This window comes from Salvelinus fontinalis, chromosome 5 (assembly GCF_029448725.1).
Source record: "Salvelinus fontinalis isolate EN_2023a chromosome 5, ASM2944872v1, whole genome shotgun sequence".
In the NCBI taxonomy this organism is placed as follows: domain Eukaryota; kingdom Metazoa; phylum Chordata; class Actinopteri; order Salmoniformes; family Salmonidae; genus Salvelinus; species Salvelinus fontinalis.
Window position 1 is genome coordinate 61,062,995 of NC_074669.1, and position 68,931 is coordinate 61,131,925.

The following is a 68,931-nucleotide window of genomic DNA, read 5'->3' on the forward strand; positions in this document are numbered from 1 at the left end:
GGGACTGTTTCGTTTGGCTAGTCTGTTCCTGTTCGTGCGTTCTTCGTTATATTTAAGTTCTCATGTTCAGGTCGGTCTACGTCGTTTTTTTGTTATTTTGTAATTTATCAAGTGTACTTCGTGTTCGTCTTGTCTAATAAATTCATCATGTCTTCACAACACGCTGCGTTTTGGTCCGATCCATGCTCCTCCTCAGACGACGAGGAGGAGAACAGTCGTTACAATGCTCCAATCTTTTTTTTTTAAATATATTATTTTATACTAATACAGTTGAAAAAAAGAAAGCAATTTTGTTCAACGATAAATATTGTTTTATTCTCAAAAAGAAAGGGGTCAAATGTATTGGCACCCTTGTTTTCAACATCTTTTAAATCCTCACCTGGCTAGGATAACGGTACTAAGCCTTTTTCTAAAAAGTTTTATGAGATTGCAGAACATGTTGGGAGTTTCTTGTGGGTCATTTTTAGCAGACAAATTACAGTAGTGAGTGTATACATTTTCATGTTGGTCCCCAGCGGGAATCAAACCCACATCCCTGGAGTTGCAAGTATCATGCTCTACCACGCGGGATAATGCAAGGGAGCTTAGACATTCTTCCATATAGAATCTGCCCTCTTCAATTCAAACAACACGTTTTCAATGGGGTTCAAGTACAGAGACAGGTGGCAATTGCAAAATGTTGATTTTATGGTCAATTGACCATTTATTTGTGGATTTTGATGTGCGTTTGGGGTTGTGTTTCTGGAAGGTCCATTTGCAGCCAAGTGTCAGCCTCCTTATGGAGCTTTTTGGCTAAATTGTCCTGGTACTGAGTAAAGTTCATGATGCTGTTGACTTTAACAAGGGCCCCAGGACCAGTGGAAGCAAAGTAGCCCCATAACATCAAAGATCCACCATCATATTTCACAGTAGGTATGGGGATATATTCTGCATCCCACCACTGGTGTGCATTGCCAAAGAGCTCTATTTTCATGTCATCCAACACATCAATGCCTGAAGATTGATAAACAGCAACGGCACTTAGATTGGAACCAGTGTTACGGTAAGACGGCATGTTCTGTAATCTCATGAAACATTTAGAAAAAGACTCAGTGGTATTATCATCGCAAGGTGAGGTATTGAAAGAGTGAAAACAGGGGTGCCAATAATGTTGACCTCTATCTTTTTGAGGGGAAAGCAATATTACGTGTTCAACAATCTCTTTCTCTGAGCACATCTATTAGCAAAAATAAAATGGTGTAAGTGTAAACGGACAAGATATCTTGTGGGTCACTATAGCTCAGTATATTATTTATTTTCTTGTCTTTTTTTGCTCATCTTTATCAAGGGGTGTCAATAATTATAGATCCCACTGTATATATTTTTTCTCTCCGTTATTGTTTATTTTTCTCTTCATTCTCTATGGCTTTTTCTGACACTAAGGCTCTATCTCAATTAGTCTTTCCTGTATTCCTCTCCTCCTAAACTCATAGAAGTTTCAAAGTACCTCCCCTAGGATTGTATTTTCCAATGACTTTTGAGAAGGCAGCGAGGAAAGAGGGATGTGTCGTATCTTTGACTATGCCAGATTAATTGCTATGACATGCTATTCTATAAAATAATTTCTCCGTAATTAATATTACCTGATTGAACTAATCATGTAAATATTAATTAACTAGAGAGGGACACCACGAAAGAATATTTATAGAGCTGTTATCTTCCGAATAAACTCTTAAAGATTTAGTAAGATTTTACATCCATAACAGTCACATTAATCGTAATTTTATTCAGTCTCATCTGAAAGTTGTAAATCCTTGATTATCTGCAAGAATCCTGGCTAACAAGTTGAATCAGCAATACAAAATTGGGTTTAATTGTTTATTTACTAAATACCTAACTAATCACACAGAATCACACATATACAATTAAATCATAACTTGATCACAAATTACGTCATACAGGAAAACGTCCCTAGCGGGCGGAATAGATGTGGCAGCTTGTTACACAAAGGGAAGGGGCTGAGTCCTAGTGAAAGAGCGGGAGACTGGAACATAGGCGAGCTGTGCTATCGTAAATACAGTATCTTATGCATTCTAAATTACCGCCCATTCGAAAAGGAAAATGCAATAAATATTTACTCTGAGCTGCGCTTCAGTAGGTTGGTGGTAGATGGACCGTGTCGCCAACCCGAGTCCTCTGTCCTTTGAAGAATGTCTCTGGTAGTCACGCTGGATACGTTGGAGGAACGTTGTGTGGGTTGGGTGCAGGAACGTCCTCCCTAACCTGCGTTTAGCTGTTGCTAACTCAACGGCTAGGAGTATCACTTCTGTAGTGAATACGAGTTCAAAGTTCATACCATTCACAATCCAAGTCCATGCTGCTGTTGGCTTAGTTCTGTAGTTATTATCTGAACCATTCTGACACCGGACCATCATCCTAGTGTACCCGGAACAGCAAGTTATATTCTTGTCAATGGCTTTTATAGTGGAGGGAGAGGGGTGTGTCTGAAAAGTTTATAACCCATGCCTCTTCACAGGGGCGGGCCACTGTGAGCAGAGGAACACTTATGAAAGTCCAGATCTCTCATTTGGAAGCTAAAATTACATTTCACCTCTTCACAAATAATGTCATATTCAAACATTTGAATTAAACAACAATTCCATGTGAATCCAATACCTCTGACGTTTAGAATTTCCACAGTAGAGTTTATGTCATTCTATCATTGATGAGAATGTGTCAGATGACAACCGAACTGACATAATATACCTTAAGTACCACCGCATATGTTCAGTTGGTCGGATTACCAGAATATAGTTCATTTCCCCCCACTTCTGATGTTCCCAGAACCTCTATGTTAACCAAGGGGTTTTCTTATGTCACATCAGTTATAGTAGGGAGAAGGAAAAGGGGGGAAAGAGGTATTTATGACTGTCATAAACCTACCCCCACTGCCAACGTCATGACAGATGTGAAGAAGAATCAAGGAAGGATGAATAGAGAAAAATCCCAAAGGCAAGTCTGTAATACCACTTTTTTCACAGTCATCACTATCTGGCCTTTTCTACAATTTCTCTTCTTAAAATTTGATTTGAACCCTAACCTTTACCACACTGCTAACCTTATGCCTAACCACAACATTAAATAAAGACCAAAAAATAAATTTGTATATTCATAAATGTGTACGATTATATACAATTTTGACATTGCAGCCTGGACATCTAGTGGGAACCCAATTTTATATCTATGGTGAGTTCATCTCTCACTTTAACCACTAGGTGGGATCATCACCTAACCATTCAGCACTGTCTCTATGAACATAGATAGAGGACTCATCTTTGTGTTTGTGCTATTATACATCTGTTACAGCGTCCGCAATACCCCAAACAGTGCACACTGAGCAGAATTAGGACTAAACCCGCTAATTATCAAAATCCAGAAAATAGCTGGAAAAGATCACCACAAAGCCCTCACCTTGATAGATGAACCTAGAGAAGTCTCAGCCAGCTGGTTCTGGGGCTCTGTTCACAAACACAAACAGACCCCACAGAGCCCCATGACAGAAACACTATAGCCAAACTATAATAACAATAAGATAACTATTTGACACACTGGAAAGAATCAACCAAAAACAGAGCACATTGGAATGCTGTCTGGCCCTAAACAGAGAGTACACAGTGGCAGAATAGCTGACCACTGTGACTGACCCTAAATGAAGAAAAGTCTTAAATATGTACAGACTCAGTGAGCCTAGTCTTGCTATTGAAAGATGCCGCCATAGGCAGTCCTGGCTCTTGAGAGAAGACAGGCTATGTGCACACTGCCCACAAAATGAGGGGGAAACTGAGCTGCACTTCCTAACCTCCTACCAAATGTATGTCCACATCAGAGACACATATTTTCCACAGATCACACAGACCCACAAAGAATTAGAAAACAAATCAAACATTGACAAACTCGCATAAGTTAGGTGATCTAATACCTATTTTTACTTAAACATTTCACTGATGGTTAGGACCTGTAAGTAAGCATTTCACTGTACGGTCTACACCTGTTGTGTTCGGTGCACGTGACAAATACATTTTGATCTGATTTGATCACAGCAACAAGATTGCCATGAAAACAGGGCAACCAATGGAGCACAAACAACATTGTAAATACCACCAATATTTATCTGTTTATTTATCTTACCCTACTATTCATACTACAACTATTTGCACATTGTTAAAACACTGTACGTAGCTGATAATCTAACATTTGAAACATCTTTATGCTTTTGAAACATTTGAGTGCAATGTTTACAGTACATTTAATTTGAATTTTTTATGGGGTAGATCAGCTTTAATATTGCGGATAGGTTGTGGCTTCCATCAATGTAATTGTCTCCATAATTTCCAATCCCACATATATTTTTGGGGAAAATGTATATAAAATCTATATATTTTTGTATATATTTTCATTTATTATTTTCCCCTAATCCTACCACTCCTCCCCCCTTTTAAACAGTTTTTTTAATGATGTTTTTTGTTTCTTGCTTTGGCAAGATAAACACATGTTTCCTATGCCAATAAAAACCCATTGGGGGAGAGAGATATTTGTGTACAGACGACATGCAATGCAACTGTACATAACGAGCTATTGTTCTCTAGGATAGGGGGATAGCGTGCCCAATTTCAACTTCGTTCTACTCATCCCCAGAATATAAGATATGCATATTATTAGTAGATTTGGATAGAAAACACTCTGAAGTTTCTAAAACTGTTTGAATCATATCTGTAAGTATAACAGAACTTATGTAGCAGGCAAAACCCTGACGACTAACCATTATTATTATTATATTTTTTTTAAGTCACTGTCTGTTCAATGAGTTTTCATTGGGAGGCCAGATTTCTAATCACTGTCTTAGGAAATAGGTTGAGGTTATTCATTTGTGCAATGAAGAAGGCCATCAGGAAGTAGAGTAACGTCATGTGTACTGTTTGAGAGTTGTGCAAGACTAAAACAAATTGGAAGCTGTTTTTTTTCTGGATCAACCGTGCCAAATAAATGGACAATTTGTATATATATGTACGGAATTAATCGAACAAAAGGACCATTTGTGATGTTTATGGGACATATTGGAGTGCCAACAAAAGAATCTCGTCAAAGGTAATGCATGTTTTATATTTTATATCTGCGTTTTGAGTAGCGCCAGCATGGTTGAAATATGCTACACTCTCTTTGTTGACATTGTGCTATCATCATATAATAGCATCTTATGCTTTCGCCGAAAAGCCTTTTTGAAATCTGACATGTTGGCTGGATTCACAACGAGTGTAGCTTTAATTTGGTATCTTATGTGTGATTTAATGAAAGTTTGATTTTATATCATTTTTGGGAATTTGGCGCTCTACATTTTCCCTGGTGGGACACTACCATCCCGCTATCCCAGAGAGGTTTTTAAGGAAGAACCATTGTAGGAGTTGGCAAGACAGCACTAAACAGATCTGGGACTCTAGCTAGGGTTGGGTTAAGTTTAGGTAAGAAGAATTGTTTAGGGGTTGGAGTGAGGTTAGAAAACAAAATTCAAGCCAGGAACCTTGTGTTATGGCTTCCATTCACCACCAACCTATCACCTAGTAAGTGTATTTAACTCGCACTGTAAGCTCTGCCCACTGACCATTGAGCTTTAATTGAACCAATCACATTCATTATGTCCTTGAGGCAGAGCTGCCCTCAGGGCAAGATTGAATATGGAAAACTGTCCCTAACCAATCTGGATTGTTGTTTGAGGTTTAGGCTAAATCTCTATCACCTTTTCACATTCTTTTAACCAACCCTTTGTCCATCTGCTGGTGGATAGAAAAAGCATTGAGCATTTAAATAAACCGATGACCAAACCACAAACAACATGGAAGCTGTCAAAAAACAAGGAGGATGAAGATGAAGGCACTTAAAATGCCTTTATTGTGGTCGTACGTTCAATGAAACAACACACAAAAAATGAATGTAAAAAAAGAAACAAGAAAACAATGGGACATATTATCTACAATATTGTATGTATACTGCAAAACTTTGCTCTTCAATAAAACATATTTGTTCATTGAACAATATATTTTAAAATATTGGGTTGCCAGATGGTGGTGTCATACATGACCGATGACATCACAATGGTCTTAAAGCCAATTTGAACAATGGGTTAATGAGGAAATGTATCAGTCTTCATTGGTTATCGACATGGCTTGTTTCTGCTGGTGCAAAAAGGTATGAAATCAGGTCATTTAATCGATTAACAACTACTTATATTCTGGAGTAGTATTTTTTATATAGACCTAGTGGGAAGAGTACAAGTTAAAGTACATTCTGATTGACAAAAACATAAAAAGTGTACATGAAATGTACATGAAGTTTGGCTTTTGCAAATGTCACTCAATGTAACCTGTCTATACTGTGTTATTTGAGGTTTAGGATAGATAGCTAAGTTCCTCTAATTTAGGCCTACCTTTTCCTATTCTGATGACCCCCCTCTTCCATTGGCTGGGGATCGAGGAAAAAAGGATTTAGCACTATCACATCTTCTTGTCAACAGAAAAAACGTCAGAAAGCAAATTCAGTTGATGTGGAGCAGAAGACAAGAAAGAAGAAGGAGAGTGGCACTTCATCCCCCTCTCCAATTCCATCTGACCGTTCTGAACAGAATGGCTTCGCCACCTCTGACCCCTCACCCTCTGACCAACTCTCCTCCCTCCATCCACCTCCCTCTCCTGTTAAATGTTCCTCTCAGCCTTGCTCTCCCGCTAAACAGCCCTCTGTACCCCGGTCACCTGCCAAACACCCTTCCCCAGTGAAATCCTCTCCAGTGGTGTCCCATCCTAGTTCTCCCACTCCTACCAACCCTCTGGACTGTCATGGAGACACCAGCCAGGAGGGCGCAACAGTCAGGTAATTCAAACATAAAGTACAGTGCCATCCTAGAGTCTCTTTGGAGAGTTGGGTTTAGTGCTACAAGACCAGGGCCAGTGTTTATCAAGAGTATGAGTGCTAATCTAGGATCAGGTCCTCTCTGTCTATAATAATCTGATTTATTATGATCTAAAAGGCAAAGCTTATCCTAGATCAGACTCCTACTCTGAGACGCTTGATAAACACAGTCCCAGAAAGTTATTTTCCTCAAACTGTAGTTTTAGGCTCTTCTATCCACATCTACTGGATAAAGAGAGTACTAACCTATTGCCCTGGTCTACTTGGTACACTGCATTTATATAGACAGCAGTACATACATAACTACTCAGACTGTGTTTATAGTACAGTATAGTATTAAATTGAGAGACTGTGTAGAGTGGTACTATCTCTGTGTTGGAGGCTTGAGACCTGTTTCTCTCCTTCCTCCAGACCTCTGTCTCTTCAGGAACACTCTAGTCCAAGACCCCAGAGGCCAGTCTCAGCCACCAGAAGCATGACTCTTCCCAGGGCCAGTTCAGCCACCAGAAGCATGACTCTTCCCAGGGCCAGTTCAGCCACCAGAAGCATGACTCTTCCCAGGGCCAGTTCAGCCACCAGAAGCATGACTCTTTCCAGGGCCAGCTCAGCCACCAGAAGCATGACTCTTCCCAGGACCAGCTCAGCCACCAGAAGCATGACTCTTTCCACGGCCAGCTCAGCCACCAGAAGCATGACTCTCCCCAGGGCCAGCTCAGCCACCAGCAGCATGACTCTTCCCAGGGCCAGCTCAGCCACCAGAGGGCCAGAAGAGACCCAGGGGGCCAGAGGAGAACGGGGGGCACTGGTCAACATGGAACTTCTTGGGTAAACCACAACACACTGCAAATGTATTGAATATAAGTTCTTTATTGTTTAAAGATAAGTGTCTGATATACTATGGGGATAGGGCTTACTATCGAGCATGTTCGTTTTATTAGATATTTATAAACCCATGAATTATGTCAACCTTGGTCTAAAGGACATCCACTTCTTTGTGTTAAATATCATTTATCCCTGACCAAGATGGCTGCCATTATCACCACTTTATAGAGATATGAAGGTTTATGATTCATCTCTATGTGTGTACTGATGGCTGCTTCTTCTTCACAGGTTGCCTAACATTGGCAACACTTGCTTCCTTAACGCCACCCTGCAGTGCCTCCTGGTCCTGCCGTCCTTCTCAAAGGCAATCCTGCACCAGGAACAACTCTGGAGCTCCTCCCCCTTCTCCAACCTGCTCAGGTAAGGAAGGCTCAAAAGCAGACACTCACCCCACACACCCATTATTTGTGGTCATAAATTAAAGAAGGGACACTCTTTTCACGCCACTTCTATAGAAAGTGATTGTCGTAGCAGGTTAGGAGAGCATTTTCACTAATCCTAACCCTTTTCATAACCTTAACCACTTCATATTTTGCTGTGTATTGTATTTTTTTTGTATTTTTTGTTTCCAGTTTCTTTTTGTTTTCGGAATCTTCATAACCAAGAGGAACAACAATGACACAATGATTATGATGTAGGCCTTTGTAGGCCAATTTGGAAAGTGTAGAATGACTACATGACCCATAATGCTCATTGACTGAACATTCCACCTTACCGTGGGAAATTTGTTCGTTTTTTAAAATGCTCTGGAATTGAGAGCAGTATCCAAACCAAATATCTTAGGAGAATAAACAACACATTTTTGTTGTTTGGCTTCATTGTCCGTCCTCAAAGGTGAAATTGAATTGACTTGAATGAATCATTTCTAATGATGGGGTGCCGCTAGATAAAACATATCTGTATATACTCATCTGCCTCTTCAGGCGTAAGCCAGTAGGTTGACACCATCCAGTCAGCTGCTCATTTACTCTCTGTCTCCCCTACAGGTGTCTGTCTGATGTGCACCGTTTGAGTCTACCTGACAGTGTGGCAAACCAGGCCTCAAAAGCAGACCTCATGTGGAAGGTCAAGTACTCCTTGTCGGGATACGATTTGAAGTATCTAGGGGACACGCAACAGGTAACTGAGGACTACTCTCTTGTGTACGAGCACTCTTTTTGCAAGGGTTCATTTTCTCTTCATCATTTGCTTTTATCTTGGTGTGTTTCTCTCTCTTCCTCATCATAGGACGCACACGAGTTACTAGTGAACATGCTGTGCCAGCTGAAGGAGGAGGGCATGATACTGAAGACACTCGGGGTGAACTATTCCTGCCCTGTTTCTCAGCTGGAGTTCCAGCTTGTGTCGGTGCGCACATGTACCAGGTAAGAGCTCCCATTGGTTGTAATGTATCTACTGAGAACATGATCTTTCTAAAAACAATATTACAAAACACATGGCATAACAGAAACATTGTAGAGACCTGAAACAGAAACAGACTTGATGCATTTTCCTTCTCTTTGTGCTGCTTCTGAAGCTGTGGGCGCGAGTCGTCCACCAGAGAGGACTACAACCACCTCTCATTGGACTTCAGCCCTGAGCGCACCTTGCTGAGCAGCCTAGCACTCACTTTCAAAGTCAGCACTTAGGGCTCAGCCCTGCATGTAGAGACTAACACCCAGGGCAAGCTGCCCACTGCCTCAGAATATGCTCTTATTATTGTAGTGGTGTCATTCATTTTGTAATGCTTTTGTTTCTACCCAGGGTGATAAGGTTGAATTCACATGTGAGGGCTGTAAAGGTCTCCACGCCTTAAAGGTGGAGCAGTTCCACACACTGCCTCTGTGAGTTGTCCCTTTATAACCTCTCATAGGACGAGCAGTGTTTCATGAAATGAGTGTTCATTGTGTCCTGAGCCTTTAGGAGTAGTTACCTTCCTGAGCAGGTTGTAGGACTTAGGGATGAGCACCACATTTCACTCATCTGTTATTTTGTTGACTGGTTTCATTGTCTGTCTGTTCATCTCTCTTCCTCTCTGTCTCTGGGCAGTGTGCTGGTTCTGCATCTGAAGAGGTTTGGAGGACCTGGGGGGTTGGAGAAGCTGGAGGGTCCTCTTTTGTTTCCTTCGGAGTTTAGGCTCTCCACCCTCTGTGGGGACATGGTGCCACTCCTGCACAGTGCCAGCCCACAGGCCCTCACCAACCAGGACCCCAGCATCCAGGGGTCCATCCCCCAGACCCTCACCAGCCAAGTCTCCAGCCCACCTGGAGAGGCCAAAGACGGGGCCCTCTGCTGTTCAGGTAAGTCATGGCACCATAACACTCTTCTTGCTCCAACACCACACAAACCACCCACTCCCAAAACGGTCCTGCTGACAGAGAAGCTGGAAGCTGCAATTTAAAATGTTTCTCAGACATCTTTAGTGATGTTTCTCAGACATCTTTAGTGATGTATGGGAGCTGTTTTAGTCCAGAGCATTTCAGACAAGTGACCACGTTTTCACAGCTCTTGATATGTATATTTGACCCCTCAGATTCAAATGACCAGGAACCAGGAAAAGTGCTGCTGACAGCCTCAGTGGTGAGAAGAGAGAGAGAGAGATAGAGAGTGAAACCAGTGAAAAATAAGTTATGACAGAACACTGAGATAGTTATGAGGAGTACACGATGTAGTAGACCTCCTGTAGTAGACTAGTACTGTAGTAGACTGTAGACTGTGGTGGACTGTAGAGGAAATGAGAATCCTACGATCACATGTGTTTTCTTACAGAAGCAGCAGCCAGTGCAGTCAGTGAATGGTTACTACCAGCTGACTGGCGTAGTCTCTCATTTGGGAGGCTCCGCAAACTCCGGTAAGTAAATAACATAAAACACACACATGCAGATGCACAACACATATGACATCAGCTGAATTCCAAGTCACTTCCTTCTCCTCGGCTCTCAATTTACGTGTTCACGTGTGCCTCTGCCGTATACACAAGTATCTTAAAGGCCAGGGATCATCAACTAGATTCAGCTTCGTGTCCATTTCTTTTCTTAGCCAGATGGGCAACGGTATGGAACAAAATTACTATTAATTTGTAGACTGCAAATTGACCGTAAGAAGCCCAAACAGATACAATATTTGACTAAATTCAAACCTTGCTTACATTTGTGTACAATCACATATATCTCTTTATTGTGCGTGGGAATACTTTGAAACAGATTTCCAAAATGAAAATCACTTGGAGCTGATTTGCTGGTGTTTTTACAGTCTTTTAACAATTACATTTTATTTGGTCAGAAAACATTGTGGGACAAATTTGTCCCACGGGCCGACATTTGGGGAACCCTGGTGTTGGGGATAATTAGACCCTCCAATAGCCACTTCGGCCAAGCGAGCAAGGCTGCAGGCTTCAGAGTGAAGTGCCATCCCAACAAGCACTGCAATATGTTTAGAGTTTACGCAATTTAATTCAAAAGAATGGAGACATGCCTAATTATATGCAACGTGTATTAATTAATCTCTGATTTCAAAACTCGACACATATAACAGATAAAATACCTCCCAAATGAACTGTTTAACTGTTACAACACACTCTATTACCCACAATAGCCTGACCTTTGACCTCTAGTCTGTCTTCCTTGTTCCACAGGGCACTACATTAGTGACATCTTGCATGCCAGTGGAAACTGGTTCTGCTGTAACGACAGCCAGGTGTCAATGTCCAATGAAGCCACTGTGCTGAGGACCAGAGCCCGGAGTGCCTACATGCTCTTCTATATGTTCAGGTACTGCTGACTCTCGCCATCTATGTTCTTGTGTTGCTATTTATGTGTACGGTTCATTTTACCCTACAGGGCAAGAGAGCGGGAGGCCCCAGCACACAGGGACTAACAGGGCCACCAGCATCAGCCCCAGCCTAAACAGGGGCAGCACCTGGACAGCCTCCAAAAACTCAGACCTGCCTCAACAGTGGTAGTACCAGGCCCAGCCTCAAAACCCCCAGCCCAGCCTCAACAAAAGCAGCATTTGGACCATTTTCAACACCCCCAGCCCACAACATGGGAAGAACCAGGCCCAGTCTCAACATGGGAATAACCAGGCCCAGTCTCAACATGGGCAGAACAAGACCCAGCCCCAACAACCTCAAACCTGCCTCAACAGGTGCAGCACTCGGCCCAACTTCAATCATGCGGCTCAAGGGAGACTGGCTCTTCAACACTAGCATCAACATTCTTTCAGTAGCTTATGTCATAAATACCTGCCCGTGATTTGACTGCTTCACCTAATGTATAAAGCTCATGTAAGAAAACGTATAATATACACACTAAATGTAGTACACATGTAAATGTGTTGGATAGAGTGTGTGATTATTTAGAGGGTACATCATCCCTTCTATTTGGTTTGGTTGAAATCCTCCTGTTGTGAAATACACTGTGGTGTATAACCTCTTATTCAGCATGGTCACACCGGAGGACCTGCAATATTCAACATTGATCCATGTCGGGAGATGACTTGTGCATGCCATGCAATTTTAATAAAGACAAACAAATGTAAGATAATCCAATTTAAGATGATTTTGTTAACCGTTGTAACTCTTTAACTCAGGTAGCTTTATCGTATTCTATTCTTATTTACAATAAAAAGGACTCCAAAGTTACACAATACATTATTTACCATGAATTTCTATTACATTTCCATTTGAGTCATTTATCAGACTTACAATTAGAGCATTTATCTTAACATACAGTGCCTTCAGAAAGTATTCACACCCTTAGATTTTTTACACATTTTATTGTGTTACAGACTGAATTTAAAATGTGGTAAATATATTTTCTCTCTCAACAACACAAAATACCCCATAACGACAAAGTTAGAACATATTTTTAGAAATGTTTGCAAATGTATTGAAAATTAAATATAATATAGAATCTACATAAGTATTCACACCCCTAAGTCAATACTATGTAGAAGCGCATTTGGCAGCGATTAAAGCTGTGACTATTTCTGTTAAATGTATAGGAGCTTTCTACACCTGGATTGTGCAACATCGTCCCGTGTGGCTCAGTTGGTAGAGCATGGCGCTTGCAATGCCAGGGTTGTGGGTTCAATTCCCACGGGGGCATCAGGGTTCAATTCCCACGGGGGGACCAGGATGAATATGTATGAACTTTCTAATTTGTAAGTCGCTCTGGATAAGAGCGTCTGCTAAATGACTTAAAATGTAAATGTAAAAAAAAATCCAACATTTTCCCATTATTCTTTTCAAAATGCTTTAAGTTCAGTCAAATTGGTTGTTGATCATTGCTAGACAACCATTCTCAGGTCTTGCCATAGATTTTCAAGTAGATTTAAGTCAATACTGTAACCTGGCCATTCAGGAACATTGACTGTCTTCTTGGTAAGCAACTCCAGTGTATATTTGTCCTTCTGTTGTAGGTTGTTGTCCTGCTTAAAGGTGAATTAATCTCACAGTGTCTGGTGGAAAGCAGATTGAAACAGGTTTTCCTCTAGGATTTTGTCTGTGTTTAGCTCAATTCAGTTTAGTTTTTTTCTTCTAAAAAACTCCCCAGTCCTTAACGATTACAAGCATACCTTGACATCCTGTATGATAGTGAAACTCTTTATCAGTCAACCACAGTGGATTAGTAACACTGGCCACCACGTGACCCACACCAGCCTTAGTTTGATAATATAATACATGATATGACTCCACCAGCATTAGTACGATAATATAATACATGATTTGACTCCCACCAGTCTTAGTTTGATAATATAATACATGACATGACTCCACCAGCATTAGTACGATAATATAATACATGATGTGACTCCCACAAGCCTTAGTGTGATAATATAATACATGACATGACTCCACCAGCCTTAGTATGATAATATAATACATGATATGACTCCCACCAGCCTTAGTTTGATAATATAATACATGATATGACTCCCACCAGTCTTAGTTTGATAATATAATACATGATATGACTCCACCAGCCTTAGTGTGATAATATAATACATGATATGACTCCCGCCAGTCTTAGTTTGATAATTTAATACATGGTATGAATCCCACCAGCCTTAGTGTGATAATTGAATACATGATATGACTCCCACCAGCCTTAGTGTGATAATATAATACATGATATGACTCCACCAGCCTTAGTGTTATAATATAATACATTATATGACTCCACCAGCCTTAGTTTGATAATTGAATACATGATATGACTCCCACCAGCCTTAGTTTGATAATATAATACATGATATGACTCCACCAGCCTTAGTGTTATAATATAATACATGATATGACTCCACCAGCATTAGTTTGATAATATAATACATGATATGACTCCCACCAGCGTTAGTTTTATAATATAATACATGATATGAATCCCACCAGCCTTAGTGTGATAATTTAATACATGATATGACTCCCACCAGCCTTAGTGTGATAGTACAATACATGATATGACTCCCACCAGCCTTAGTTTGATGATATAATACATGATATTTTATTTATTTATTTATTTCACCTTTATTTAACCAGGTAGGCAAATTGAGAACACGTTCTCATTTACAATTGCGACCTGGCCAAGATAAAGCAAAGCAGTTCAAAACATACAACAACACATAGTTACACATGGAGTAAAACAAACATACAGTCAATAATACAGTGAAAAATAAGTCTATATACAATATGAGCAAGTGAGGTGAGATAAGGGAGGTGAAGGCAAACAAAATATATATATAAATAAATAAAAATATAAAAAGGCCATGGTGGCGAAGTAAATACAATATAGCAAGTAAAAAAATTAAAAAAAGTAGAGATAGAAAAAAGTAGAGATAGAAATAATGGGGTGCAAAGGAGCAAAATAAATAAATAAATAAATACAGTAGGTAAAGAGGTAGTTGTTTGGGCTAAATTATAGATGGGCTATGTACAGGTGCAGTAATCTATGAGCTGCTCTGACAGCTGGTGCTTAAAGCTAGTGAGGGAGATAAGTGTTTCCAGTTTCAGAGATTTTTGTAGTTCGTTCCAGTCATTGGCAGCAGAGAACTGGAAGGAGAGGCGTCCAAAGGAAGAATTGGTTTTGGGGGTGACTAGAGAGATATACCTGCTGGAGCGCGTGCTACAGGTAGGTGCTGCTATGGTGACCAGCGAGCTGAGATAAGGGGGGACTTTACCTAGCAGGGTCTTGTAGATGACCTGGAGCCAGTGGGTTTGACGACGAGTATGAAGCGAGGGCCAGCCAACGAGAGTGTACAGGTCGCAGTGGTGGGTAGTATATGGGGCTTTGGTGACAAAACGGATGGCACTGTGATAGACTGCATCCAATTTATTGAGTAGGGTTTTGGAGGCTATTTTGTAAATGACATCACCGAAGTCGAGGATTGGTAGGATGGTCAGTTTTACAAGGGTATGTTTGGCAGCATGAGTGAAGGATGCTTTGTTGCGGAATAGGAAGCCAATTCTAGATTTAACTTTGGATTGGAGATGTTTGATGTGAGTCTGGAAGGTGAGTTTACAGTCTAACCAGACACCTAGGTATTTGTAGTTGTCCACATATTCTAAGTCAGAGCCGTCCAGAGTAATGACTCCCACCAGCCTTAGTGTGATAATATAATACATGATATGACTCCCACCAGCCTTAGTGTGATAATATAATACATGATATGACTCCCACCAGCCTTAGTTTGATAATATAATTCTTGATATGACTCCCACCAGCCTTAGTTTGATAATATAATACATGATATGACTCCCACCAGCCTTAGTGTGATAATTTTATACATGATATGACTCCCACCAGCCTTAGTGTGATAATATAATACATGATATGACTCCCACCAGCCTTAGTGTGATAATATAATACATGATATTACTCCCACCAGCCTTAGTGTGATAATATAATCCATGATATGACTCCAACCAGCCTTAGTGTGATAATATAATACATGATATGACTCAACCAGCTTTAGTTTGATAATATACTACATGATATGACTCCCACCAGTGTTACTTTGATCATATAATCCATGAAAAACTATATCATTTTACAATATGTATGTCTGAATTCGTAGGGTCCCATTTTTGGATCTGCTCAAATTATTTGGGATCCTGTTAATTGACATATACACTACATATATCCTGACTGAGTTTACAGCCCCCCCAGCCTTCAAATGGAGAACACATTATGGCTCTCACTCTATGACTGGTGGTGAGGGGGGAAGTTGTCCCTAGACACTGATCTTAGGTCGGTTTTGCATTTCCACCACAAATGGTTAAGGTTAGGATTGGGGGAGAGAAACCTGGTCCTAGATCTGCACGTAGGGGAAACTTCCCCCCGGATTGTGACCTGCCACCAATGGTCATTCAGGGATCTTTCTATCTGTGATGTCTGTGAAGAGTTTCTCAGAATGAAAAACAGAAGTTTTGACAACATCTCCATAGTTTCAGTTTGACAGATTTAAGAGAATAGAAAGAATAATTTAAAAAAACTTCACATGTTTTATGACAAAAAGTTCATATTTCCACCCTGTCTTTCAATACAACATAACATATACATACTGGTTACATCTAATGACACAACTCTCTCTGCACTGATTCCACTGTTCCACATGACATCTACCTACATTAACTATTATACAACTCTACAGCTCTACTCTATTCCACATTAGAGAAACCTTCACACAGATCCTTAGATACAGGGACAGAGTCAAAGGTGGCCCTCTGGTGGATGTAGTACTAACTACAGGTACAGCTGTAGTGTTGGTGACAGAGACCTGGGTGGATGTAGTACTAACTACAGGTACAGCTGTGGTGTTGGTGACAGAGACCTGGGTGGATGTAGTACTAACTACAGGTACAGCTGTAGTGTTGGTGACAGAGACCTGGGTGGATGTAGTACTAACTACAGGTACAGCTGTAGTGTTGGTGACAGAGACCTGGGTGGATGTAGTACTAACTACAGGTACAGCTGTAGTGTTGGTGACAGAGACCTGGGTGGATGTAGTACTAACTACAGGTACAGCTGTAGTGTTGGTGACAGAGACCTGGGTGGATGTAGTACTAACTACAGGTACAGCTGTAGTGTTGGTGACAGAGACCTGGGTGGATGTAGTACTAACTACAGGTACAGCTGTAGTGTTGGTGACAGAGACCTGGGTGGATGTAGTACTAACTACAGGTGCAGCTGTAGTGTTGGTGACAGAGACCTGGGTGGATGTAGTACTAACTACAGGTACAGCTGTAGTGTTGGTGACAGAGACCTGGGTGGATGTAATACTAACTACAGGTACAGCTGTAGTGTTGGTGACAGAGACCTGGGTGGATGTAGTACTAACTACAGGTACAGCTGTAGTGTTGGTGACAGAGACCTGGGTGGATGTGGTACTAACTACAGATACAGCTGTGGTGTTGGTGACAGAGACCTGGGTGGATGTAGTACTAACTACAGGTACAGCTGTAGTGTTGGTGACAGAGACCTGGGTGGATGTAGTACTAACTACAGGTACAGCTGTAGTGTTGGTGACAGAGACCTGGGTGGATGTGGTACTAACTACAGGTACAGCTGTAGTGTTGGTGACAGAGACCTGGGCGGATGTAGTACTAACTACAGGTACAGCTGTAGTGTTGGTGACAGAGACCTGGGTGAATGTAGTACTAACTACAGGTACAGCTGTAGTGTTGGTGACAGAGACCTGGGTGGATGTGGTACTAACTACAGGTACAGCTGTAGTGTTGGTGACAGAGACCTGGGTGAATGTAGTACTAACTACAGGTACAGCTGTAGTGTTGGTGACAGAGACCTGGGTGGATGTAGTACTAACTACAGGTACAGCTGTAGTGTTGGTGACAGAGACCTGGGTGGATGTGGTACTAACTACAGATACAGCTGTGGTGTTGGTGACAGAGACCTGGGTGGATGTAGTACTAACTACAGGTACAGCTGTAGTGTTGGTGACAGAGACCTGGGTGGATGTAGTACTAACTACAGGTACAGCTGTAGTGTTGGTGACAGAGACCTGGGTGGATGTAGTACTAACTACAGGTACAGCTGTAGTGTTGGTGACAGAGACCTGGGTGGATGTGGTACTAACTACAGATACAGCTGTGGTGTTGGTGACAGAGACCTGGGTGGATGTAGTACTAACTACAGGTACAGCTGTAGTGTTGGTGACAGAGACCTGGGTGGATGTAGTACTAACTACAGGTAAAGCTGTAGTGTTGGTGACAGAGACCTGGGTGGATGTATTACTAACTACAGGTACAGCTGTAGTGTTGGTGACAGAGACCTGGGTGGATGTAGTACTAACTACAGGTACAGCTGTAGTGTTGGTGACAGAGACCTGGGTGGATGTAGTACTAACTACAGGTAAAGCTGTAGTGTTGGTGATAGAGACCTGGGCCCGGTTTCCCAAAAGCATATTAAAGGTAAATTCATCTGAGAACAATAGGATCCTATTGTTGAAACGATGGACTTAGAATTAAGATGCTTTTGGGAAACCAGGACCTGGGCTGTAGAGCTCACAACCACCCCCACAGAGTCCTTCACTAATCCCAGACACACACCCACGTTGCCTGCCCTGTCCACTACCAACAGTTCTACCTTCTTTGAACAGCAGGTGAAGCTGTAGTCCAACCTGGTCACATTCTTGGATCTGTGGCCCACTGCCCTAGAAGTGTTGAGGGTCCCATTGCCCTGGTATAGGCTGATGCAGATGATTCCTGCCCCTTTGACACAGGCGGGGAGGTTGGCAGAGAGCTGCCAGTTTGAGGAGCTGCATGTTAACGGGCAGACAGAGGACACCACTGAGGTATAATCAGAACTGGAAACTGTGTCCAAGATGTGGTTGTTTTCAAGGTATTCACGTTCGCATACGCAGATTCATGGACGTCTGTATCCGGGTTGCATCCGGTTTACACAGCCCAACAATACATGCTCACTAGCACTTAGTGGGTACAGGGAAGCGAGGCTCTCCAGAGGGTGATACGGTCTGCCCAACGCATTTACCAGGGGTGTGTGTGTGTGTGTGTGTGTGTGTGTGTGTGTGTGTGTGTGTGTGTGTGTGTGTGTGTGTGTGTGTGTGTGTGTGTGTGTGTGTGTGTGTGTGTGTGTGTGTGTGTGTGTGTGTGTGTGTGTGTGTGTGTGTGTGTGTGTGTGTGTGTGTGTGTTACCTGTTTGCTGGTCTCCTGGTCCATTATTAGGAGCAGTGTCTGCTGTCTCTTCTCTCTTGGTGCTGATCTCACCGTCTCTCAGGGTGTCTGCACTGACGTAGATATCCACAATCCTCTCCTCCATCTCACCTCTGTTAAACTTGACCTTCTAGTTCATATCTGGTTCAGCATAGATGACCTTTGACATCTGTCGTGATGTTGTATTGATTGTGACGGCTGCTGTTCATCGATAATGATTAACTGTTTATAATTACGTGATTAAATTAATCAGGTAATTATTAACTCAGCATCCTGGGGCACCATGGGAAAGTTTGCTTTTATTGAGTTTCTATTTCCCAAATTAACTCAAAGAATATCAGAATATCGATTTTACAATCGTCGCTAATTCATTAATTCCCTCTACAGTCTCATCCTGAACGTCACATAATCCGGGAATCTACACAAACCCCAGTCCCACTAAATAAGTCTGTACCACACCAATTGAGTTGATTATTTATTTACTAACAAGCTAAAATGATAATATAAGATACACATACACAAACACACAGTCTAGGCTATTGATTAGAACGTAGTTTAATGAAACATCCTGATGAAACAAACAACGTAGTTTAATGAAGGATCCTATTGTTGAAACGATGGACTTAGAATTAAGATTCTTTTGGGAAACCAGGCCCTGGGCTGTAGAGCTCACAAGCACCCCCACAGAATCCTTCACTGAGCCCAGACACACAGCTGGCCAACACAATTATTTTTATGATTTTTTTATGTTACCTTTATTTAACTAGGCAAGTCAGTTAAGAACAAATTCTTATTTTCAATGACGGCCTAGGAACAATGTGACACATGTTACACAAATTGGGGATTTAAAAGGAGAGAAAAAGTGAGAGAGCACAAGAGAAAAGCACACTTGGGTACATTTGTAAACAATGCTTAGTTTAGCCCTAACCTTGCCCCGAACTGCCTCTCTTATGGGTCAGAATATAATGATGTAATTACGTGTCAAAGGTCTCCGATTTGGCATCTCCTTGTGGACAGAGTTCCTCCTTCTCTGATGGCAGCACTTCTTTGGTTACCGGGTGTAACTCTCTGATTGTTCACACGATGTCAGGGTCCTTTCTCTTAGTGGTCTGTTTCCTCGCCCTTGTTCTGAAAGGGGGTCTTCTGAGTATGGTCAGCCATGTAGCTCAGGGCTCCAGCGTAGGAACGAAAGCAGTGTAGACAACGCGATTCCTTGGAGAGTGGTAACCGGGTGGTCCTGCTAGAATTCAAAACACAGCTACTCATCCGTAGCATAGATTTGTTAAAAGGTTCCTTTGTCTTCTTCAACCTCGTGTTGCGTTGTGGGGTTACAACAAATAGAACCTTGGCTGCAGCACATGGTCACGTAGTCTGTTATGTTAATTCTTAACTCGCATGTTTTATACCCTCGGGTCAGAAAGAGGTGTTTCCGTCTTTTGTCAAGTTCTCTGGGCGTAACTAGTTACGAGGCAAAGTCTGGATTTTACTCATATCCAATTTCGACAACTAACATCACATTTAATCTTTTCAAAAACATTCTATTTGATCTGGACATTTTCCACACCACGTACAGTGTGCAAACATCAGGTACATATTGTGAAAACTCTTCAAGTTAAAATGTTTTTGTTATAACGACATTTATTTTCATATTCCATCTATCGTCATTACCACCATTTTGTCTGACAAAACATATTGTCCCAAAGTCCCTTTATTGCATGTTACTGTTCTGAGGTAGGTTCTCCATAGGCCCAACATACATTCCATTCCTCCACAGTAAGAGGACAAAGTGATTTTCTCTGCTGCCTTAAGATTTACAAAGGGTGTGAGGTTTCATAAAACCCCCACCTCCAGACCTCTCCATCTCTCCCCCTCTGGCGGGTGTGAGAGATGTCTCTGTAGGAGTGTGGTCCACGGTAACCTGACCCGAACAGGCCAGTCATGACACATCTTTAACAATACCTGGGTCTTTCTTTCTATGTAGGTCTACTATACACTAAGTCTCTGCTTCTAATTAATGTGGTGGTCTTCCAACATGGCCATCAGGAGGCGTCGTACGTCAACTGCAAGTCCTCTAAAAGTTAAGTTTCTGCTTCTAGTGATATCTCTGTCTCTGTGTGTCTCTGTCTGTGTGACTGTTGTAGGTGTTAACTCTATCAAAAGTTAAGTATCAAAATGATGAAACAGTAGTTGTGGCTATGCTAATAAAAAAATAGAACAAGTTTACTTACTTGTGTGCATGTGTGTGTGTGTGCGTCTGTGTGTGTGTGTGTGTGTGTGCGTGCGTGCGTGCATGCGTGCGTGCGTGCGTGCATGCGTGTGTGTGTGTGTGTGTGTGAGAGAGAGAGATTGTTACAGTGGTTATTTTTAAACCATTTTCTGCAGCATATGATGATGATGGACAGGACACTATCATACCAGGAAGATATAGATCATAGGGGGGAAGTGGAGAACAAAGGCTAGTTGTTAACACATATTAAATATCACATGTAACAGCCCCAAGATAATTCAGGGAGTTTCCAGAACTCCCCCTTCCTTTCAACTTTCTGCTGATTTGGACCCTCTGTTTACTCCCAGATATACATCAACATGTTCAGGAGGTCCAGGACTACAAACATGGGTCATTATAATGTCCAGACAATAGATGTGACACTACACACTGCTCCAAGTGGATATTGAGGGTGGGTAGTCTTAACCAGTGAGGATGAGGTGACAACATAAACCACCGGGGCTCACCTCTACATTTACAGTTTATTCATTTAGCAGATGCTCTTATCCAGAGAGACTTACAGGAGCAATTAGGGTTAAGTGCCTTGCTCAAGGGCACAATGACAGATTGTTCAAATAGTCGTTTCAGGAATTCAAACCAACAACCTTTTGGTTCCTGGCCCAACGATCTTAACCGCTAGGCTACCTGCTGCCCTCTCTTTTAATGAACCTGATTGGTTGAGGAGTTTTTGAGTGACAGCTGGTTGAACCACTGAAAATATCCACTACACTTCCCTCTTTTGGGACCCATATAGGAGAACAACAGTCAAGTATGAGCATTTGATATTGTGCTTATATGTAAATTGACAACAACGACTGACTGTTAAATATTATTTAGAGAATATCCTTTGATATCTCTACTACACTAATTGATTGGTGGTACAGTCAACTCCTATACAGTGTATGTAATGGTGGTTTGGTACTGTTGAGAATGAATGTTTTCACCAGGCCTAAACTGGAACATGTAAATATCTGTAGAATATATTTGAATTAGAAATGATGTGTATAGAAAATACAAATGTACTGCCTTCATGTTGAACCTGATGACGTATTAAACACAGGAAGTTACAAACAGGAAATAAGTAGGCCTTTTTTTAATATAATACTACAAACAAACACAACAATAGATGGGTTTGCATGCATGTGTGCATGCAGTGTGTGTGAGGTTGTGTATGTGGGTGTAAGACAGAGAGAGAATGTCTGTGAGAGAGAGACACACAGAGAGAGAGAGAGAATGAAGGAGGAAGTAGTGTGCACTGTGTGCTGCTGTATGTGTTACAGTATGTTGTCATGGTGATGTTAAAACTCTTTCTCACAAACCCAGTAGATTTCCCTGTCACAGGACAAGTCATTCCATGCCTCCAGAGGACGCTGATCTGTACGTATCTCAACACAGTCCTCCTCACCATAGTCTCGTCTGCCAGCACCATTATCAGGCTGTGGATGATGCCAGTACCTACAGGGTTAACAACAGTCAGATATCATGGTTAATACCAGTACCTACAGGGTTAACAACAGTCATATATCATGGTTAATACCAGAACCTACAGGGTTACAAACAGTCAGATATCATGGTTAATACCAGTACCTACAGGGTTAATAACAGTCAGATATCATGGTTAATACCAGTACCTACAGGGTTAAAAACAGTCAGATATCATGGTTAATACGAGTACCTACAGGGTTAACAACAGTCAGATATCATGGTTAATACCAGTACCTACAGGGTTAAAAACAGTCAGATATCATGGTTATTACCAGTACCTACAGGGTTAACAACAGTCAGATAGCATGGTTAATACCAGTACCTACAGGGTTAATAACAGTCAGATATCATGGTTAATACCAGCACCTACAGGGTTAACAACAGTCAGATATCATGGTTAATACCAGCACCTACAGGGTTAACAACAGTCAGATATCATGATTAATACCAGTACCTACAAAGGTTAAAAACAGTCAGATATCATGGTTAATACCAGTACCTACAGGGTTAATAACAGTCAGATATCATGGTTAATACCAGTACCTACAGGGTTAACAACAGTCAGATATCATGATTAATACCAGTACCTGACAATAACCTGTATAGATAAAGGTTGATTGAACTGAACATTGGAGCCTTATTGTCAGAGTAGTTATCATCTCTTACTCTGTGGTCAGTGTTGGTTCACTAGTTGAGTATGGAGGACCTAGAGTATGAACAACACAGAGAATCAGTCCTACTCCTTACTCTGTGGTCAGTGTTATTAGAGCGGTAGTGTATTACCTTGGGGTGGTCAGTGTTATTAGAGCAGTAGTGTATTACCTTGGGTGGTCAGTGTTATTAGAGCAGTAGTATATTACCTTGGGTGGTCAGTGTTATTAGAGCAGTAGTATATTACCTTGGGTGGTCAGTGTTATTAGAGCAGTAGTGTATTACCTTGGGGTGGTCAGTGTTATTAGAGCAGTAGTATATTACCTTGGGTGGTCAGTGTTATTAGAGCAGTAGTGTATTACCTTGGGGTGGTCAGTGTTATTAGAGCAGTAGTATATTACCTTGGGTGGTCAGTGTTATTAGAGCAGTAGTATATTACCTTGGGTGGTCAGTGTTATTAGAGCAGTAGTATATTACCTTGGGTGGTCAGTGTTATTAGAGCAGTAGTGTATTACCTTGGGTGGTCAGTGTTATTAGAGCAGTAGTGTATTACCTTGTGGTGGTCAGTGTTATTAGAGCAGTAGTATATTACCTTGGGTGGTCAGTGTTATTAGAGCAGTAGTATATTACCTTGGGGTGGTCAGTGTTATTGGAGCAGTAGTGTATTACCTTGTGGTGGTCAGTGTTATTAGAGCAGTAGTATATTACCTTGGGGTGGTCAGTGTTATTAGAGCAGTAGTATATTACCTTTGGGTGGTCAGTGTTATTAGAGCAGTAGTATATTACCTTGGGGTGGTCAGTGTTATTAGAGCAGTAGTATATTACCTTGGGGTGGTCAGTGTTATTAGAGCAGTAGTATATTACCTTGGGGTGGTCAGTGTTATTAGAGCAGTAGTATATTACCTTGTGGTGGTCAGTGTTATTAGAGCAGTAGTGTATTACCTTGGGGTGGTCAGTGTTATTAGGGCAGTAGTATATTACCTTGGGGTGGTCAGTGTTATTAGAGCAGTAGTATATTACCTTGGGGTGGTCAGTGGGGTGCCGTCCACCCATATCAAGTTCCCCTCAGTAACAGAGTCAGTCAGACCAATCCAGACTCTCTTGTTGAGGTTGAAGAGAAACTCCTGTTGTTGAAAAAGATAAATATATATACGTATATGTTTGATCATATTTACCGCCTGCACACCCATATCCTCTCTCTCTCTCTCTCTCTCTCTCTCTCTCTCTCTCTCTCTCTCTCTCTCTCTCTCTCTCTCTCTCTCTCTCTCTCTCTCTCTCTCTCTCTCTCTCTCTCTCTCTCTCTCTCTCTCTCTCTCTCACTCTCACTCACCTGTTCCTTATTACTGTTTATGATCACCAGGTCTGCTCCTCTCTCCAGACAGTCCTCTCTGCTCTGCTTCCAGGTTTTAGTCTCAGTAGACAGGAAGTACCAACTGGATTCAATCTTCTGCCAGCCTTCAGGACAGGTTTGTTCTACAAGATGAAGACGTGAATTTCTTTCAATTTACCACACAAGATACTAAAGTATTCAGACACACAATAAAGCGTGTGGGATTAAAGAAAGTGTACTATTGTATGTTTACTCACTGAGATTGGTAAACCTCCCATTAAGAACATCTCTCTCAGTCTGTAGCTGGTCTCTCTCTTCAGTCAGGTTGTTGTAACTAGTCTGAAGCTGGTCTCTTTAGTCAGGTTGTTGTAACTGGTCTGTAGCTGGTCTCTCTCTTTAGTCAGGTTGTTGTATTTGGTCTGTAGCTGGTCTCTCTCTTTAGTCAGAAGGCTGTTTACGTCCTGTAGCTGGTCTCTCTCTGTTGAGGCGTGATGACCAATGACTCCATCTGTAAAAGGGAAAAGTTAATCAAACATGTAACTACCACATCATTATTAATTAAGTATGATTAAGTAGGCTACTTAAGTCTCAGTGACAACATACTAAACTTACAGTAGACAGACAGGACTATGATCCCAGCCAGTAGGAGAACACACAGCAGCCCCAGACACACTGCAGCAACTCCAGAAGGTCTCTTCCACCACTGAACATGTACTGAATCACAAATGATTAAAGATCTTTGGTCATGTTTCATCCAGGATTGAGACAAATAAAGCTGGAGTTCTACAGGGTTATCACACCTGTAATTGTTTTTGTGCTTATGTGTTTGTGTTTGTTTGTGTGTGTGTGTGTGTGTCCGTGCAATCTTACCTGAAGCAACAACTCCATCTCTTGTACTGGGCTTGAAGGCTCTTACGTTGGCATATAATTGGCCATCAATGTCTGTGTTCTTCATTGCATCAGGCTCCTCGTCTTCAAATCCATCTGTGTTTTCATAGACTCCCTCTGACATCTTAACACACTTGTGGTCCAATACAGTAACTTCTACTTTTCTCAGCTCTAATGTACGTCTCTATCTATGTGTTCTCTCTGGACTGTCCTGGGTCTGTGTGACTTATTATAGTGATACATGTTTTTAAATAGTCAACCACAGTGAAGAGGAAACTGTCAAATCAACACCACACTGGTCACCACATGACTTAGTGTCTAATCTAAACATGTATGTTTCCCACAGGGCTCATCAGTATTAAACATGTGATTGAAATGAAGTGATAATATAATACACAATATGACTCTCACCAGTCTTAGTGTGATAATATAATACATGATATGACTCTCACCAGTCTTAGTGTGATAATATAATACATGATATGACTCCCACCAGCCTTAGTGTGATAATATAATACATGACATGACTCCACCAGCCTTAGTTTGATAATATAATCCATGATATGACTCCCACCAGTCTTAGTGTGATAATATAATACATGATATGACTCCACCAGTCTTAGTTTGATAATATAATACATGACATGACTCCAACCAGTCTTAGTTTGATAATATAATACATGATATGACTACCACGAGTCTTAGTTTGATAATATAATACATTATTTGACTCCCACCAGCCTTAGTGTGATAATATAATACATTATATGACTCCCACCAGTCTTAGTGTGATAATATAATACATGATATGACTCCCACCAGCCTTAGTGTGATAATATAATACTTGATATGACTCCCACCAGACTTAGTGTGATAATATAATACATTATTTGACTCCCACCAGCCTTAGTGTGATAATATAATACATTATTTGACTCCCACCAGCCTTAGTGTGATAATATAATACGTGATATGACTCCCACCAGCCTTAGTGTGATAATATAATACATGATATGACTCCCACCAGTCTTAGTGTGATAATATAATACATGATATGACTCTCACCAGCCTTAGTGTGATAATATAATACTTGATATGACTCCCACCAGCCTTAGTTTGATAATATACCACATTACATGTCTCTCACCAGTCTTAGTTTGATAATATAATACATTATATGACTCCCACCAGCCTTAGTTTGATAATATAATACATGATATGACTCCACCAGTCTTAATGTGATAATATAATACATTATATGACTCCCACCAGCCTTAGTGTGATAATATAATACATGATATGACTCCCACCAGCCTTAGTGTGATAATATAATACTTGATATGACTCCCACCAGACTTAGTGTGATAATATAATACATGATATGACTCCCACCAGCCTTAGTGTGATAATATAATACTTGATATGACTCCCACCAGCCTTAGTTTGATAATATACCACATTACATGTCTCTCACCAGTCTTAGTTTGATAATATAATACATTATATGACTCCCACCAGCCTTAGTTTGATAATATAATACATGATATGACTCCAACCAGCCTTAGTTTGATAATATAATACATGATGTGACTCTATATCATATTATATGATGTATGTATGAATTGATAGGGTCACAATTTTGTATCTGTTAAAATTATTTGGGATCCTGTTAATTGACATATACACTACATATATCCTGACTGAGTTTACAGCCCCCCAGCCTTCAAATTGAGAAGACATTATGGCTCTCACTCTATGACTGGTGGTGAGGGGGGAAGTTGTCCCTAGACGCTGATCTTAGGCCGGTTTTACATTTCCACAACTAATGGTTAAGGTTAAGATTGGGGGAGAGAAACCTGACCCTAGATCTGTACGTAGGGGAAACTTCCCCCCGTGGTGTGACCGGCCACCAATGGCCATTTATAGTAAGGGTCTTTTTTTATCTATGCTGAGGGTGAAGAGTTTCTCAGAATGAAAAAGCAGACGTTCTGACAATATCTCCATAGTTTCAGTTTGACAGATGTAATAGAATAGAAAGAGGAATAAAAACCCTTCACATGTATTATGACAAAACATTCACATCTCCAACCTGTCTTTCAGTACAACATAACATATACATACTGGTTACATCTAATGACACAACTCTCTCTGCACTGATTCCACTGTTCCACATGACATCTACCTACATTAACTATTATACAACTCTATAGCTCTACTCTATTCCACAGGAGGAGAGAAAGCATCACACAGATCCTTAGATACAGGGACAGAGTCAAAGGTGGCCCTCTGGTGGACGTAGTACTAACTACAGGTACAGCTGTAGTGTTGGTGACAGAGACCTGGGTGGATGTAGTACCAACTACAGGTACAGCTGTAGTGTTGGTGACAGAGACCTGGGCGGATGTAGTACTAACTACAGGTACAGCTGTAGTGTTGGTGACAGAGACCTGGGCCCGGTTTCCCAAAATAGTTTTAAGTCTAAGTTCATCTTAGAACAAAAGGATTCTGTGGTAATAATGATGGAGACTTACGATGCATTTGGGAAACCGGGCCCTGGGCTGTAGAGCTCTCAACCACCCCACCACGTCTTTCACTGAGCCCAAACACACACCCACGTTGCCTGCCCTCTCCTTTACCACCAGCTCTACCTTCTTTGAACAGCAGATGGAACTGCAGTCCCCCGGGTCACGTTCTCGTTCCTGGGGCCTACCGCCTGTTAGGCTCGTTGATAGAAGGAGACCAAGGTGCAGCGTGGTAGGCGTACATTTTCTCTAATTATAAATGTTCCACCAAAAAACAATAAACAACTCAACGAACGTAAAGCTAGGAGTGCAACACATGCAACACAAAAAGACAAGATCCCACAACTGAAGGTGGGAAAAAGGGCTGCCTAAGTATGATCCCCAATCAGAGACAACGTTAGACAGCTGCCTCTAATTGGGAACCATACTCGGCCAACAAAGAAATATCTCAATTAGTCTTTCCTGTATTCCTCTCCTCCTAAACTCCTTGAAGTTTCAAAGTACCTCCCCTAGGATTGTATTTTCCAATGAATTTTGAGAAGGCAGCGAGGAAAAAGGGATGTGAAAAAAAAATCGAGGAAGGATGAATAGAGAAAAATCCCAAAGGCAAGTCTGTAATACCACTTTTTTTCAGTCATCACTATCTGGCCTTTTTCTACAATTTCTCTTCTTAAAATCTGATTTGAACCCTAACCTTTACCACACTGCTAACCTTATGCCTAACCACAACATTAAATGAAGACCAAAAAATACATTTGTATATTCATAAATGTGTACGATTATATACAATTTGTGCTATTATACATCTGTTACAGCATCCACAATACCCCAAACAATGCACACTGCGCAGAATTAGAACTAAACCCGCTAATTATCAAAATCCAGAAAAGAGCTGGAAAAGATCACCACAAAGCCCTCACCTTGATAGATGAACCTAGAGAAGTCTCAGCCAGCTGGTTCTGGGGCTCTGTTCACAAACACAAACAGACCCCACATAGCCCCATGACAGAAACACAATTAGACCCAGCCAAACTATAATAACAATAAGATAACTATTTGACACACTGGAAATAATCAACCAAAAACAGAGCACATTGGAATGCTGTCTGGCCCTAAACAGAGAGTACACAGTGGCAGAATAGCTGACCACTGTGACTGACCCTAAATGAAGAAAAGTCTTAAATATGTACAGACTCAGTGAGCCTAGTCTTGCTATTGAAAGATGCCGCCATAGGCAGTCCTGGCTCTTGTGAGAAGACAGGCTATGTGCACACTGCCCATAAAATGAGGGGGAAACTGAGCTGCACTTCCTAACCTCCTACCAAATGTATGTCCACATCAGAGACACATATTTTCCACAGATCACACAGACCCACAAAGAATTAGAAAACAAATCAAACATTGACAAACTCGCATAAGTTAGGTGATCTAATACCTATTTTTACTTAAACATTTCACTGATGGTTAGGACCTGTAAGTAAGCATTTCACTGTACGGTCTACACCTGTTGTGTTCGGTGCACGTGACAAATACATTTTGATCTGATTTGATCACAGCAACAAGATTGCCATGAAAACAGGGCAACCAATGGAGCACAAACAACATTGTAAATACCACCAATATTTATCTGTTTATTTATCTTACCCTACTATTCATACTACAACTATTTGCACATTGTTAAAACACTGTAGCTGATAATCTAACATTTGAAACATCTTTATTCTTTTGAAACATTTGAGTGCAATGTTTACAGTACATTTAATTGTAATTTTTTATTGGGTAGATCAGCTTTAATATTGCTGATAAGTTGTAACTTCCATCAATGTAATTGTCTCCATCATTTCCAATCCCCCATATAGTTTGGGGGAAAATGTATATAAAATGTATATATTTTTGTATATATTTTCATTTATTATTTTCCCCTAATCCTACCACTCCTCCCCCCTTTTAAACAGTTTTTTTAATGATGTTTTTTGTTTCTTGCTTTGGCAAGATAAACACATGTTTCCCATGCCAATAAAAACCCATTGGGGGAGAGAGATATTTGTGTACAGACGACATGCAATGCAACTGTACATAACGAGCTATTGTTCTCTAGGATAGGGGGCAGAGTTTTCACTTTGGGAAAAATAGCGTGCCCAGTTTCAACTTCGTTCTACTCATCCCCAGAATATAAGATATGCATATTATTAGTAGATTTGGATAGAAGACACTTTCTAAAACTGTTTGAATCATATCTGTAAGTATAACAGAACTTATGTAGCAGGCAAAACCCTGAGGACTAACCATTATTTTTTTTATTTTTTTTATAAGTCACTGTCTGTTCAATGAGTTTTCATTGGGAGGCCAGATTTCTAATCACTCTGTTCTCAGTTCCTACTGCTTCCACTGGATGTCACTAGTCTTGCGAAATAGGTTGAGGTTATTCATTTGTGCAATGAAGAAGAAGGCCATCAGGAAGTAGAGTAACGTCTTGTGTACTGTTTGAGAGTTGCGCAAGACTAAAAAAATGTAGCTTTGTTTGTTGATCTCCTGTATTGAAAACAGATAGACCCGTCTTCAATTTGATCGATTATTAACGTTTACAAATACCTTAAGTTGTATTACAAAAGTACTTTGAAATGTTTTGGCAAAGTTTAGAGGTAATTTTTTAGATATTTTGTAGTGACTTTGCGCAAATTGGAAGCTGTTTTTTTCTGGATCAAAGGCGCCAAATAAATGGACAATTTGTATATATATGGACGGAATTAATCGAACAAAAGGACCATTTGTGATGTTCATGGGACATATTGGAGTGCCAACAAAAGAATCTTGTCAAAGGTAATGCATGTTTTATAATTTATATCTGCGTTTTGAGTAGCGCAGGCATGGTTGAAATATGCTACACTCTATTTGTTGACATTGTGCTATCATCATATAATAGCATCTTATGCTTTCGCCGAAAAGCCTTTTTGAAATCTGACATGTTGGCTGGATTCACAACAAGTGTAGCTTTAATTTGGTATCTTATATGTGTGATTTAATGAAAGTTTGATTTTATATCATTTTTTTGAATTTGGCACTCTACATTTTCCCTTGCTATTGGCCAGGTGGGACGCAACCGTCCCGCTATCCCAGAGGTTTTTAAGGAAGAACCACTGTAGGAGTTGGCAAGACAGCACTAAACAGATCTGGGACTCTAGCTAGGGTTGGGTTAAGTTTAGGTAAGAAGAATTGTTTAGGGGTTGGAGTGAGGTTAGAAAACAAAATTCAAGCCAGGAACCTTGTGTTATGCCTTACATTCACCACCAACCTATCACCTAGTAAGTGTATTTAACTCGCACTGTAAGCTCTGCCCTCTGACCATTGAGCTTTAATTGAACCAATCACATTCATTATGTCCTTGAGGCAGAGCTGCCCTCAGGGCAAGATTGAATATGGAAAACTGTCCCTAACCAATCTGGATTGTTGTTTGAGGTTTAGGCTAAATCTCTATCACCTGTTCACATTCTTTTAACCAACCCTTTGTCCATCTGCTGGTGGATAGAAAAAGCATTGAGCATTTAAATAAACCGATGACCAAACCACAAACAACATGGAAGCTGTCAAAAAACAAGGAAGATGAAGGCACTTAAAATCCCTTTATTGTGGTCGTACGTTCAATGAAACAACACACAAAAAATGAATGTAAAACAAGAAACAAGAAAACAATGGAACATATTATCTACAATATTGTATGTATACTGCATAACTTTGCTCTTCAATAAAACATATTTGTTCATTGAACAATATATTTTAAAATATTATAGATTGGGTTGCCAGATGGTGGTGTCATACATGACCGATGACATCACAATGGTCTTAAAGCCAATTTGAACAATGGGTTAATGAGGAAATGCATCAGTCTTCATTGGTTATCAACATGGCTTGTTTCTGCTGGTGCAAAAAGGTATGAAATCAGGTCATTTAATCGATTTACAACTACAAATATCCTGGAGTAGTATTTCTTATATAGACCTAGTGGGAAGAGTACAAGTTAAAGTACATTCTGATTGACAAATACATAAAAAGTGAAGTTTGGCTTTTGCAAATGTCACTCAATGTAACCTGTCTATACTGTGTTATTTGAGGTTTAGGATAGATAGCTAAGTTCCTCTAATTTAGGCCTACCTTTTCCTATTCTGATGACCCCCCTCTTCCATTGGCTGGGGATCAAGGAAAAAAGGATTTAGCACTATCACATCTTCTTGTTAACAGAAAAAACGTCAGAAAGCAAATTCAGTTGATGTGGAGCAGAAGACAAGAAAGAAGAAGGAGAGTGGCACTTCATCCCCCTCTCCAATTCCATCTGACCGTTCTGAACAGAATGGCTTCGCCACCTCTGACCCCTCACCCTCTGACCAACTCTCCTCCCTCCATCCACCTCCCTCTCCTGTTAAATGTTCCTCTCAGCCTTGCTCTCCTGCTAAACAGCCCTCTGTACCCCGGTCACCTGCCAAACACCCTTCCCCAGTGAAATCCTCTCCAGTGGTGTCCCATCCTAGTTCTCCCTCTCCTACCAACCCTCTGGACTGTCATGGAGACACCAGCCATGAGGGCACAACAGTCAGGTAATTCAAACATAAAGTACAGTGCCATCCTAGAGTCTCTTTGGAGAGTTGGGTTTAGTGCTACAATACCAGGGCCAGTGTTTATCAAGAGTATGAGTGTTAATCTAGGATCAGGTCCTCTCTGTCCATAATAATCTGATTTTATTATGATCTAAAAGGCAAAACTGATCCTAGATCAGACTCCTACTCTGACGCTTGATACACACAGTCCCAGAAAGTTATTTTCCTCAAACTGTAGTTTTAGGCTCTTCTATCCACATCTAGTGGATAAAGAGAGTACTAACCTATTGCCCTGGTCTACTTGGTACACTGCATTTACATGGACAGCAGTACATACATAACTACTCAGACTGTGTTTATAGTACAGTATAGTGTTTAATAGAGAGACTGTGTAGAGTGGTACTATCTCTGTGTTGGAGGCCTGAGACCTGTTTCTCTCCTTCTTCCAGACCTCTGTCTCTTCAGGAACACTCTAGTCCAAGACCCCAGAGGCCAGTCTCGGCCACCAGAAGCATGACTCTTCCCAGGGCCAGTTCAGCCACCAGAAGCATGACTCTTCCCAGGGCCAGTTCAGCCACCAGAAGCATGACTCTTCCCAGGGCCATTTCAGCCACCAGAAGCATGACTCTTCCCAGGGCCAGCTCAGCCACCAGAAGCATGACTCTTCCCAGGGCCAGCTCAGCCACCAGAAGCATGACTCTTCCCAGGGCCAGTTCAGCCACCAGAAGCATGACTCTTCCCAGGGCCAGCTCAGCCACCAGAAGCATGACTCTTCCCAGGGCCAGCTCAGCCACCAGAAGCATGACTCTTCCCAGGGCCAGCTCAGCCACCAGCAGCATGACTCTTCCCAGGGCCAGCTCAGCCACCAGAAGCATGACTCTTCCCAGGGCCAGCTCAGCCACCAGCAGCATGACTCTTCCCAGGGCCAGCTCAGCCACCAGAAGCATGACTCTTCCCAGGGCCAGCTCAGCCACCAGAGGGCCAGAAGAGACCCAGGGGGCCAGAGGAGAACGGGGGGCACTGGTCAACATGGAACTTCTTGGGTAAACCACAACACACTGCAAATGCATTGAATATAAGTTATTTGTTGTTTAGAGATCAGTGTCTGATATACTATGGGGATAGGGCTTACTATCGAGCATGTTCGTTTTATTAGATATTTATAAACCCATGAATTATGTCAATCTTGGTCTAAAGGACACCCATTTCTTTGTGTTAAATATCATTTATCCCTGACCAAGATGGCTGCCATTATCACCACTTTATAGAGATATGAAGGTTTATGATTCATCTCTATGTGTGTACTGATGGCCGCTTCTTCTTCACAGGTTGCCTAACATTGGCAACACTTGCTTCCTTAACGCCACCCTGCAGTGCCTCCTGGTCCTGCCGTCCTTCTCAAAGGCAATCCTGCACCAGGAACAACTCTGGAGCTCCTCCCCCTTCTCCAACCTGCTCAGGTAAGGAAGGCTCAAAAGCAGACACTCACCCCACACACCCATTATTTGTGGTCATAAATTAAAGAAGGGACACTCTTTTCACGCCACTTCTATAGAAAGTGATTGTCGTAGCAGGTTAGGAGAGCATTTTCACTAATCCTAACCCTTTTCCTAACCTTAACCACTTCATATTTTGCTGTGTATTGTTTTTTTTGTTTTCAGGTTTTGTTTTGTTTTCGGGAATCTTCATAACCAAGAGGAACAACAATGACACAATGATTATGATGTAGGCATTTTGTAGGCCAATTTGGAAAGTGTAGAATGACTACATGACCCACAATACTCATTGACTGAACATTCCACCTTACTGTGGGAAATGTGGTCGTTTTTTAAAATGCTCTGGATTTGAGAGCAGTATCCAAACCAAATATCTTAGGAGAATAAACAACACATTTTTGTTGTTTGGCTTCATTGTCCGTCCTCAAAGGTGAAATTGAATTGACTTGAATGAATCATTTCTAATGATGGGGTGCCGCTAGATAAAACATATTTGTATATACTCATCTGCCTCTTCAGGCGTAAGCCAGTAGGTTGACACCATCCAGTCAGCTGCTCATTTACTCTCTGTCTCCCCTACAGGTGTCTGTCTGATGTGCACCGTTTGAGTCTACCTGACAGTGGTGCAAACCAGGCCTCAAAAGCAGACCTCATGTGGAAGGTCAAGTACTCCTTGTCGGGATACGATTTGAAGTATCTAGGGGACACGCAACAGGTAACTGAGGCACTACTCTCTTGTGTACGAGCGCTCTTTTTGCAAGGCTTCATTTTGTCTTCATCATTTGCTTTTATCTTGGTGTGTTTCTCTCTCTTCCTCATCATAGGACGCACACAAGTTACTAGTGAACATGCTGTGCCAGCTGAAGGAGGAGGGCATGATACTGAAGACACTCGGGGTGAACTATTCCTGCCCTGTTTCTCAGCTGGAGTTCCAGCTTGTGTCGGTGCGCACATGTACCAGGTAAGAGCTCCCATTGGTTGTAATGTATCTACTGAGAACATGATCTTTCTGCAAATAATATCACAAAACACATGGCATAACAGAAACATTGTAGAGACCTGAAACAGAAACAGACTTGATGCATTTTCCTTCTCTTTGTGCTGCTTCTGAAGCTGTGGGCGCGAGTCGTCCACCAGAGAGGACTACAACCACCTCTCATTGGACTTCAGCCCTGAGCGCACCTTGCTGAGCAGCCTAGCACTCACTTTCAAAGTCAGCACTTAGGGCTCAGCCCTGCATGTAGAGACTAACACCCAGGGCAAGCTGCCCACTGCCTCAGAATACGCTATCTTATTATTATAGTGGTGTCATTCATTTTGTAATGCTTTTGTTTCTAACCAGGGTGAAAAGGTTGAATTCACATGTGAGGGCTGTAAAGGCCTCCACGCCTTAAAGGTGGAGCAGTTCCACACACTGCCTCTGTGAGTTGTCCCTTTATAACCTCTCATAGGACTAGCAGTGTTTCATGAAATGAGTGTTCATTGTGTCCTGAGCCTTTAGGAGTAGTTACCTTCCTGAGCAGGTTGTAGGACTTAGGGATGAGCACCACCGAACCCATTTCACTCATCTGTTATTTTGTTGACTGGTTTCATTGTCTGTCTGTTCATCTCTCTTCCTCTCTGTCTCTGGGCAGTGTGCTGGTTCTGCATCTGAAGAGGTTTGGAGGACCTGGGGGGTTGGAGAAGCTGGAGGCTCCTCTTTTGTTTCCTTCGGAGCTGAGGCTCTCCACCCTCTGTGGGGACATGGTGCCACACCTGCACAGTGCCAGCCCACAGGCCCTCACCAACCAGGCCCCCAGCATCCAGGGGTCCATCCCCCAGACCCTCGCCAGCCTAGTCTCCAGCCCACCTGGAGAGGCTAAATACAGCGCCCTCTGCTGTACAGGTAAGTCATTGCACCGTACCACTATTCTTGCTCCAACACCACACAAACCACCCACTCCCAAAACGGTCCTGCTGACAGAGAAGCTGGAAGCTGCAATTTAAAATGTTTCTCAGACATCTTTAGTGATGTTTCTCAGACATCTTTAGTGATGTTTCTCAGACATCTTTAGTCATGTTTCTCAGACATCTTTAGTGATGTTTCTCAGACATCTTTAGTCATGTTTCTCAGACATCTTTAGTGATGTTTCTCAGACATCTTTAGTGATGTTTCTCAGACATCTTTAGTGATGTTTCTCTGACATCTTTAGTGATGTTTCTCAGACATCTTTAGTGATGTTTCTCAGACATCTTTAGTGATGTATGGGAGCTGTTTTAGTCCAGAGCATTTCAGACAAGTGACCACGTTTTCTCAGCTCTTGATATGTATATTTGACCCCTCAGATTCAAATGACCAGGAACCAGGAAAAGTGCTGCTGACAGCCTCAGTGGTGAGAAGAGAGAGAGAGATAGAGAGTGAAAAAACATTTTTTTTTAAGAATAAAGTAGGCTAATAAAGTAGGCTGAAACCAGTGAAAAATAAGTTATGACAGAACACTGAGATAGTTATGAGGAGTACACGATGTAGTAGACCTCCTGCAGTAGACTAGTACTGTAGTAGACTGTAGACTGTGGTGGACTGTAGAGGAAATGAGAATCACCTACGATCACATGTGTTTTCTTACAGAAGCAGCAGCCAGTGCAGTCAGTGAATGGTTACTACCAGCTGACTGGCTTAGTCTCTCATTTGGGAGGCTCCGCAAACTCCGGTAAGTAAATACCTTAAAACACACACATGCAGATGCACAATACATATGACATCAGACATCAGACTTCCTTCTCCTCGGCTCTCAATTTACGTGTTCACGTCTGCCTCTGCCGTATACACAAGTATCTTAAAGGCCAGGGATCATCAACTAGATTCAGCTTCGGGTCCATTTTTTTTCTTAGCCAGATGGGCAACGGTATGGAACAAAATTACTAATAATTTGTAGACTGCAAATTGACCGTAAGAAGCCCAAACAGATACAATATTTGACTCATTTCAAACCTTGCTTACATTTGTGTACAATCACATATCTCTCTTTATTGTGCGTGGGAATACTTTGAAACACATTTCCAAAATGAAAATCACTTGGAGCTGATTTGCTGTTGTTTTTACAGTCTTTTAACAATTACATTTTATTTGGTCAGAAAGCATTGTGGGACAAATTTGTCCCACGGGCCGAAATTTGGGGAACCCTGGTGTATGGGATAATTAGACCCTCCAATAGCCACTTTGGCCAAGCGAGCAAGTCTGCAGGCTTCACAGTGAAGTGCTATCCCAACAAGCACTGCAATATGTTTAGAGTTTATGCAGTTTAATTCAAAAGAATGGAGAGACATGCCTAATTATATGCCACTTGTATTTGTTTATCTCTGATTTCAAAACTTGACACATATAACAGATCAAATACCTCACAAAGGAACTGTTTAACTGTTACAACACACTCTATTACCCACAATAGCCTGAACTTTGACCTCTAGTCTGTCTTCCTTGTTCCACAGGGCACTACATTAGTGACATCTTGCATGCCAGTGGAAACTGGTTCTGCTGTAACGACAGTCAGGTGTCAATGTCCAATGAGGCCACTGTGCTGAGGACCAGAGCCCGGAGTGCCTACATGCTCTTCTATATGTTCAGGTACTGCTGACTCTCGCCATCTATGTTCTTGTGTTGCTATTTATGTGTACGGTTCCTTTCACCCTACAGGGCAAGAGAGCGGGAGGCCCCAGCACACAGGGCCTAACAGGAGCACCAGCACCAGCCCCAGCATAAACAGGGGTAGTACCTGGACAGCCTCCAATCACTCAGACCTGCCTCAACAGGGGCAGCACCTGGACAGCCTCAAAACCCCCAGCCCAGCCTCAACAAAAGCAGCATTTGGACCATTTTCAACACCCCTAGGTTAGCCTCAACATGGGAAGAACCAGGCCTAGTCTCAACATGGGAAGAACCAGGCCCAGTCTCAACATGGGCAGAACAAGACCCAGCCCCAACAACCTCAGACCTGCCTCAACAGGTGCAGCACTCGGCCCAACTTCAATCATGGGGCTGAAGGGAGACTTGCTCTTCAACACTAGCATCAACATTCTTTCAGTAGCTTATGTCATAAATACCTGCCCTTGTTTTGACTGCTTCACCTAATGTATAAAGCTCATGTAAGAAAACGTATAAAGTATACACACTAAATGTAGTACACATGTAAATGTGTTGGATAGAGTGTGTGATTATTTAGAGGGTACAACATCCCTTCTATTTGGTTTGGTTGAAATCCTCCTGTTGTGAAATACACTGTGGTGTATAACCTCTTATTCAGCATGGTCAGACCGGAGGACCTGTAATATTCAACATTGATCCATGTCGGGAGATGACTTGTGCATGCCATGCAATTTTAATAAAGACAAACAAATTTAAGATAATCCAATTTAAGATGATTCTGTTAACCGTTGTAACTCTTTAACTCAGGTAGCTTTATCGTATTCTATTCTTATTTACAATAAAAGTGACTCCAAAGTTACACAATACATTATTTACCATGAATTTCTATTACATTTCCATTTGAGTCATTTATCAGACTTACAATTAGAGCATTTATCTTAACATACAGTGCCTTCAGAAAGTATTCACACCCCTAGACTTTTTACACATTTTGTTGAGTTGCAGACTGAATTTAAAATGTGGTAAATATATTTTCTCTCTCACTCAACTACACAAAATACCCCATAACAACAAAGTTAAAACATATTTTTAGAAATGTTTGCAAATGTATTGAAAATTAAATATAATATAGAATATACATAAGTATTCACACCCCTAAGTCAATACTTTGTAGAAGCACCTTTGGCAGCGATTAAAGCTGTGACTATTTCTGTTAAATCTATAGGAGCTTTCTACACCTGGATTGTGCAACATTTGCCCAGTATTCTTTTCAAAATGCTTTAAGTTCTGTCAAATTGGTTGTTGATCATTCCTAGACAACCATTTTCAGGTCTTGCCATAGATTTTCAAGTAGATTTAAATCAAAACTACATGTACATATTACCTCAACTAACTGGTGCCCCCGCACTTTGACTCTGTACCGGTACTCCCTTGTATATTGGTTCCAAGATGGCTTAACAGTTCAGACGTCATTTTTGTCCTCGTACTGTCTTGTCCTGTATATATATATTTACATATATATTTACACCTTCTTCGCATATCTTTTATATATTTTATTATCCTAGAACTCAACTACAAAAGCTTTCCTGCAACCCGCCTCACCAATTACTTAAAAAAAAATATTATTTACCTCAAATCTGAAAATCCACAGTGGAAGCTAACCAGGGGCTAATCAGAAGTTAGCCAGAAAGCTAACCAGAAGCTAGCTGAAAGCTAATCTGAAGCTGCCCAGAAGTTGGCCTGTTTGCTGGCTAGCGTTGGTGTTTCAGCTGCCCACGTTTTGTGGTCATCAGCTATTCCTTTAGCTCGATAATCTACCGGCACTTTTGTGCAACGCGACTCGGACCAGAGCATACCGGGCCTTTTTTTCTCTCAGTTTCCCCGGATTTCAGCCCCAGGCTCTGGACATTTGCACCTTGATTTCGCAGCTAGTTAGCTGCAAACTGTGTGACTATTGGCTTACGTCGATCCCGGAGCAAACTTAAATTATTCCGGAGCTAGCCAGCTGAGGAGTTCCATCAGCCATTCCTGGGCTACAGTCACCTATCCGGACCCGGGTTTTTATTGCTGCAGATACGGAGCCCCACCGGGCTTTCACGATTGACTGCCGACGTTATCTGCCCGAGGGAGTTATCCAACTGGCACCTCCGTCACGACGTTACCTGAACGCTCATCTGGGGCCCGCTAATCGTTAGCTGTCTTATCGGCTGCTATCTGAATAAGTATATCGGACAAATTTTTTTCTTGGGTCACTATATCTATTTTGCCAATTGGATTGATCCCCTCTACAAGACACGGAACCCCACTAATCTACCGACGGAAACGCACGAGGTGTCTAAAAATAGACATAGCCATCTACCCGGCCAGCTGTCTGGATCGCCGTGACCCCAACCAACCTCTACTCACTGGACCCTTATTGATCACTCGATTAAGCATGCCTCTCCTTAATGTAAATATGCCTTGTCCATTGCTGTTCTGGTTAGTGTTTATTTACTTATTTCACTGTAGGGCCCCTAGCCCTGCTCACTATACCATATCCAACCTTTCAGTTCCACCACCCACATATGCGATGACATCACCTGGTTTCAATGATGTTTCTAGAGACAATATCTCTCTCGTCATCACTCAATACCTAGGTTTACCTCCACTGTATTCACATCCTACCACACCTTTGTCTGTACATTATTCCTTGAAGCTATTTTATCGCCCCCAGAAACGTCCTTTTACTCTCTGTTCTAGACGACCAATTCTCATAGGTTTTAGCCGTACCTTTATCCTACTCCTCCTCTGTTCCTCTGGTGATGTAGAGGTGAATCCAGGCCCTGCAGTACCTAGCTCCACTCCTATTCCCCAGGCGCTCTCTTTTGATGACTTCTGTAACCGTAATAGCCTTGGTTTTATGCATGTTAACATTAGAAGCCTCCTCCCTAAGTTTGTTTTGTTCACTGCTTTAGCACACTCTGCCAACCCGGATGTTTTAGCCATGTCTGAATCCTGGCTTAGAAAGACCACCAAAAATTCTGACATTTTCATCCCCAACTACAAGATTTTCAGACAAGATAGAACGGCCAAAGGGGGCGGTGTTGCATCTACTGCAAAGATTGCCTGCAGAGTTCTGTTTTACTATCCAGGTCTGTTCCCAAACAATTTGAACTTCTACTTTTAAAAATCCACCTCTCTAAAAACAAGTCTCTCACCGTTGCCTCCTGCTATAGACCACCCTCTGCCCCCAGCTGTGCTCTGGACACCATGTGTGAACTGATTGCCCCCATCTATCTTCAGAGCTCGTGCTGCTAGGCGACCTAAATTGGAACATGCTTAACACCCCAGCCATCCTACAATCTAAGCTTGATGCCCTCAATCTCACACAAATTATCAATGAACCTACCAGGTACCACCCCAATTCCGTAAACACGGGCACCCTCATAGATATCATCCTAACCAACTTGCCCTCCAAATACACCTCTGCTGTTTTCAACCAAGATCTCAGCGATCATTGCCTGCATCCGTAATGGGTCAGCGGTCAAACGACCTCCACTCATCACTGTCAAACGCTCCCTGAAACACTTCAGCGAGCAGGCCTTTCTGATCGACCTGGCCGAGGTATCCTGGAAGGATATTGATCTCATCCCGTCAGTAGGGGATGCCAGGATATTATTTTTAAATGCCTTCCTCACCACCTTGAATAAGCATGCCCCATTCAAGAAATTTAGAACCAGGAACAGATATAGCCCTTGGTTCTCTCCTGACCTGACTGCCCTTAACCAACAGAAAAACATCCTATGACGTTCTGCATTAGCATCGAACAGCCCCCGTGATTTGCAACTTTTCAGGGAAGCTAGAAACCAATATACACAGGCAGTTAGAAAAGCCAAGGCTAGCTTTTTCAAGCAGAAATTTGCTTCCTGCAACACAAATTCAAAAAAGTTCTGGGACACTGTAAAGTCCATGGAGAATAAGAACACCTCCTCCCAGCTTCCAACTGCACTGAAGATAGGAAACACTGTCACCACTGACAAATCCACTATAATTGAGAATTTCAATAAGCATTTTTCTACGGCTGGCCATGCTTTCCACCTGGCTACCCCTACCCCGATCAACAGCACTGCCCTCCCCTCTGCTAATCGCCCAAGCCTTCCCCATTTCTCTTTCTCCCAAATACAGTCAGCTGATGTTCTGAAAGAGCTGCAAAATCTGGACCCTTACAAATCAGCCGGGCTAGATAATCTGGACCCTTTCTTTCTAAAACTATCTGCTGAAATTGTTGCCACCCCTATTACTCGCCTTTTCAACCTCTCTTTCGTGTCGTCTGATATTCCCAAAGATTGGAAAGCAGCTGCGGTTATCCCCCACCTCAAAGGGGGGGACACTCTTGACCCTAACAGCTACAGACCAATATCGATCCTACTCTGCCTTTCTAAGGTCTTCGAAAGCCAAGTCAACAAACAGATTACCTACCATTTCGAATCCCACCATACCTTCTCCGCTATGCATCCTGGTTTCAGAGCTGGTCATGGGTGCACCTCAGTCACGCTCAAGGTCATAAACGATATCTTAACCGCCATCGATATGAAACAATACTGTGCAGCCGTATTCATTGACCTGGCCAAGGCTTTTGACTCTGTCAATCACCACATCCTCATCGGCAGACTCGACAGCCTTGGTTTCTCTAATGATTGCCTCGCCTGGTTCACCAACTACTTCTCTGATCGAGTTGTGTCAAATCGGAGGGTCTGTTGTCCGGGCCTCTGGCAGTCTCTATGGGGGTGCCACAGGGTTCAATTCTTGGACCGACTCTCTTCTCTGTATACATCAATGATGTCGCTCTTGCTGCTGGTGATTCTCTGATCCATCTCTACGCAGACGACACTATTCTGTATACTTCTGGCCCTTCTTTTGACACTGTGTTAACAACCCTCCAGGCGAGCTTCAATGCCATACAACTCTCCTTCCGTGGCCTCCATTTGCTCTTAAATACAAGTAAAACTAAATGCATGCTCTTCAACCGATCGCTGCCTGCACCTGCCCGCCTGTCCAACATCACTACTCTGGACGGCTCTGACTTAGAATATGTGGACAACTACAAATACCTAGGTGTCTGGTTAGACTGTAAACTCTCCTTCCAGACTCACATCAAACATCTCCAGTCCAAAGTTAAATCTAGAATTGGCTTCCTATTCCGCAACAAAGCATCCTTCACTCATGCTGCCAAACATACCCTTGTAAAACTGACCATCCTACCAATCCTCGACTTCAGTGATGTCATTTACAAAATAGCCTCCAAAACCCTACTCAATAAATTGGATGCAGTCTATCACAGTGCCATCCGTTTTGTCACCAAAGCCCCATATACTACCCACCACTGCGACCTGTACACTCTCGTTGGCTGGCCCTCGCTTCATACTCGTCGCCAAACCCACTGGCTCCAGGTCATCTACAAGACCCTGCTAGGTAAAGTCCCCCCTTATCTCAGCTCGCTGGTCACCATAGCAGCACCTACCTGTAGCACGCGCTCCAGCAGGTATATCTCTCTGGTCACCCCCAAAACCAATTCTTCCTTTGGCCGCCTCTCCTTCCAGTTCTCTGCTGCCAATGACTGGAACGAACTACAAAAATCTCTGAAACTGGAAACACTTATCTCCCTCACTAGCTTTAAGCACCAGCTGTCAGAGCAGCTCATAGATTACTGCACCTGTACATAGCCCATCTATAATTTAGCCCAAACAACTACCTCTTTACCTACTGTATTTATTTATGTATTTATTTTGCTCCTTTGCACCCCATTATTTCTATCTCTACTTTTTCTATCTCTACTATCTACTTTTTTTTTCTTTTTTTTTTAACTTGATTTATTGTATTTACTTCGCCACCATGGCCTTTTTTATATTTTTATTTATATATATATTTTGTTTGCCTTCACCTCTCTTATCTCACCTCACTTGCTCATATTGTATATAGACTTATTTTTCACTGTATTATTGACTGTATGTTTGTTTTACTCCATGTGTAACTATGTGTTGTTGTATGTGTCGAACTGCTTTGCTTTATCTTGGCCAGGTCGCAATTGTAAATGAGAACGTGTTCTCAATTTGCCTACCTGGTTAAATAAAGGTGAAATAAATAAATAAATAAAAACTGTAACTTGTCCACTCAGGAACATTCACTGTCTTCTTGGTAAGAAACTCCAGTGTGTATTTGGCCTTGTGTTTTAGGTTATTGTCCTGCTTAAAGGTGAATTAATCTCCCAGTGTCTGGTGGAAAGCAGACTGAACCAGGTTTTCCTCTAGGATTTTGTCTGTGTTTAGCTCAATTCAGTTACTTTTTTTCTTCTGAAAAACTCCCCAGTCCGTAACGATTACAAGCATACCTTGACATCCTGTATGATAATGAAACTCTTTATCAGTCAACCACAGTGGATTAGAAACACTGGTCACCACGTGACTTCCACCAGTCTTATGTGATAATATAATACATGATATGACTCCCACCAGCCTTAGTTTGATAATATAATACATGATATGACTCCCAATAGTCTTAGTTTGATAATATAATACATGATATGACTCCCACAAGCCTTAGTGTGATAATATAATACATGATATGACTCCCACCAGTCTTAGTGTGATAATATAATATATGATATGACTCCCACCAGCCTTAGTGTGATAATATAATACATGATATGACTCCCACCAGTCTTAGTGTGACAATATAATACATGCTATGACTCCCACCAGCCTTAGTGTGATAATATAATACATAGTATGACTCTATATCATATTATATGATGTATGTGTGAATCCACAGGGTCACATTTTTGGATCTGCTATAATAAATTGGGATCCTGTTAATTGACATATACACTATATATGTCCTGACTGAGTTTACAGCACCCCAGCCTTCAAATGGAGAACACATTATGGCTCTCACTCTATGACTGGTGGTGTAGGGGGAAGTTGTCCCTAGACACTGATCTTGGGTCAGTTTTGTATTTCCACCACAAATGGTTACGGTTAGGATTGGGGGAGATAAACCTGATCCTAGATCTGAACCTAGGGGAAACTTCCCCCCGGAGTGTGACCGGCCACCAATGGCCATATAGGGATCTTTCTATCTGTGATGTCTGTGAAGAGTTACTCAGAATGAAAAGCATAGGTTCTGACAACATCTCCATAGTTTCAGTTTGACAGATTTAAGAGAATAGAAAAATAATAATTTAAAAAACTTCACATGTTTTATGACAAAACATTCATATTTCCACCCTGTCTTTCAGTACAACATAACATATACATACTGGTTACATCTAATGACACAACTCTCTCTGCACTGATTCCACTGTTCCACATGACATCTACCTACATGAACTATTATACAACTCTACAGCTCTACTCTATTCCACAGCAGGAGAGAAAGCACCACACAGATCCTGAGATACAGGGACAGAGTCAAAGGTGTCCTTCTGGTGGACGTAGTACTAACTACAGGTACAGCTGTGGTGTTGGTGACAGAGACCTGGGTGGATGTAGTATCAACTACAGGTACAGCTGTAGTGTTGGTGACAGAGACCTGGGTGGATGTGGTACTAACTACAGGTACAGCTGTGGTGTTGGTGACAGAGACCTGGGTGGATGTAGTATCAACTACAGGTACAGCTGTAGTGTTGGTGACAGAGACCTGGGTGGATGTAGTACTAACTACAGGTACAGCTGTAGTGTTGGTGACAGAGACCTGGGTGGATGTAGTACTAACTACAGGTACAGCTGTAGTGTTGGTGACAGAGACCTGGGTGGATGTAGTACTAACTACAGATACAGCTGTTGTGTTGGTGACAAAGACATGGGCCCGGTTTCCCAGAAGTATATTAAGGCTAAATTCATGTTATATCAATAGGACCCTATGCTTTAAATTATGGACTTAATCTCAAAATGCTTTTGGCAAGCTGGACCCTGGGCTGTAAAGCTCACAACCACCCCTACCGAGTCCTTCACTCAGCCCAGACACACCCACGTTGCCTGCCCTGTCCACCATCACAAGTTCTACCTTCTTTGAACAGCAGGTGGTGTTGCAGGCCACCCAGGTCACGTTCTCGGCCCTGGGACCAACCACCGTGGAAGTGTTGAGGTCCCGTTGCCCTGACATAGGGTGACTCGGTCAATGCCTGTCCCGTTGGCACCGTCAGTGAGGTTGGCAGAGATCTGCCAGTAGGAGGCACTGCAGTCAGCCGGGCATTTGGATGAGACACTGACCACCCCACACTGAGGGCGATCTGTCACCTGGAGGGAGGGGAGATAGAACAGACAGAGAGAGAGAGAAAGAGAGAGAGAAAGAGAGAGAGAGAAAGAGAGAAAGAGAGAAGAGAGAAGGAGAGAGAGAAAGAGAGAGAGAAAGAAAGAGAGCTTAGTCGGACAACTGAGGTAGTGGTGGTAGTGGTGGTAGTGATAGTGGTGGTGGTTGTGGTTGTGATGGTAGTAGTGGTAATAGTGTAGGTAGTTTTAGTGGTGGTGGTAGTGTTGGTTGTAGTGGTTGTGATGGTAGTGATAGTAGTGGTGGTTGTGGTAGTAGTGATGGGTGTGGTGTTTGTAGTGGTTGTAATGGTAGTAGTGGTAATAGTGTAGGTAGTTTTAGTAGTGGTGGTTGTGGTGGTAGTGGTGGTTGTGGTGGTAGTAATGGTAATAGTGGAGGTAGTTTTAGTAGTGGCGGTAGTGGTGGTTGTAGTGGTTGTAATGGTAGTAGTGGTAATAGCAGAGGTAGTTTTAGTAGTGGTGGTAGTGGTGGTAGTGGTAGTTGTAGTGGTTGTAATGGTAGTAGTGGTAATAGTGTAGTTAGTTTTAGTAGTGGTGGTAGTGGTGGTTGTAGTGGTTGTAATGGTAGTAGTGGTAATAGTGTAGGTAGTTTTAGTAGTGGTGGTAGTGGTGGTAGTGGTGGTTGTAGTGGTTGTAATGGTAGTAGTGGTAATAGTGGAGGTAGTTTTAGTAGTGGTGGTAGTGGTGGTTGTGGTGGTAGTGGTGGTAGTGGTGGTAGTGGTGGTTGTGGTGGTGGTAGTGGTTGTAATGGTAGCAGTGGTAATAGTGTAGGTAGTTTTAGTAGTGGTGGTAGTGGTGGTTGTAGTGGTTGTAGTGGTTGTAATGGTAGCAGTGGTAATAGTGTAGGTAGTTTTAGTAGTGGTGGTAGTGGTGGTTGTAGTGGTTGTAATGGTAGTAGTGGTAATAGTGTAGGTAGTTTTAGTAGTGGTGGTAGTGGTGGTTGTAGTGGTTGTAATGGTAGTAGTGGTAATAGCAGAGGTAGTTTTAGTAGTGGTGGTAGTGTTGGTTGTAGTGGTTGTGATGGTAGTGATGGTAGTGGTTGTGATGGTAGTAGTGGTAATGGTGTAAGTAGTTTTAGTAGTGTTGGTTGTGGTGGTGGTTGTGGTTGTGGTGGTAGTGGTGGTAATAGTGTAGGTAGTTTTAGTAGTGGTGGTTGTGGTGGTGGTTGTGGTAGTGGTGGTAGTGGTGGTTGTGGTGGTAGTGGTTGTAATGGTAGTAGTGGTAATAGTGTAGGTAGTTTTAGTAGTGGTGGTGGTTGTGGTTGTGATGGTGGTATTGGTTGTGATGGTAATAGTGTAGGTAGTTTTAGTAGTGGTGGTTGTGGTGGTTGTGTTGGTGGTATTGGTTGTGATGGTAGTGGTTGTGATGGTAATAGTGGTAATGGTGTAGGTAGTTTTAGTAGTGTTGGTTGTGGTGGTGGTAGTGGTTGTAATGGTAGTAATGGTAATAGTGGAGGTAGTTTTAGTAGTGTTGGTTGTGGTGGTGGTTGTGGTTGTGATGGTAGTAGTGGTAATAGTGGAGGTAGTTTTAGTAGTGTTGGTTGTGGTGGTGGTTGTGGTTGTGATGGTAGTAGTGGTAATAGTGGAGGTAGTTCTAGTAGTGTTGGTAGTGATGGTTGTGGTGGTTGTAGTGGTTGTGATGGTAGTAGTGGTAATAGTGTAGGTAGTTTTAGTAGTGTTGGTTGTGGTGGTGGTTGTGGTTGTGATGGTAGTAGTGGTAATAGTGGAGGTAGTTTTAGTAGTGGTGGTAGTGGTGGTTGTGGTGGTAGTGGTGGTTGTGATGGTTGTAGTGGTTGTAATGGTAGTAGTGGTAATAGTGTAGGTAGTTTTAGTAGTGGTGGTAGTGGTGGTTGTGGTGGTTGTAATGGTAGTAGTGGTAATAGTGGAGGTAGTTTTAGTTGTGGTGGTAGTGGCGGTAGTGGTGGTTGTAGTGGTTGTAATTGTAGTAGTGGTAATAGTGGAGGTAGTTTTAGTAGTGGTGGTAGTGGTGGTTGTAGTGGTTGTAATGGTAGTAGTGGTAATAGTGGAGGTAGTTTTAGTAGTGGTGGTAGTGGTGGTTGTAGTGGTTGTAATGGTAGTAGTGGTAATAGTGTAGGTAGTTTTAGTAGTGGTGGTAGTGGTGGTAGTGGTGGTTGTAGTGGTTGTGATGGTAGTAGTGGTAATAGTGTAGGTAGTTTTAGTAGTGGTGGTAGTGGTGGTTGTAGTGGTTGTAATGGTAGTAGTGGTAATAGTGTAGGTAGTTTTAGTAGTGGTGGTTGTGGTGGTTGTAGTGGTTGTAATGGTAGTAGTGGTAATAGTGTAGGTAGTTTTAGTAGTGGTGGTAGTGGTGGTTGTGGTGGTGGAAGTGGTGGTTGTGGTGGTTGTAGTGGTTGTAATGGTAGTGGTGGTAATAGTGTAGGTAGTTTTAGTAGTGGTGGTAGTGGTGGTAGTGTTGGTTGAAGTGGTTGTGATGGTAGTGATAGTAGTGGAGGTAGTTTTAGTAGTGGTGGTAGTGGTGGTTGTAGTGGTTGTAATGGTAGTAGTGGTAATAGTGTAGGTAGTTTTAGTAGTGGTGGTAGCGGTGGTTGTAGTGGTTGTAATGGTAGTAGTGGTAATAGTGTAGGTAGTTCTAGTAGTGTTGGTAGTGGTGGTAGTGGTGGTAGTGGTGGTTGTAGTGGTTGTGATGGTAGTAGTGGTAATAGTGTAGGTAGTTTTAGTAGTGATGGTTGTGTTGGTTGAAGTGGTTGTGATGGTAGTAGTGGTAATAGTGTAGGTAGTTTTAGTAGTGGTGGTAGTGGTGGTAGTGGTGGTTGTATTGGTTGTAATTGTAGTAGTGGTAGTAGTGGAGGTCGTTTTAGTAGTGGTGGTAGTGGTGGTTGTGGTGGTAGTGGTGATAGTGGTGGTAGTGGTGGTTGTGGTGGTGGTAGTGGTTGTAATGGTAGTAGCGGTAATAGTGTAGGTAGTTTTAGTAGTGGTGGTAGTGGTGGTTGTAGTGGTGGTAGTGGTTGTAATGGTAGTAGTGGTAATAGTGTAGGTAGTTTTAGTAGTGATGGTTGTTGTAATGGTAGTAGTGGTAATAGTGGAGGTAGTTTTAGTAGTGGTGGTAGTGGTGGTAGTGGTAGTTGTAGTGGTTGTAATGGTAGTAGTGGTAATAGTGGAGGTAGTTTTAGTAGTGGTGGTAGTGGTGGTTGTAGTGGTTGTAATGGTAGTAGTGGTAATAGTGTAGGTAGTTTTAGTAGTGGTGGTAGTGGTGGTAGTGGTGGTTGTAGTGGTTGTGATGGTAGTAGTGGTAATAGTGTAGGTAGTTTTAGTAGTGGTGGTAGTGGTGGTTGTAGTGGTTGTAATGGTAGTAGTGGTAATAGTGTAGGTAGTTTTAGTAGTGGTGGTTGTGGTGGTTGTAGTGGTTGTAATGGTAGTAGTGGTAATAGTGTAGGTAGTTTTAGTAGTGGTGGTAGTGGTGGTTGTGGTGGTGGAAGTGGTGGTTGTGGTGGTTGTAGTGGTTGTAATGGTAGTAGTGGTAATAGTGTAGGTAGTTTTAGTAGTGGTGGTAGTGGTGGTAGTGTTGGTTGAAGTGGTTGTGATGGTAGTGATAGTAGTGGAGGTAGTTTTAGTAGTGGTGGTAGTGGTGGTTGTAGTGGTTGTAATGGTAGTAGTGGTAATAGTGTAGGTAGTTTTAGTAGTGATGGTTGTGTTGGTTGAAGTGGTTGTGATGGTAGTAGTGGTAATAGTGTAGGTAGTTTTAGTAGTGGTGGTAGTGGTGGTAGTGGTGGTTGTATTGGTTGTAATTGTAGTAGTGGTAGTAGTGGAGGTCGTTTTAGTAGTGGTGGTAGTGGTGGTTGTGGTGGTAGTGGTGATAGTGGTGGTAGTGGTGGTTGTGGTGGTGGTAGTGGTTGTAATGGTAGTAGCGGTAATAGTGTAGGTAGTTTTAGTAGTGGTGGTAGTGGTGGTTGTAGTGGTGGTAGTGGTTGTAATGGTAGTAGTGGTAATAGTGTAGGTAGTTTTAGTAGTGATGGTTGTTGTAATGGTAGTAGTGGTAATAGTGTAGGTAGTTTTAGTAGTGATGGTAGTGGTGGTAGTGGTAGTTGTAGTGGTTGTAATGGTAGTAGTGGTAATAGTGTAGGTAGTTTTAGTAGTGGTGGTGGTTGTGGTTGTGATGGTGGTATTGGTTGTGATGGTAGTAGTGGAGGTAGTTTTAGTAGTGGTGGTGGTTGTGGTTGTGGTGGTGGTATTGGTTGTGATGGTAGTGGTTGTGATGGTAGTAGTGGTAATGGTGTAGGTAGTTTTAGTAGTGGTAGTAGTGATGGTTGTGGTGGTTGTAATGGTAGTAATGGTAATAGTGGAGGTAGTTTTAGTAGTGTTGGTTGTGGTGGTGGTTGTGGTTGTGATGGTAGTAGTGGTAATAGTGTAGGTAGTTCTAGTAGTGTTGGTAGTGATGGGTGTGGTGTTTGTAGTGGTTGTAATGGTAGTAGTGGTAATAGTGTAGGTAGTTTTAGTAGTGGTGGTAGTGGTGGTTGTAGTGGTTGTAATTGTAGTAGTGGTAGTAGTGGAGGTCGTTTTAGTAGTGGTGGTAGTGGTGGTTGTGGTGGTAGTGGTGATAGTGGTGGTAGTGGTGGTTGTGGTGGTGGTAGTGGTTGTAATGGTAGTAGTGGTAATAGTGTAGGTAGTTTTAGTAGTGGTGGTAGTGGTGGTTGTGGTTGTAGTGGTGATAGTGGTGGTAGTGGTGGTTGTGGTGGTGGTAGTGGTTGTAATGGTAGTAGTGGTAATAGTGTAGGTAGTTTTAGTAGTGGTGGTAGTGGTGGTTGTGGTGGTGGTAGTGGTTGTAATGGTAGTAGTGGTAATAGTGTAGGTAGTTTTAGTAGTGGTGGTAGTGGTGGTTGTGGTGGTAGTGGTGGTTGTGGTGGTGGTAGTGGTAATAGTGTAGGTAGTTTTAGTAGTGGTGGTAGTGGTGGTTGTGGTGGTAGTGGTGATAGTGGTGGTAGTGGTGGTTGTGGTGGTAGTGGTGGTTGTGGTGGTGGTAGTGGTAATAGTGTAGGTAGTTTTAGTAGTGGTGGTAGTGGTGGTTGTGGTTGTAGTGGTGATAGTGGTGGTAGTGGTGGTTGTGGTGGTAGTGGTGGTTGTGGTGGTGGTAGTGGTAATAGTGTAGGTAGTTTTAGTAGTGGTGGTAGTGGTGGTTGTGGTGGTGGTAGTGGTTGTAATGGTAGTAGTGGTAATAGTGTAGGTAGTTTTAGTAGTGGTGGTAGTGGTGGTTGTGGTGGTAGTGGTGATAGTGGTGGTAGTGGTGGTTGTGGTGGTGGTAGTGGTTGTAATGGTAGTAGTGGTAATAGTGTAGGTAGTTTTAGTAGTGGTGGTGGTTGTGGTTGTGGTGGTGGTATTGGTTGTGATGGTAGTGGTTGTGATGGTAGTAGTGGTAATGGTGTAGGTAGTTTTAGTAGTGGTAGTGGTTGTGGTTGTGGTGGTGGTATTGGTTGTGATGGTAGTGGTTGTGATGGTAGTAGTGGTAATGGTGTAGGTAGTTTTAGTAGTGGTAGTAGTGATGGTTGTGGTGGTTGTAATGGTAGTAATGGTAATAGTGGAGGTAGTTTTAGTAGTGTTGGTTGTGGTGGTGGTTGTGGTTGTGATGGTAGTAGTGGTAATAGTGTAGGTAGTTTTAGTAGTGATGGTTGTGTTGGTTGTAGTGGTTGTGATGGTAGTGATAGTAGTGGTTGTGGTGGTGGAAGTGGTGGTTGTGGTGGTTGTAGTGGTTGTAATGGTAGTAGTGGTAATAGTGTAGGTAGTTTTAGTAGTGGCGGTAGTGGTGGTTGTAGTGGTTGTAATGGTAGTAGTGGTAATAGTGTAGGTAGTTTTAGTAGTGGTGGTAGTGGTGGTTGTAGTGGTTGTAGTGGTGGTGGTAGTGGTGGTAGTGGTGGTTGTAGTGGTTGTAGTGGTGGTAGTAGTGGTGGTAGTGGTGGTTGTGGTGGTGGTAGTGGTTGTAATGGTAGTAGTGGTAATAGTGTAGTTAGTTTTAGTAGTGGTGGTAGTGGTGGTAGTTTTAGTAGTGGTGGTGGTGGTTGTAGTGGTTGTGGTGGTAGTGGTGGCACCATCTCTGACCAGTAGAGCTGGTATCTTACACCAACCAAGTCCTTTCAAATCAGTGACCAGAGAGACAATATGAGGAGAGGAGGCCCAATTTAGAGTTTTGGAACATGACCCTTACCTTGCTGACAGAGAGACGCAGGACAGAGTAGTTCAAGTCTGTGGCTCCAGCGGAGTCGATGGTCAGGGTGACGTCCGTTCCCAACAGCGTGCTGGCAGGTGCCATCAGGGTCACCGTGCCGCTCAGTCACCATGGAGATGTTGCCGGGGAAGGAGGAAGTGAAGGTCGTTGATGGCTTTGACGATAAAGGTTCCTCCGGTTCAGATGGCCATTGCCACGGTGAAGGGCACAGAGATGGTAGAACCGGGTTCTAGAGTACTGTCAGCCTGGGCCTGGGGAGAGAAGAACTTCACTTTTTAACAATAAGACAGAGTGTGTCCAAAATGGCATCATATTCCTTATATATAGTGCACTACAATTCACCAGAACACTCGTGGCCCTGGTCCAGAGGAAAAGTGTGCACTTTCAGACCCAGACAGAGAGTTCTACAAGAGGAAACCAACTGACCGTAGCAGAGATGCTGGAAGTCTTTATCTGAGTGGAGGCCTGTCTCTGGAAAGGCTAGGGGATGATTTGGTGGTGGCGCTGTTGCTTTCTCCCCTCAGACGAGGAGGAGGAGGAGGAGGGGTTAATAGACAATACATTAGACATGTAATCAACACAGTCACCTGGAGGTTGAACCAATGAGAAGATCCACTTCCCTTCCCTCTTTTGGGACCCATATAGGGGAACGACTGTCAAATAGTGCTCTTATATAACTTGACAACAAAGACTGACTGTCAACGATGATACTTTGATATCTCTACTACACTCATTGATTGGTGATACAGTCAACTCCTATACAGTGTATGTAATGGTTGTTTGGTACTGTTGAGAATGTTTGCACCAGGCCTAAATTGGAGCATGTAAATATCTGTTGAATATATTCGAATTGGAAATTATATGTATGCTCAAAGTCAAATATACTAACTTCATGTTGAACCTGATGACGTGGGAAACATAACTGCTTGTACACAGGAAGTTACAAACAGCAAATAAGTAGGACTTTTATTAATATGATATTACAAACAAATACAACAATAGGTGTACATGCATGCATGTGTGTGTGAGAGAGAGAGAGACAGAGAGAATGAAGGAGGAAGTTGTGTACATTGAAGGCTGCTGCATGTGTCTTCATGGTGATGTTAAACCACTTTCTCACAAATCCAATTGAGTTTCCTGTCACATGACAAGTCATGCCATGCCTCCAAAGGACTCTGATTTTTACATATCTCAACACAGTCCTCCTCACCATATTATGGTTTGCCATCACCATTATCAGGTTGATGTGGGGACCAGTACCTACAGGGTTAAAACCGTCAGATATCATGGTTAATACCAGTACCTACAGGGTTAACAACAGTCAGATATCATGGTTAATACCAGTACCTACAGGGTTAAAAACAGTCAGATATCATGGTTAATACCAGTACCTACAGGGTTAAAAACAGTCAGATATCATGGTTAATACCAGGACCTACAGGGTTAAAAACAGTCAGATATCATGGTTAATACCAGTACCTAGAGGGTGAACAACCGTCAGATATCATGGTTAATACCAGTACCTATAGGGTTAAAAACAGTCAGATATCATGGTTAATACCAGTACCTACAGGGTTAAAAATAGTCAGATATCATGGTTAATACCAGTACCTACAGGGTTAAAAACAGTCAGATATCATGGTTAATACCAGGACCTACAGGGTTAAAAACAGTCAGATATCATGGTTAATACCAGTACCTAGAGGGTTAAAAACAGTCAGATATCATGGTTAATACCAGCACCTACAGTGTTAATAACAGTCAGATATCATGGTTAATACCAGTACCTACAGGGTTAACAACAGTCAGATATCATGGTTAATACCAGTACCTACAGGGTTAAAAACAGTAAGATATCATGGTTAATACCAGTACCTACAGGGTTAAAAACAGTCAGATATCATGGTTAATACCAGTACCTACATGGTTAAAAACAGTAAGATATCATGGTTAATACCAGTACCTACAGTGTTAAAAACAGTCAGATATCCTGGTTAATACCAGTACCTACAGGGTTAAAAACAGTCAGATATCATGGTTAATACCAGTACCTACATGGTTAACTACAGTCAGATATCATGGTTAATACCAGTACCTACAGGGTTAACTACAGTCAGATATCATGGTTAATACCAGTACCTACAGGGTTAACTACAGTCAGATATCATGGTTAATACCAGTACCTACATGGTTACTAACACAGATATCATGGTTAATACCAGCACCTACAGGGTTAACAATAGTCAGATATCATGGTTAATACCAGCACCTACAGGGTTAACAATGGTCAGATATCATGGTTAATACCAGTACCTACAGGGTTAACAACAGTCAGATATCATGGTTAATACCAGTACCTACAGGGTTAACAACAGTCAGATATCACAGTTAGAACGTCACAATCCTTAATAATATACAGACATGTTTCATCTTAAAGTTAACTTTGTTGATTGCTGCCATCAATGACAATAGCCTGTATAGAAAAATATTGAATGGAGCCTTATTGACAGACTAGTTATCTTATCTCCACCCATTTCCAGGTCCCCTCAGACCAATCCAGACTCTCTTCTTCGGGTTGAAGATAAATGTCTGATGTTGAGAAATGTAAATATATATACTGTGAGCTCCAAAAGTATTTCAACCTTGACACGTCTTGTTGTTTTGTCTCTGTACTCCAGCAGTTTGAAATGATACAATCACTATGAGGTTAAAGTGCAGACTGTCAGCTTTCATTTTAGTTTTTTTTTGTCCGTATCGGGTGAACTGTTTAGAAATGCCAGAACTTTTTGTACATACTGTAGGGACCAAAATGATTGGGACAAATTATCTTATACGTCTATTAAAGTATTCATGGTTTAGTATTTGATCCCATATTTTTAGCGTTCTAAAAACTTGTCTGCATTTGCTGTTTGCTCTGGTTGTGTTTCAGATTATTAGGAAATGATCGGTAAAGAATGTATTGTGTCATTTTGGAGTCACTTTTATTGTAAATTATAATAGAATATGTTTCTAAACGTGTACATTAACGAGGATTCGACCATAATTATGGATAGTCCTGAATTAATGGTGAATAATGATGAGTGAATGCACAAATATTATACCCCAGGACACGCTAAGCTCTCCTGTTATGGTAATGGTGAGAGGTTAGCATGTCTTAGGGGTATAATACTTGTGAGTCTGTAACTTTAATATACATATAAATGAATTTGTCCCAATTTCTTTGGTCCCCTAAAAGTTCTGTTATTTCTAAACGGTTCAACCGATATGGATGAAAATACACCAAAGTGAAAGTTGTCTCTCTCTTCAGTCTGGGTGTTGTAACTGGTCTGTAGCTGGTCTCTCTCTTTACTCAGGGTGTTGTAACTGGTCCTTAGCTGGTCTCTCTCTTTAGTCAGGGTGTTGTAACTGGTCTGTAGCTGGCCTCTGTCTTTAGTCAGGGTGTTGTAACTGGTCCTCAGCTGGTCTCTCTCTTTAGTCAGGTTGTTGTATCTGGTGTGTAGCTGGTCTCTCTCTTTAGTCAGGGTGTTGTAACTGGCCCGTAGCTGGTCTCTCTCTTTAGTCAGGGTGTTGTAACTGGTCCGTAGCTGGTCTCTCTCTTTAGACAGGGTGTTGTAACTGGTCCGTAGCTGGTCTCTCTCTTTAGTCAGGGTGTTGTAACTGGTCTGTAGCTGGTCTCTCTCTTTAGTCAGGGTGTTGTAACTGGTCTGTAGCTGGTCTCTCTCTTTACTCAGGGTGTTGTAACTGGTCCTCAGCTGGTCTCTCTCTTTAGTCAGGTTGTTGTATCTGGTGTGTAGCTGGTCTCTCTCTTTAGTCAGGGTGTTGTAACTGGTCCGTAGCTGGTCTCTCTCTTTACTCAGGGTGTTGTAATTGGTCCGTAGCTGGTCTCACTCTTTAGTCAGGTTGTTGTAACTGGTCCATAGCTGGTCTCTCTCTTTAGTCAGGGTGTTGTAACTGGCCCGTAGCTGGTCTCTCTCTTTAGTCAGGGTGTGGTAACTGGTCCTTAGCTGGTCTCTCTATTTATTCAGGGTGTTGTAATTGGTCCGTAGCAAGTCTCACTCTTTAGTCAGGTTGTCGTAACTGGTCCGTAGCTGGTCTCACTCTTTAGTCAAGGTTGTTGTAACTGGTCCGTGGCTGGTCTCTCTCTTTAGTCAGGGTGTTGTAACTGGGCCGTAGCTGGTCTCACTCTTTAGTCAGGTTGTTGTAACTGGTCTGTAGCTGGTCTCACTCTTTAGTCAGGGTGTTGTAACTGGTCCGTAGCTGGTCTCTCTCTTCAGTCAGAAGGCTATAACTGGCCTGTAGCTGGTCTCTCTCTTTAGTCAGGTTGTTGTAACTGGTCCGTAGCTGGTCTCTCTCTTCAGTCTGGTTGTTGTAGCTGATGTGTAGCTGGTCTCTCTCTTTAGTCAGGGTGTTGTAACTGGTCCGTAGCTGGTCTCTCTCTTTACTCGGGGTGTTGTATTTGGTCTGTAGCTGGTCTCACTCTTTAGTCAGGTTGTTGTAACTGGTCCGTAGCTGGTCTCTCTCTTTAGTCAAGGTGTTGTAACTGGCCCGTAGCTGGTCTCTCTCTTTAGTCAGGGTGTTGTAACTGGTCCTTAGCTGGTCTCTCTATTTACTCAGGGTGTTGTAATTGGTCCGTAGCTGGTCTCACTCTTTAGTCAGGTTGTCGTAACTGGTCCGTAGCTGGTCTCACTCTTTAGTTAAGGTTGTTGTAACTGGTCCGTAGCTGGTCTCACTCTTTAGTCAGGGTGTTGTAACTGGTCCGTAGCTGGTCTCACTCTTTAGTCAAGGTTGTTGTAACTGGTCCGTAGCTGGTCTCTCTCTTCAGTCTGGTTGTTGCAGCTGATGTGTAGCTGGTCTCTCTCTTTAGTCAGGGTGTGGTAACTGGTCCTTAGCTGGTCTCTCTATTTATTCAGGGTGTTGTAATTGGTCTGTAGCAAGTCTCACTCTTTAGTCAGGTTGTCGTAACTGGTCCGTAGCTGGTCTCACTCTTTAGTCAAGGTTGTTGTAACTGGTCCGTGGCTGGTCTCTCTCTTTAGTCAGGGTGTTGTAATTGGGCCGTAGCTGGTCTCACTCTTTAGTCAGGTTGTTGTAACTGTTCCTTGCTGGTCTCTCTCTTCAGTCTGGTTGTTGTAGCTGATGTGTAGCTGGTCTCTCTCTTTAGTCAGGGTGTTGTAACTGGTCCGTAGCTGGTCTCTCTCTTTACTCGGGGTGTTGTATTTGGTCTGTAGCTGGTCTCACTCTTTAGTCAGGTTGTTGTAACTGGTCCGTAGCTGGTCTCTCTCTTTAGTCAAGGTGTTGTAACTGGCCCGTAGCTGGTCTCTCTCTTTAGTCAGGGTGTTGTAACTGGTCCTTAGCTGGTCTCTCTATTTACTCAGGGTGTTGTAATTGGTCCGTAGCTGGTCTCACTCTTTAGTTAAGGTTGTTGTAACTGGTCCGTAGCTGGTCTCACTCTTTAGTCAGGGTGTTGTAACTGGTCCGTAGCTGGTCTCACTCTTTAGTCAAGGTTGTTGTAACTGGTCCGTAGCTGGTCTCTCTCTTCAGTCTGGTTGTTGTAGCTGATGTGTAGCTGGTCTCTCTCTTTAGTCAGGGTGTTGTAACTGGTCTGTAGCTGGTCTCACTCTTTAGTCAGGGTGTTTTAACTGGTCCGTAGCTGGTCTCTCTCTTCAGTTAGAAGGCTATAACTGGCCTGTAGCTGGTCTCTCTCTTTAGTCAGGGTGTTGTAACTGGTCCGTAGCTGGTCTCACTCTTTAGTCAGGGTGTTGTAACTGGTCAGTAGCTGGTCTCTCTCTTCAGTCAGAAGGCAATAACTGGCCTGTAGCTGGTCTCGCTCTTCAGTCAGAAGGCTATAACTGGCCTGTAGCTGGTCTCTCTCTTTAGTCAGGTTTTTGTAACTGGTCCGTAGCTGGTCTCTCTCTTATGTCAGAAGGCAATAACTGGCCTGTAGCTGGTCTCTCTCTTTAGTCAGGTTGTTGTAACTGCTCCGTAGCTGGTCTCTCTCTTCAGTCAGAAGGCTATAACTGGCCTGTAGCTGGTCTCTCTCCTTAGTCAGGTTGTTGTAACTGGACTGTAGATGGTCTCTCTCTTTAGTCAGGGTGTTGTATATGGTCCGTAGCTGGTCTCGCTCTTTAGTCAGGTTGTTGTATCTGGTGTGTAACTGGTCTCTCTCTTTAGTCAGGGTGTTGTAAGTGGTCCGTAGCTGGTCTCTCTCTTCAGTCAGAAGGCTATAACTGGCCTGTAGCTGGTCTCTCTCTTTAGTCAGGTTTTTGTAACTGGTCCGTAGCTGGTCTCTCTCTTATGTCAGAAGGCTATAACTGGCCTGTAGCTGGTCTCTCTCTTTAGTCAGGTTGTTGTAACTGGTCCGTATCTGGTCTCTCTCTTCAGTCAGAAAGCTATAACTGGCATGTAGCTGGTCTCTCTCTTTTGTCAGGGTGTTGTAACTGGTCTGTAGCTAGTCTCTCTCTTTAGTCAGGGTGTTGTAACTGGTCTGTAGCTGGTCTCTCTCCTTAGTCAGGTTGTTGTAACTGGACTGTAGCTGGTCTCTCTCTTTAGTCAGGGTGTTGTATATGGTCCGTAGCTGGTCTCGCTCTTTAGTCAGGTTGTTGTATCTGGTGTGTAACTGGTCTCTCTCTTTAGTCAGGGTGTTGTAACTGGTCTGTAGCTGGTCTCTCTCCTTAGTCAGGTTGTTGTAACTGGACTGTAGCTGGTCTCTCTCCTTAGTCAGGTTGTTGTAACTGGACTGTAGCGTGTCTCTCTCTTTAGTCAGGTTGTTGTAACTGGACTGTAGCTGGTCTCTCTACTTAGTCAGAAGGCTGTAACTGGTCTGTAGCTGGTCTCTCTCTTTAGTCAGGGTGTTGTAACTGGACTGTAGCTGGTCTCTCTCCTTAGTCAGGTTGTTCTAACTGGACTGTAGCTGGTCTCTCTCTTTAGTCAGGGTGTTGTAACTGGTCCATAGCTGGTCTCTCTCTGTTGAGTCGTGATGACCAATGACTCAATCTGTATAAAGGAAAAGTTAATCAAACATGTAACTACCACATCATTATTAATTAAGTATGATTAAGTAGGCTACTTAAGTCTCAGTAACAACATACTAAACTTACAGTAGACAGACAGGCCTATGATCCCAGCCAGTAGGAGAACACACAGCAGCCCCAGACACACTGCAGCAACTCCAGAGGGTCTCTTCCACCACTGAAAATGTACTGAATCACAAATGATTAAAGTAAGATCTTTGGTAATGTGCTTTACTGTTTCATCCAGGATTGAGACAAATAAAGGTGAGGTTCTACAGGGTAATCTCACCTGTTTAATGTGTGTGTGTGTTTGTGTGTGTGTGTGTGTGTGTGAGTGTGATCAAATACAGTAACTTCTACTTCTAACCTCAACTCTAATATACGTCTGTAGCTGTGTCTTCTCCCTGCACTGTCCTGCGTCTGTGTGCCTTACAGTAGTTCCTCAATTAAACGTTTTGAGATTATGCCGGAGGATTTAGAGGTAATTTGTGGTTTACTATGTTACCTTGCGTCACTGCTTCATTGCTCCAGACCACAAGGGGGAGTTAGTGGACTGATTATTATTTTGGATTCCAAGGCCTAATGTGTCTCCACTTGAATTAATGCTGTCAATGAATGGACGGTATAAACCAAATAGAAACTCATAACTGTTCATTCAAAATTGGATTTCAATGAACTGAATGATGAGGATGAAGATGTCACACCCTGATCTGGTTCACCTGTCCTTGTGATTGTCTCCACCCCCTCCAGGTGTCGTTTATTTTCCCCGGTGTATTTATCCCTGTGTTTCCTGTCTCTCTGTGCCAGTACGTCTTGTATGCTCGAGTCAACCAGCGTGGTTTTTCCCCGTGCGCCTACTTTTCTATTCTCTTCTACTAGTCCTGGTTTTGACCTTTGCCTGTTTTCTGGACTCCATTCCCGCCTGCCTGACCATTCTGTCTGCCCTGACCTCGAGCCTACCTGCCATTCTGTCTGCCCTCGAGCCTACCTGCCATTCAGATGGAGACACAATCCATGCCAGGCACACCTGTGAGGAACTCCATCTCTTGCACTTGATGAAAATACTTGTCTATTTGTGGAAAATCCTCCTGATTAAAACTTCATCGGGATAGCGGGCAGCATTTTGACTTTGAACAAATTGCGTGCCCAAACGAAATTTCCGCCTACTCTGTCCCAGAAGGTAATACATGCATATTATTATTACTATTGTATAGAAAACACTCTGAAGTTTCTAAAATTGTTTGAATTATTTCTGTAAGTATAACAGAACTCATTTGGCAGACAAAAACCTGAGAAGAGGTCAAAACAGGAAATGAGAACTCGATTTTCAAAACTTTAGATTTTAGTCTTGTTATTCTCCTATAAGGGAGGGGCTCAGAAGAGGTGTTCTAGTGGTCGTCAGATTTCTCAGTCAGGATTTGCGCGCGAGGGAGAGAGAGCTCTCGTTCCAATGCTCTTTCTACAGACAATGAAATTCTCCGGTTGGATCCTTATTGATGATTAATGTAAAACACATACTAAATATGGATTGCAAACCTCATTTGACCTGTTTCTACGACCTGTAACGGAACTTTTTGAGTTTTTGCCTGGAGGTTTGCTCGTGCGTCATGAAAATGGATTCCTGGGCTGAACATGCTAACAACAAGTGGATAAATGATGGGCTTTGTGGAACTTTTCAGTCATTTATTGTCGATTTGGGAATCCTGGGAGTGCCTTCTGATGAAGTTATTCGAAGGTAAGTGCATATTTATAGTGTTTTTGTAGCTTTTGTTGACGCCAAAATAGTGACTATTTCTTTGGCTGGTTTGGGCTCTGGGCGCCGTTGTCAGATTAATCTTTTTCCGTAAAGTTTATTTTGAAATCTGACACATCGGTTGCATAGAGGATAAGTTTATCTTTAATTATGTGAATAACACTTGCATCTTTTATCATTGATTATTATGAGTATTTCTGCAAAATCACCAGATGTTTTGGAATCAAAACATTACTGCACATAACGTGCCAATGTAAACAGATTTTTTTTATATATGCACATTATCGAACAAAACATAAATGCATTGTGTAACATGATGTTATATGACTCATCTGATGAAGATTTTCCAAGGTTAGTGAATAATTCTCTATTTGTGGGTTTTGTATTAGCTACCTGTGCTGTGAAAGAAATGTCTGTGCTTTTTTGGATTTGGTGGTGAGTTAATATAAATATACGTGGTGTTTTCGCTGTAAAACATTTAAAAAATCGGACATGTTGGCTGGATTCACAAGATGTTATCTTTCATTTGCTGTGTTGGACTTGTTAATGTGTGAAAGTTAAATATTTAAAAAAAATATTTTTGAATTTCGCGCGCTGCCTTTTCAGTGGAATGTGGGGGGGGGTTCGGCTACCGGAACCCCGGTCCTAGACAGGTTTAACTCTTTAGTCATATCACAGTTAACCTAATTGCTTATGGTTTTGCCGACACCTAGCGACCTGTTTAAAGTATATGAGCAACAAATATTCAATTTTACTTGGAATGGCAAGCCAGAAAAAATTAAAATGGCCTATTATCTAACCTCATATTCAAGAATGGCCCTTTTCCTTATTTTCAAATTACAACCGCGCAATTTCGTTAATTTGAAAACAAAATAATCTCCAAAATGTCATTATTTTTAAAACAAGAACTTGAAAATGAGAATTGTTTAGGGGTTGGAGTGAGGTTAGAAAACAAAATTCAAGCCAGCAACCTTGTGTTATGCCTTACATTCACCACCAACCTATCACCTAGTAAGTGTATTTAACTCGCACTGTAAGCTCTGCCCACTGACCATTGAGCTTTAATTGAACCAATCACATTCATTATGTCCTTGAGGCAGAGCTGCCCTCAGGGCAAGATTGAATATGGAAAACTGTCCCTAACCAATCTGGATTGTTGTTTGAGGTTTAGGCTAAATCTCTATCACCTGTTCACATTCTTTTCACCAACCCTTTGTCCATCTGCTGGTGGATAGAAAAAGCATTGAGCATTTAAATAAACCGATGACCAAACCACAAACAACATGGAAGCTGTCAAAAAACAAGGAAGATGAAGATGAAGGCACTTAAAATGCCTTTATTGTGGTCGTATGTTCAATGAAACAACACACAAAAAATGAATGCATAAAAAGAAACAAGAAAACAATGGAACATATTATCTACAATATTGTATGTATACTGCATAACTTTGCTCTTCAATAAAACATATGTGTTCATTGAACAATATATTTTAAAATATTACAGATTGGGTTGCCAGATGGTGGTGTCATACATGACCGATGACATCACAATGGTCTTAAAGCCAATTTGAACAATGGGTTAATGAGGAAATGTATCAGTCTTCATTGGTTATCAACATGGCTTGTTTCTGCTGGTGCAAAAAGGTATGAAATCAGGTCATTTAATCGATTAACTACTTATATTCTGGAGTAGTATTTCTTATATAGACCTAGTGGGAAGAGTACAAGTTAAAGTACATTCTGATTGACAAATACATAAAAAGTGTACATGAAATGTACATGAAGTTTGGCTTTTGCAAATGTCACTCAATGTAACCTGTCTATACTGTGTTATTTGAGGTTTAGGATAGATAGCTAAGTTCCTCTAATTTAGGCCTACCTCTTCCTATTCTGATGACCCCCCTCTTCCATTGGCTGGGGATCAAGGAAAAAAGGATTTAGCACTGTCACATCTTCTTGTCAACAGAAAAAACGTCAGAAAGCAAATTCAGTTGATGTGGAGCAGAAGACAAGAAAGAAGAAGGAGAGTGGCACTTCATCCCCATCTCCAATTCCATCTGACCGTTCTGAACAGAATGGCTTCGCCACCTCTGACCCCTCACCCTCTGACCAACTCTCCTCCCTCCGTCCACCTCCCTCTCCTGTTAAATGTTCCTCTCAGCCTTGCTCTCCTGCTAAACAGCCCTCTGTACCCCGGTCACCTGCCAAACACCCTTCCCCAGTGAAATCCTCTCCAGTGGTGTCCCATCCTAGTTCTCCCTCTCCTACCAACTCTCTGGACTGTCATGGAGACACCAGCCATGAGGGCACAACAGTCAGGTAATTCAAACATAAAGTACAGTGCCATCCTAGAGTCTCTGGAGAGTTGGGTTTAGTGCTACAAGACCAGGGCCAGTGTTTATCAAGAGTATGAGTGCTAATCTAGGATCAGGTCCTCTCTGTCCATAATAATCTGATTTATTATGATCTAAAAGTCAAAACTGATCCTAGATCAGACTCCTACACTGACGCTTGATACACACAGTCCCAGAAAGTTATTTTCCTCAAACTGTAGTTTTAGGCTCTTCTATCCACATCTAGTGGATACAGAGAGTACTACCCTATTGCCCTGGTCTACTTGGTACACTGCATTTATATGGACAGCAGTACATACATAACTACTCAGACTGTGTTTATAGTACAGTATAGTATTAAATTGAGAGACTGTGTAGAGTGGTACTATCTCTGTGTTGGAGGCTTGAGACCTGTTTCTCTCCTTCCTCCAGACCTCTGTCTCTTCAGGAACACTCTAGTCCAAGACCCCAGAGGCCAGTCTCAGCCACCAGAAGCATGACTCTTCCCAGGACCAGCTCAGCCACCAGAAGCATGACTCTTCTTAGGGCCAGCTCAGCCACCAGCAGCATGACTCTTCCCAGGGCCAGCTCAGCCACCAGCAGCATGACTCTTCCCAGGGCCAGCTCAGCCACCAGAAGCATGACTCTTCCCAGGGCCAGCTCAGCCACCAGCAGCATGACTCTTCCCAGGGCCAGCTCAGCCACCAGAAGCATGACTCTTCCCAGGACCAGCTCAGCCACCAGAAGCATGACTCTTCCCAGGACCAGCTCAGCCACCAGAAGCATGGTTCTTTCCAGGACCAGCTCAGCCACCAGCAGCATGACTCTTCCCAGGGCCAGCTCAGCCACCAGCAGCATGACTCTTCCCAGGACCAGCTCAGCCACCAGCAGTATGACTCTTCCCAGGACCAGCTCAGCAACCAGAAGCATGACTCTTTCCAGGGCCAGCTCAGCCACCAGAAGCATGACTCTTCCCAGGGCCAGTTCAGCCACCAGAAGCATGACTCTTCCCAGGGCCAGCTCAGCCACCAGAGGGCCAGAAGAGACCCAGGGGGCCAGAGGAGAACGGGGGGCACTGGTCAACATGGCACTTCTTGGGTAAACCACAACACACTGCAAATGCATTGAATATAAGTTATTTGTTGTTTAGAGATCAGTGTCTGATATACTATGGGGATATGGCTTACTATCGAGCATGCTCGTTTTATTAGATATTTATAAACCCATGAATTATGTCTATCTTGGTCTAAAGGACATCCACTTCTTTCTGTTAAATGTAATTCATCCCTGACCAAGATGGCTGCCATTATCACCACTTTATAGAGATATGAAGGTTTATGATTCATCTCTATGTGTGTACTGATGGCTGATTCTCCTTCACAGGTTGCCTAACATTGGCAACACTTGCTTCCTTAACGCCACCCTGCAGTGCCTCCTGGTCCTGCCGTCCTTCTCAAAGGAAATCCTGCACCAGGAACAACTCTGGAGCTCCTCCCCCTTCTCCAACCTGCTCAGGTAAGGAAGGCTCAAAAGCAGACACTCACCCCACACACCCATTATTTGTGGTCATAAATTAAAGAAGGGACACTCTTTTCACGCCACTTCTATAGAAAGTGATTGTCGTAGCAGGTTAGGAGAGCATTTTCACTAATCCTAACCCTTTTCCTAACCTTAACCACTTCATATTTTGCCGTGTATTGTATTTTTGGTTTATTTTCCAGTTTCTTTTTGTTTTCGTAATCTTCATAACCAAGACGAACAACATTGACACAATGATTATGATGTAGGCATTTGTAAGCCAATTTGGAAAGTGTAGAATGACTACATGACCCATAATGCTCATTGACTGAACATTCCACCTTACCGTGGGACATTTGGTAGTTTTTTTAATGCTCTGGAATTGAGATCAGTATCCAAACCAAATATCTTAGGAGAAGAAACAACACATTTTTGTTGTTTGGCTTCATTGTCCGTCCTCAAAGGTGAAATTGCTTTGACTCGAATGAATCATTTCTAATGATGGGGTGCCGCTAGATAAAACATATCTGTATATACTCATCTGCCTCTTCAGGCGTAAGCCAGTAGGTTGACACCATCCAGTCAGCTGCTCATTTACTCTCTGTCTCCCCTACAGGTGTCTGTCTGATGTGCACCGTTTGAGTCTACCTGACAGTGTGGCAAACCAGGCCTCAAAAGCAGACCTCATGTGGAAGGTCAAGTACTCCTTGTCGGGATACGATTTGAAGTATCTGGGGGACACGCAACAGGTAACTGAGGCACTACTCTCTTGTGTACGAGCACTCTTTTTGTAAGGGTTCATTTTCTCTTCATCATTTGCTTTTATCTTGGTGTGTTTCTCTCTCTTTCTCATCATAGGACGCACACGAGTTACTAGTGAACATGCTGTGCCAGCTGAAGGAGGAGGGCATGATACTGAAGACACTCGGGGTGAACTATTCCTGCCCTGTTTCTCAGCTGGAGTTCCAGCTTGTGTCGGTGCGCACATGTACCAGGTAAGAGCTCCCATTGGTTGTAATGTATCTACTGAGAACATGATCTTTCTACAAATAATATCACAAAACACATGGCATAACAGAAACATTGTAGAGACCTGAAACAGAAACAGACTTGATGCATTTTCCTTCTCTTTGTGCTGCTTCTGAAGCTGTGGGCGCGAGTCGTCCACCAGAGAGGACTACAACCACCTCTCATTGGACTTCAGCCCTGAGCGCACCTTGCTGAGCAGCCTAGCACTCACTTTCAAAGTCAGCACTTAGGGCTCAGCCCTGCATGTAGAGACTAACACCCAGGGCAAGCTGCCCACTGCCTCAGAATACGCTATCTTATTATTATAGTGGTGTCATTCATTTTGTAATGCTTTTGTTTCTAACCAGGGTGAAAAGGTTGAATTCACATGTGAGGGCTGTAAAGGCCTCCACGCCTTAAAGGTGGAGCAGTTCCACACACTGCCTCTGTGAGTTGTCCCTTTATAACCTCTCATAGGACTAGCAGTGTTTCATGAAATGAGTGTTCATTGTGTCCTGAGCCTTTAGGAGTAGTTACCTTCCTGAGCAGGTTGTAGGACTTAGGGATGAGCACCACCGAACACATTTCACTCATCTGTTATTTTGTTGACTGGTTTCATTGTCTGTCTGTTCATCTCTCTTCCTCTCTGTCTCTGGGCAGTGTGCTGGTTCTGCATCTGAAGAGGTTTGGAGGACCTGGGGAGTTGGAGAAGCTGGAGGCTCCTCTTTTGTTTCCTTCGGAGCTGAGGCTCTCCACCCTCTTTGGGGACATGGTGCCACACCTGCACAGTGCCAGCCCACAGGCCCTCACCAACCAGGCCCCCAGCATCCAGGGGTCCATCCCCCAGACCCTCGCCAGCCAAGTCTCCAGTCCTCCTGGAGAGGCCAAATACAGCGCCCTCTGCTGTTCAGGTAGGTCATGGCACCATAACACTCTTCTTGCTCCAACACCACACAAACCACCCACTCCCAAAACGGTCCTGCTGACAGAGAAGCTGGAAGCTGCAATTTAAAATGTTTCTCAGACATCTTTAGTGATGTATGGGAGCTGTTTTAGTCCAGAGCATTTCAGACAAGTGACCACGTTTTCTCAGCTCTTGATATGTAAATTTGACCCCTCAGATTCAAATGACCAGGAACCAGGAAAAGTGCTGCTGACAGCCTCAGTGGTGAGAAGAGAGAGAGAGATAGAGAGTGAAACCAGTGGAAAATAAGTTATGACAGAACACTGAGATAGTTATGAGGAGTACACGATGTAGTAGACCTCCTGTAGTAGACTAGTACTGTAGTAGACTGTAGACTGTGTGGTGGACTGTAGAGGAAATGAGAATCCTACGATCACATGTGTTTTCTTACAGAAGCAGCAGCCAGTGCAGTCAGTGAATGGTTACTACCAGCTGACTGGCGTAGTCTCTCATCTGGGAGGCTCCGCAAACTCCGGTAAGTAAATAATATAAAACACACACATGCAGATGCAACACAATACATATGACATCAGATGAATTCCAAGTCACTTCCTTCTCCTCGGCTCTTAATTTACGCGTTCACGTGTGCCTCTGCCGTATACACAAGTATCTTAAAGGCCAGGGATCATCAACTAGATTTAGCTTCGGGTCCATTTTTTTTCTTAGCAAGATGGGCAACGGTATGGAACAAAATTACTAATAATTTGTGGACTGCAAATTGACCGTAAGAAGCCCAAACAGATACAATATTTGACTAATTTCAAACCTTGCTTACATTTGTGTACAATCGCATATATCTCTTTATTGTGCGTGGGAATACTTTGAAACAGATTTCCAAAATGAAAATCACTTGGAGCTGATTTGCTGGTGTTTTTACAGTCTTTTAACAATGACATTTTATTTGGTCAGAAAACATTGTGGGACAAATTTGTCCCACGGGCCGACATTTGGGGAACCCTGGTGTATGGGATATTTAGACCCTCCAATAGCCACTTCGGCCAAGCGAGCAAGGCTGCAGGCTTCACAGTGAAGTGCCATCCCAACAAGCACTGCAATATGTTTAGAGTTTATGCAATTTAATTCAAAAGAATGGAGAGACATGCCTAATTATATGCCACTTGTATTTGTTTGTCTCTGATTTCAAAACTTGACACATATAACAGATAAAATACCTCACAAAGGAACTGTTTAACTGTTACAACACACTCTATTACCCACAATAGCCTGACCTTTGACCTCTAGTCTGTCTTCCTTGTTCCACAGGGCACTACATTAGTGACATCTTGCATGCCAGTGGAAACTGGTTCTGCTGTAACGACAGCCAGGTGTCAATGTCCAATGAAGCCACTGTGCTGAGGACCAGAGCCCGGAGTGCCTACATGCTCTTCTATATGTTCAGGTACTGCTTACGCTCGCCATCTATATTCTTGTGTTGCTATTTATGTGTACGGTTCCTTTCACCCTACAGGGCAAGAGAGCGGGAGGCCCCAGCACACATGGCCTAACAGGGGCACCAGCATCAGCCCCAGCCTAAGCAGGGGCAGCACCTGGACAGCCTCCAAAAACTCAGACCTGCCTCAACAGTGGTAGTACCAGGCCCAGTCTCAAAACCCCCAACCCAGCCTCAACACTCACACACCTGACTCGAAAGGGGAAGCACTGGGCCCGACATCAACAACCCCGAGCCCAGTCTCAACATGGGATAAACCAGGCCCAGTCTCAACATGGGAAGAACCAGGCCCAGCCTCAACATGGGCAGAATAAGACCCAGCCCCAACAACCTCAGACCTGCCTCAACAGGTGCAGCACTCGGCCCAACTTCAATCATGCGGCTCAAGGGAGACTGGCTCTTCAACACTAGCATCAACATTCTTTCAGTAGCTTATGTCATAGATACCTGCCCTTGTTTTGACTGCTTCACGTAATGTATAAAGCTCATGTAAAAAAACGTATAATATACACACTAAATGTAGTACACATGTAAATGTGTTGGATAGAGTGTGTGATTATTTAGAGGTTA

The 68,931-nt window shown here is 42.5% G+C and overlaps 6 protein-coding genes, 1 long non-coding RNA gene and 1 pseudogene across 11 annotated transcripts in view; 5 read left to right on the forward strand and 3 right to left on the reverse strand.

Moving 5' to 3' along the window:
* The first annotated feature begins 6,192 nt into the window (after positions 1–6,192).
* On the forward strand, positions 6,193–9,064 carry LOC129856153 (uncharacterized). Its single transcript, XM_055924257.1, has 6 exons — positions 6,193–6,219; positions 6,545–6,897; positions 7,348–7,761; positions 8,047–8,178; positions 8,805–8,960; positions 9,046–9,064. Exons 1-6 carry the CDS (start codon positions 6,193–6,195, stop codon positions 9,062–9,064), a joined length of 1,101 nt encoding a protein of 366 aa, XP_055780232.1.
* Positions 9,030–12,341, forward strand: LOC129855970 (ubiquitin carboxyl-terminal hydrolase 37-like). Of its 3 annotated transcripts, XR_008759584.1 has the most exons (7): positions 9,030–9,182; positions 9,335–9,434; positions 9,562–9,641; positions 9,847–10,097; positions 10,567–10,648; positions 11,432–11,567; positions 11,637–12,341. XR_008759584.1 is itself a non-coding variant. In XM_055924089.1 (6 exons), the coding sequence occupies exons 1-6, from the start codon at positions 9,070–9,072 to the stop codon at positions 11,442–11,444; spliced, it is 639 nt and encodes a 212-aa protein (XP_055780064.1). In that variant the 5' UTR covers positions 9,030–9,069; the 3' UTR covers positions 11,445–12,341. The 3 variants fall into 3 exon arrangements, 2 of the variants coding, with proteins under 2 accessions (XP_055780064.1, XP_055780063.1); XM_055924089.1 differs by having other exon boundaries at positions 11,432–12,341; XM_055924088.1 differs by lacking the exons at positions 11,432–11,567; positions 11,637–12,341 and having other exon boundaries at positions 9,847–10,648.
* A 9,991-nt stretch (positions 12,342–22,332) lies between these two features.
* Positions 22,333–25,968, reverse strand: LOC129855996 (CD209 antigen-like protein E; annotated as a pseudogene).
* Positions 25,969–30,578: 4,610 nt separating this feature from the next.
* LOC129856154 (uncharacterized) lies at positions 30,579–35,055 on the forward strand. Its single transcript, XM_055924258.1, has 6 exons — positions 30,579–30,947; positions 32,364–32,716; positions 33,166–33,759; positions 34,045–34,176; positions 34,795–34,968; positions 35,037–35,055. The coding sequence occupies exons 3-6, from the start codon at positions 33,230–33,232 to the stop codon at positions 35,053–35,055; spliced, it is 855 nt and encodes a 284-aa protein (XP_055780233.1). The 5' UTR covers positions 30,579–30,947; positions 32,364–32,716; positions 33,166–33,229.
* On the forward strand, positions 35,041–38,595 carry LOC129855991 (ubiquitin carboxyl-terminal hydrolase 37-like). Of its 3 annotated transcripts, XR_008759586.1 has the most exons (7): positions 35,041–35,173; positions 35,326–35,425; positions 35,555–35,634; positions 35,847–36,097; positions 36,821–36,902; positions 37,681–37,816; positions 37,886–38,595. XR_008759586.1 is itself a non-coding variant. In XM_055924127.1 (6 exons), the coding sequence occupies exons 1-6, from the start codon at positions 35,061–35,063 to the stop codon at positions 37,691–37,693; spliced, it is 639 nt and encodes a 212-aa protein (XP_055780102.1). In that variant the 5' UTR covers positions 35,041–35,060; the 3' UTR covers positions 37,694–38,595. The 3 variants fall into 3 exon arrangements, 2 of the variants coding, with proteins under 2 accessions (XP_055780102.1, XP_055780101.1); XM_055924127.1 differs by having other exon boundaries at positions 37,681–38,595; XM_055924126.1 differs by lacking the exons at positions 36,821–36,902; positions 37,681–37,816; positions 37,886–38,595 and having other exon boundaries at positions 35,847–36,257.
* On the reverse strand, positions 38,545–39,187 carry LOC129855998 (uncharacterized). Its single transcript, XR_008759587.1, has 2 exons — positions 38,702–39,187; positions 38,545–38,662 (listed from the first exon to the last, which is right to left on the reverse strand). It is a non-coding gene; the product is annotated as an uncharacterized LOC129855998 (long non-coding RNA).
* A 13,321-nt stretch (positions 39,188–52,508) lies between these two features.
* On the reverse strand, positions 52,509–60,379 carry LOC129856155 (centrosomal protein of 135 kDa-like). Its single transcript, XM_055924259.1, has 4 exons — positions 60,364–60,379; positions 59,411–59,525; positions 55,797–56,181; positions 52,509–52,580 (listed from the first exon to the last, which is right to left on the reverse strand). Exons 1-4 carry the CDS (start codon positions 60,377–60,379, stop codon positions 52,509–52,511), a joined length of 588 nt encoding a protein of 195 aa, XP_055780234.1.
* Positions 60,380–64,802: 4,423 nt separating this feature from the next.
* Positions 64,803–68,931, forward strand: part of LOC129855987 (ubiquitin carboxyl-terminal hydrolase 37-like) — a 4,668-nt gene continuing 539 nt past the window's right edge. The window contains exons 1-8 of the mRNA XM_055924121.1: positions 64,803–64,936; positions 65,556–65,688; positions 65,798–65,934; positions 66,087–66,186; positions 66,316–66,395; positions 66,608–66,858; positions 67,305–67,386; positions 68,175–68,711. Of these exons, the coding sequence (XP_055780096.1) occupies positions 65,626–65,688; positions 65,798–65,934; positions 66,087–66,186; positions 66,316–66,395; positions 66,608–66,858; positions 67,305–67,386; positions 68,175–68,187 (726 nt within the window). The 5' untranslated portion in view covers positions 64,803–64,936; positions 65,556–65,625 and the 3' untranslated portion in view covers positions 68,188–68,711. The remainder of the gene's footprint in view (positions 64,937–65,555; positions 65,689–65,797; positions 65,935–66,086; positions 66,187–66,315; positions 66,396–66,607; positions 66,859–67,304; positions 67,387–68,174; positions 68,712–68,931) is intronic.

What these genes read in the sequence shown, in the direction of transcription:
- LOC129856153 (XM_055924257.1), top strand. Translation starts at nt 6,193, where the DNA reads ATGGCTTGTTTCTGCTGGTGCAAAAAG. An exon ending in GTTTCTGCTGGTGCAAAAAG is followed by an intron (nt 6,220 to 6,544) that starts GTATGAAATCAG and finishes TCTTGTCAACAG; the next exon opens with AAAAAACGTCAGAAAGCAAA. An exon ending in CCCTTCTCCAACCTGCTCAG is followed by an intron (nt 8,179 to 8,804) that starts GTAAGGAAGGCT and finishes TCTCCCCTACAG; the next exon opens with GTGTCTGTCTGATGTGCACC.
- LOC129855970 (XM_055924088.1), top strand. Translation starts at nt 9,070, where the DNA reads ATGCTGTGCCAGCTGAAGGAGGAGGGCATGATACTGAAGACACTCGGG. An exon ending in TCGGTGCGCACATGTACCAG is followed by an intron (nt 9,183 to 9,334) that starts GTAAGAGCTCCC and finishes CTGCTTCTGAAG; the next exon opens with CTGTGGGCGCGAGTCGTCCA. An exon ending in CAGTTCCACACACTGCCTCT is followed by an intron (nt 9,642 to 9,846) that starts GTGAGTTGTCCC and finishes GTCTCTGGGCAG; the next exon opens with TGTGCTGGTTCTGCATCTGA.
- LOC129856154 (XM_055924258.1), top strand. Translation starts at nt 33,230, where the DNA reads ATGACTCTTCCCAGGGCCAGTTCAGCCACCAGAAGCATGACTCTTCCC. An exon ending in GTCAACATGGAACTTCTTGG is followed by an intron (nt 33,760 to 34,044) that starts GTAAACCACAAC and finishes TCTTCTTCACAG; the next exon opens with GTTGCCTAACATTGGCAACA. An exon ending in CCCTTCTCCAACCTGCTCAG is followed by an intron (nt 34,177 to 34,794) that starts GTAAGGAAGGCT and finishes TCTCCCCTACAG; the next exon opens with GTGTCTGTCTGATGTGCACC.
- LOC129855991 (XM_055924126.1), top strand. Translation starts at nt 35,061, where the DNA reads ATGCTGTGCCAGCTGAAGGAGGAGGGCATGATACTGAAGACACTCGGG. An exon ending in TCGGTGCGCACATGTACCAG is followed by an intron (nt 35,174 to 35,325) that starts GTAAGAGCTCCC and finishes CTGCTTCTGAAG; the next exon opens with CTGTGGGCGCGAGTCGTCCA. An exon ending in CAGTTCCACACACTGCCTCT is followed by an intron (nt 35,635 to 35,846) that starts GTGAGTTGTCCC and finishes GTCTCTGGGCAG; the next exon opens with TGTGCTGGTTCTGCATCTGA.
- LOC129856155 (XM_055924259.1), bottom strand. An exon ending in GTCTACTGTAAGTTTAGTAT is followed by an intron (nt 56,182 to 59,410) that starts GTTGTTACTGAG and finishes CAACACCCTGAG; the next exon opens with TAAAGAGAGAGACCAGCTAC. An exon ending in ACAACAACCTGACTAAAGAG is followed by an intron (nt 52,581 to 55,796) that starts AGAGACCAGCTG and finishes TTCTCTCCCCAG; the next exon opens with GCCCAGGCTGACAGTACTCT.